This window comes from Hydra vulgaris, chromosome 01 (genome assembly GCF_038396675.1).
Source record: "Hydra vulgaris chromosome 01, alternate assembly HydraT2T_AEP".
Classification (NCBI taxonomy): domain Eukaryota; kingdom Metazoa; phylum Cnidaria; class Hydrozoa; order Anthoathecata; family Hydridae; genus Hydra; species Hydra vulgaris.
This window is the reverse complement of record NC_088920.1, coordinates 1,878,088-1,950,176: the sequence shown is the minus strand read 5'-3', so window position 1 is coordinate 1,950,176 and position 72,089 is coordinate 1,878,088. Positions and strand designations below refer to the sequence as shown.

At 27.9% G+C, this 72,089-nt stretch overlaps 1 protein-coding gene and 2 long non-coding RNA genes across 4 annotated transcripts in view; 1 reads left to right on the top strand and 2 right to left on the bottom strand.

Annotated features, from left to right (window-relative positions):
- LOC136073952 (uncharacterized) overlaps positions 1–13,358 on the top strand; it is a 24,409-nt gene extending 11,051 nt beyond the window's left edge. Inside the window, exon 4 of the mRNA XM_065786252.1 lies at positions 12,778–13,358. Coding sequence (XP_065642324.1) covers positions 12,778–13,358 — 581 coding nt within the window. The remainder of the gene's footprint in view (positions 1–12,777) is intronic.
- A 21,063-nt stretch (positions 13,359–34,421) lies between these two features.
- On the bottom strand, positions 34,422–38,399 carry LOC136074724 (uncharacterized). The gene is made up of 6 exons (XR_010635374.1): positions 38,307–38,399; positions 36,568–36,757; positions 36,157–36,393; positions 35,970–36,073; positions 35,567–35,878; positions 34,422–34,698 (listed from the first exon to the last, which is right to left on the bottom strand). It is a non-coding gene; the product is annotated as an uncharacterized LOC136074724 (long non-coding RNA).
- A 1,371-nt stretch (positions 38,400–39,770) lies between these two features.
- LOC136075008 (uncharacterized) lies at positions 39,771–46,360 on the bottom strand. Of its 2 annotated transcripts, XR_010635634.1 has the most exons (4): positions 45,244–46,360; positions 40,803–40,893; positions 40,601–40,690; positions 39,771–39,947 (listed from the first exon to the last, which is right to left on the bottom strand). It is a non-coding gene; the product is annotated as an uncharacterized LOC136075008 (long non-coding RNA). The 2 variants fall into 2 exon arrangements; XR_010635633.1 differs by lacking the exon at positions 45,244–46,360 and having other exon boundaries at positions 40,803–45,212.
- Between the last annotated feature and the right edge of the window lie 25,729 nt (positions 46,361–72,089).

Sequence of the window (72,089 nt, the reverse complement as noted above, 5' to 3'; positions counted from 1 at the left end):
AAAAAAGGCTTTCATGATTTGTTGGCAAATAACTAGATACTCAGTGTAGACATTTCATAGACAAGATATTTTAAGAAAATACTATATTATACTCTAATATACAAATCTATGTATGTTGACAGTGTACCGTAACTAAAACAGTTAACAGATGGCTTAAACTGTCAATTGTATGAGTCAGGAAAACATAAAGAAAAGAAAGGGTTCTAAGAACTAATAATAACCAAATAAATTTTGACATCAATAAGTAATAACAGTAAAACAATAGGACTTATTTAAATGCAGAGACATTCAAGGTTAAGTTTTAGTTAATTGAACAAGCTGTGATAGCCTGTTGAAATAGTGGCTAGGGTGCTATTTATTGAAAAGAAAAAGAGATGCAGCCATATGATAATATGAAGGAGGCTAAAGTTTAGCTGCTTAAGCAGGTCCAATGACATTTACAATGTTTATTTGAAAGAAGACCTTATCTAAAAGAGAGAAGGTTTTAAGAAAAAAATTACATAAGTATTCTATACAGGAAATAGTAAGAGATTTATAGAGGTAGAGTTTATGATTATTGTAATTTTATGTTATTTTCGTCAATTGACACCTATCAGAAATGTGCAACAAAAAGTTCTCCAAATTTTGTTTTAATCTATTAAACTTATACTCTATGGCGTAAGATGAAATAAATCAAAATAAGATTAAGATATGCATAAAAAGTAACTCTAAGTATTTTGCTTTTTGTTTAAGTATTTTTCTGTTTTTACAAGACAGGTCCAAACTTACAGTGTGACATATGGCGCATGTCTAAAATAAAAAATTCTAAAATAACAAAAAAAGAGATCTTTTAACAACTTTTCTTAAAAATTTCTGATGTATCAGACTAATTTATTTAAAACAATTAACAATAGTGTAACAATTAGTACTATTTAGGATGAAAGTATAATACTTGGTACGCATGTTGATAAAGTTAAATCATTTATTTTAAGGCTCAGACAAACTCAAAAATGGCTGATGAAAATTAGCACCTGTCCATAGCCAACACAATTTTCTTAAAATTTTTATGCCCTATGCACAGTGGAACAGAGGTGTCCAAAATACCAAAAAATGATGGATTGCACCATGAAAATTTGTCATAATGGTAAAAACATGTTCATTAAAGGAAATATCTAGTTAAAAAAACATTAAATATTAATTTAAGTTTATCCAGTTATTTACACGTTAATTTGACATGTGTTCCAAAACGCTATTTTGCATTTTTTGTTCTCAACTTTCTTATGCTACTATTGTTTTAATATAACTTTATTGACTTTCATTTTAAAATATATTATTTTAATAATCAAATTAATTATTTTAATTAACTTTTAATTAATTTTTTTAATTAATTATTTTAATTAAATTAATTAATTTTTTCGCATAGACTTTAAAAACAATTTAGCGTAATCATTAGTTATACATCAAAAACAGACAGTTTCAATATTTTTTTTTTGCTAATAACCTTTACTATTAAGTATTATACTATCAGATAAACTATCCTCCAAAACATTTGACTATGTAAATCTCATGCTAAATGTATGTAAATAGCCATGCATAATTGTTTGCTACTTTTTGCAATAAAAAAAGTTATAACATAAGATTGGTCTTCAGTTAATGGTCAGTTGATGAGAAATACTAAACATATAAAAAAGATGTTTAGTACACAAAAAATGCTTACAAAATCTTTTGCTACTGTTATAATATATAAGTTCTGTAAATATAAATATAAAAAAGTTATTTTTATGACAAGCATTGAAAAGTAGTATTTTTGATGTTTACACTGATAAAAGTTGTCTTGTCCATTAAAATATTTCAGATTTTTCACCAAAAAATTTTAATTTTATAATATATTTTTTTATATTATATAATTACATATTTATTACTTTATTTATGTATTTTATATATAAATATAATTATTCTAATAAAAAAAACTACGAAAATAATTTTTGCATAAAAAACTAGATTTTGCTCTCCATGTGCTATGGAGCCCTGTCCATAGGAAAAAATTTTTTTTGTCAAAATCTTCTAAATTCTACACCTATGCAGAGCTCAATATAAATGAAGCAAAAAGTACAAAAACACTATAAGGGAAAAAGTTAACTGATAAAAAGTTACAGAGCCTTAAAAGGTTATTAATACAGGGGGTAAAATTGTACAAAGTAGAGCATGCAAAAATAGGTTACAATTATTTTTAGAAAAGAGAATGACAATGTATTTTATTTATTTAAAATATAAAATTAGTTTATAGTAGTGTAATCGAATCTAAATAAATCTACTTTGAAAAAATTAATGTTTAGCAAACACCATACCACCTATACAAGATGCTTTACAACAGCATCTCTAGAGCTGTTAAGGTACGCTTTATATTGCTGGACGCAATCATTGTAAAAGAATCCATAATTGGTTAATCCATGTGAGTAGGGTTAGATTATGACAGACAATATTTACTAAATTATTTGGAAGATAATTTTGAAAGCTCCAAATGTGCAGTTAACTTTTAATATCTTTTGGAAACAGCAGTGCGATGCACAATTTGCGATTACAAAATTACATTGTTATTACGTTTTATTATAGAGTAATGTGTACAATAAATATTATAAAATATATATAAAATATAAATAGTAAAATTTAACTTTAGCTAACGGCCTAATAGTATAGATATATGTGTGAGCTTGAGTCTTATTGTATTGAAGGCTAGAGTTTTTTTCTTAAAATTAAAAAGAAAAACAAAAAATAATAAAAAAATACCTATTGTTGTGAGACCAAACACTCAACTTCTATGTATGTACAGAAACTGTTCCAGCCAGTAAGTTAGTATCATGTCAGATTGCTGATTAAGTGCAGATAACTGATCTAAATGCTTTTATATTTGTGTCTCCTTGTATATATACATGCATGTTAAAAGACAAGGAGGCACCATTATTTATACACATATAAATAAATATATACATCAAAATAGAAGCTTTTTATCCCATTATCGTAACATTGTGCAAAGTAGACTACCAATATTCAGGTTAATACTAAATATTCTTTTTGTCAAATACATTATTTTAAATATTGTTTAAAACTTATTTTTACGAATGGTGAGATTTAACTCAAGTTGTTATGGCAGTGGTCAGGTGAACTTAATTATGCAAGATCAACAAGAAGTATTCAGGTTAACACTATCTAAGTTTAAACTTACCTTTACATAAGCAGAATAACATTAGGCTGCACTAGGCCACACATGATGTACTTTAAATTACAATATCATATATAGACAAAAATTTTCAACCAAAATTTCTGAGCTCAGCTGAGTGCAGTAGGTGCTAGGCTTTTTATTATAAATGATATCCAATCATAGATTTTGCTTTAAAAAACAAAAGATGGCGCATGAAAAACGGTTTTAATCATTTAAACCTTGTTCAAATCTCTTTTAAATAGCACTTTTAATATTGTTGTGTTATGGAACATTTATAAACAAGGATAGAAAAATAAGGGTTTAGAGGCTAAGAACTAATAAGCCCCAAAACCTTTTCTATTAATAATGCCCATTTTATATCAAACACAAAAAAATAACAGAATATGGTTTACTAAAAAAATATGGGTTCTTTACGAGATGTTGGTCTGGAGACTCGGTTTTAGTCTTAAAAGTCTGGAGTATTGGTCTTGGAACTTTACTCTTACATGAATTACTTAAAAAGAATACGTAAATATGTAAACTTTACTTTAATTTTTTTTTTTGTAACTATGATGTGTGGCTACTATACATTTAAATTGTTTATTTTTAGTTTTTATTAGGGTAAGCGAGGCAAAAAAACATTCTTTTTACAAATAATTTCAAAGTTTTTATATTTTAGTTTTTATATATAAAACTTTTAATTTGCATTTTTTTAAATGCATTTTAATAATAGGTTTAGTACTGTTCTTATAAGGCATTTTTATCATTTATCTTTGAAAATCCATTATTTTGCAAAATATTGTGATATAATCTCGTAACTTACGAATATGACATTACACTCTCAAGGAAATAATAACAATTTTTTTGTGCTGCTCCTAATGTGACTAAAAATAACAATGAAGTTGAAAATGTTTTTACTAACCATTTTACCCTAAAACTATTGTATCAGATTGTAAACAATGATTTCACCAGTATTCAGCATTGAAAATGATTTAAATGAACAGAAAAAATATTACTTTTAATTTGTTTACTTTGTTATTCTGCATAGTTTAAAAAAAAAAGTTTTCAATAATGATTTTTTTTAGTTTGGCTTTCAGCAGCATACTGCTGTTTTTTTTATTTTCTGTTATTTCCACATTTATGATCTCAATTTTTTGCTTAACAAAGACAGAAGGGAAGTATTTTTCTTAAATTCTGTCTCCTTCCTTTCCAAATTCGTTTAGGCATGTTTTGACAATAGTTTTTCTTTTTTGCAGATCTGCACAAGGCCAGCCAGTACTTGTACACTGCTCAAGAATTTTGACAACAAATAAATCTTTATCTTTTAGTAATATTGCAGTTCTTTTGCAATCAAACTCTGTTATTTCATCTTCTTTAGCCTTCAATTTCTCAGTGGTTTCTTATTTTTTGCACAACTTTACCTTCTTCCTCTTTATTTACAGCCTGTTTGCTGGCTTTTTTATATCCTTTTGGCATCATAGTAATTCAGTTTTGGGCCTCAAAAAAAATTGTTTGATCAGACAGAAAATTGGTTCTTTTTTTATAAGGACATAAAAATTCTATAAATAAATTTCACCTATCTTATAAAATAATATTATATTATAAACATATATCTAATCGAAGAATTAATTTGTGTTAAATTGACTTGGTTTTTATGTTACAAGTAAATTGCCTTAAAATGTGCATACTTGTTGTTTTTTTGAATAAATCAAGGTGTTTTTTTTCTTTTAAGTCTTTGTTATTTATTTGCATAATTTTGTTGAGGATTTTACTTTCGATTGTTTTTACTTTTAAATAATATATGTATAATTTTTGTTGAGTTTTGAAGATTTTCTTATACTGTTTGTAATCCATGGTAGTTTTACATTTTTGTTTTTATGGAAAATTTAGATCCTGCATTTTTTTTATATATCTATTGCTTTAAACTGATTTTATGATAAATACTCTAGAATATGGGGTAAGCACAATTATACATTTAAAAATCTTTCTATAAAAACAATTGTTACCACATATAATAATATTTCATCTTTTGATTTTTATTTTACTTTCTATTGATTTATAAATCGTTTCAAAAGACACAGAAATAACTTGACTAAACATTTTTTCTAATGGATTGTTTGTAAACTATTTTACTTTATTGGTTTCTGTTTTTTTTCTTCTTGAGTTATGATTTAAGTTTATACTGTTGATTTATGTGACTTCTATTGAAAAATGATTGTTATATTTTCTGCATAATTTAATGCTCATTTGATCCTTTTAGCTGGCGTGTTTTGCTTGTGAGTATAAAATTAATTTTATTAATTTACAAAACTTTTTAAAATCATTCTTAGATTTTTTTTATTTTTATCGTTTTGTCTCAGTCTGTGTGTGATCTAGGCTTTTTTTATTCTACCACACTTTCATTTTTTCTAAAAATTACATCATGCATGGTGCTGTTTATTTCTCTCTGTTTTATTTTCTTTTGTTTTCTTTGTGTTTCTATTTTTTCTTATTTGTCCTAGCCCTTAAATAGCATCTTTGGGGGTTAAGACTTCACCAGTTTCTTCATTAGTTTATGTTACTATAGTTTAAGTTTTTTTTCTGAGGGTTGTGTTTCTGAATTTATTGCTTCATTCTGTGTCCAGCATTCTTGGCAAATCATTCTTGAATCAAAGGTGCTCGTCCTGCTGCACTACTTTTTTGTAGGCTGTTTTCTTCCTTTTTTATAGGTTAACCAAAAGATTTTGGATATTCTTTCGGTCAGCCTATGCTTCCATTGCCTGCTAAATGAAACAATTCAGGTCTTGGCCAAAAATTTATTTTTTAAATTATGTCTTTTTTGTTAATTATTTTGCAGAACTCAATGATATGCTCGAAAGTTGACCAGATTTTGGCTCTCCTTGTAACATATTATGAGTTTTTTTTCTTATGTTGTATATTTACCTTTGCAATTGATTAGATGCCCTTACCTAAGATTGTTCTTCTTTAATCAAAAAATAACTGAAGTCAATTTTTGTTTTCATTGATCAGACAGAAAATTAGTTCTTTGTACTTCTTTGAAACCAGAACAAACTAATCTTGGTGTTCTTAGGTTATCTTGACAACCAAACTTGCATAGATTAGGGTTAAAACAGTGGCTAAGTGAACTTACCCAATAAACACAGATTGGTTCAGAGTTGGTGAATACTTAGTTAAAATAGTCGAAAAATGAATAAAACGTTTCAGACCTATTATTGACTGAAAATGAGCACTTTATTTGGAATCCATATTTCCAAACTTTTTATATAAACGTTTTACAATATTGACTGGTATAAGTCGCTATTCTAAATGTTTGATCGACGTTTAATAAGCGTTTATTATATTATAATTAAGTAATATAGCCATTGGACAGAAGACTAACATAACAGCTTAAGTCATGCGGTTTATATAGGCATAATTAAAACGAAAATGAAAAACATATTAAAAAAATTTTTCGCTGACTAATAAATAGATTAGGACTTTTAAGATTAACGTTTTAAAGATTAACTTCCTTACAACAACTGAAAGCAAAACGATTTATAAATAAATAATAAACGAATGTCGATTGCACCATTTTAATTCATGGAAGTTAAAAAGCTCTTATCGCAACAATCTTTTATACTAAATGCCAACATATCAATGGACTCCGATGTTTTAGAAATTATTGATGGCGACATTGACACTGTTAAAAAAAAATGAGTTGCTGGTCTCTTATTATGAAAGTCCTGCTGCAAGAACTTTTTTCATAAGTTTTATAAGCAGTTAAAATTCATTTTGTAAAAGCTAGTATGGTTGTGTAACAGTAGGTATTCATCTTTGTAATAATAAGAATTTTAATAATTAAATATTTATTTTTTATTTTAAATACATTTTAGCCTAATTTAGTTACATTACATTGCTAGAGAAAATTGGTGATCCTGGTAAAAACCATTGCATATGTTATGTCGCGACGTTACTAATTTTTGTCAAAAATAAACAAGGATGGTATAGGAAATTGTCGGAAACTTCACGTTCGAAAATCCTCTATATATAAAGTTGTTCTGTGTAATTCCAATTTTGATTTATGAATGTACATCTAAAATGCTAACTATTTCACCCTAGTTTTTTGCGGTTAAAATCAGGTAACGAAATCAGACAAAATCAAATACGAACATGGAAGATGATGTTGCACAAAAACAGGGGTATGACAATCAAGCGGTAGACGAAGGTTTTTGATGATGCTTAAACCTAGAAACAGTGATCCAAAATATATTTATGAGTTTATTAATTTAATTAGTAATCTTTGACTTAATCTTAAATTAAACTTATTTTCTGCTGAGATTAGATTTAAAAAATATTTGAGTAAATTGTTACTACAAAATTTCTACTCAAAAAGCTTGATCATTTTTTTTTTTAATTATTAACATAAACGAGCACGAACATTTTGTTCACTATAGGAAAAAGTTTATAACTTTATATAAAGTTTTACAATATAAAAGTAAACTATAAGTAGTATAGTATAAAAGTTTATAAACATATTATAATAGTTATAAAAAATATAAAAAATAAGACCAGGTCTTTTATAACTATATCTCATTTAAAAATTTAGTTTTTTTTTAATTATATCTTATTTATAAATTTCATCACTTTTATAATTATATCTTGTTTATAAATTTCAAGATTCCGATAGTAATTCCTATAATAGTCGTCTAAAATACGTTTGAATATCGATGTTTTATGGATGTTTTCTCTTAACGTTAATCTGGATTTTGTTCTAAACGGATAATCGACCAAATATGAAGTTTTGTCTTAACGTTCTTTTGACGTTTAAAAGATGTTTATGCGTTTTCTGGGTAATTATGCAAGTAGACTACAAGTATTCAGGTTAACACCATCTGAATTTTTTTTTTTTTTGTAATATAGTTTTGTAAAAATTATTTCAAATTTATTTTCACAAGAATAGATAAGATTTAGGCGAATCACAGTTTTTATTTAAGTTTCTAATCTACATTGCCTGTGGTGAAATAATTTACATTGGCAAAATTTTCCGCCCCTGCCCAAACGTGAGAGCAACAAGTTCATGAAGTATTTTTTGTACTATTCTTAACTAGACTTATATTCATCGATAAATTTTAAGTTTCATAGTATTATCTATTAGCGTTTAAAAATTATTACCATAAAAAATTTGCAACCCCCTCCAATTGAGGGGGGTTTAAACTTTATATGGTCATAATTTTTGAACGCTAAAATATTTTAAAATGAAATCTAAAATTTATAGATGAATATAAGTCTAGTTAAGAATAGTACAAAAAACACTTCATCAACTTGTTGCTCTCACGTTTGGCAGGGAGGGCGAAAATTTTGGGGCTTTTTTTGTTCCCAGCCTCCAATCATCGCAATTTTTTGCAAACCCTCATTATTTGACATAAGTATAAACATATAAATGTTTGGAGTTAGCTCCATGTGTGGAAGTTACCTATCTCGAACACCAAAAAATTCTTTCTACGCCTATGCTTTTGTACATATAATTAAAACATTTTTATTTATATTTTTAAATATTTTTTTTGTTCATTTTTTTTTTTTAATATATTAGTAATTCCTCCTATTTGCCTTTAATATGGATGACAGTGTGAGATTATTTAATCTTGAAAGTTCAAAAGATATAGCGGAATTTATTAGTCAAACAAAATCTAGTCTAAAAATCTATTAGTCTAACAAAATACTATATTTTCTCAACCTTTAGTTAGAGAAATGTTTTCTTAAAGAGATATTCTCATGAATTAGTGATGTCTTAAACTTATTCAAGAAGTTCAAAAAATAAGGGTTACCAATAGAATTCAGTGATATTTTACACCGTTTTAGAACAATCCCAAGATAACATAAGAAATGAAAATAAAAGAAAAAGATGCCAGACATTCACAAAATAAACGATTAACAAGGCATAATGCCATCCACCTAATTGTTTGACACACCTAAAAAGCTATTGCGGAAATTGCGTAAAAACTGTCGCGGGTTTGACGTTCAAAAAGATATATCGAACATGATGATTAACATATTAAATTAATATTATATAAATGTTACACTTCTTTTCAAAGATTTCAGAAACTTTTTTTTTTCAATTTTTTTTATTATATTAATTAGCTTTTTAAAATAGTCACTCGAAGTTTATATCAATTTGATAAATGCGCCTCTTTGTTAAAGTAGCAGTTGTGATGGAATTTTTAGTTATTGTAAATATTTCATATTTGTTCAAAGATTATTTAAGCATATTATTAAAAAAACGGTTACGGTTTAAAACTGATTTCAATAGGAAACATCAAGAAAACAATAAATACAAGTATTTTACATATATATATCGTTTGCTTGTCTTCGTTACGTTTATATAATAAGAAAATTTTTATGAAATTATTTATAATATATAACTTTATATTCGCTTCATTTATAGGTATTACTAAAGTAACTGATAATAATTTACAAACTTTAAATTCTGCTTTTTAAAAAAACGCGTTTTTACACATTTTTTGTGGCATTTAAATTATGTTAATGACGTCAGACAAAATAACAGTAACCAAATCTATTTTTTAATTTTTTATTTTATTTATTTCACATCAATAAAATTATTAGTTTATGTTCTCCAACGAAAATATATAATTTATTATTTATTTCACATCAATTAAATTAATAGTTTACGTTCTCCAACGAAATTATATAATTTATTATTCGACATATTATCAAGCTTTTAACGTTATCTAAACCTTATGGCGAAGCCTCAAATACTTTCATTTCGAATATAATTAAACTAACTACTTTAAACGCTATAAATATACTATAATTAATGTAATAAAACTGAGTAAATAAATATACCATAATTAATGTAATAAAACTGAGTAAAATACATTTCAAAAAATTCATTTCAGAAAATATAAAAAATCTTCGTGAGACCTGGAAAGGCATAATTAGATTAGATTTGGTTCAGTTAACTTATATGTGTGTTTAATTAATGTATGTTTTGTCAACTCTAAGCAATTTGGAGGTACATTATTGACATTTTCGACATTTATTAGACTATATATTTCATAAAAACGGTTGCGATAGTTACGATATCATTCTATAAAACTAAACGGTTGATTCAAAATTTTTTCGAATATGTGAAAAGATCTTTTTAAAGTTCGATCGTCGAGTTTTAAGTATATACAACCTAACGTTTTTTTTTTTCTTAAAAAAGTTTTACGAACTCATAGCGTCACCATCGTTTATTAAAACATACACGGGTAACAAAACTTCCTGAAATTCGTAAGTAATTTATATATAGTAATATATATTCGTAAGTAAATTCTTCAGTTTTATATTCATTTGTTTGTTTTTATTAAAAAAGTTTTTTGTTTTAAAACTAAATTTATATATTTCTAAAACAATAACTTACGACGACTGTCTTTTGTATAGGATTGATGATAATAAGTATTTTTTTATTGTGGATATATCATTTTTAAATTATATTATAAATATACAAGATTAAATTGCTAAAATATATAAACCTTTCAATTTAATGTAACATTTATTATAATATTTTGATTTCTATCCATAAGCTTATTCTTTTTAATATAAAATAATAGCATATAGATACGTGTTTATAATTTTCAAACTGTTTATATATTTAATCGTTATATGTTAATGGAAAGAGTTTTAAATTAATATGAAAATGGTGAAATATTTTATAAAAACGAACGATTTTATATTGTTTCATCTCCATTTGTGTATGAAAATTCTTTATAAGAATATCGCAACTTGAAAATAATGCTTTAACGAAATTGAAGTTTTTTATTCGTTAATTTGTTTTTTTTTTTTTTTTTTTTAACGTATGGAAATATAATATGAGTTTCCTCTTGGAAATACGATAATTGAGTATGAAAGAGTAAGTTTTTCAATTAAAGGGTACATTGAAAATAGATGTAAAAAATTAAATAAATATGTTGAAAAAGGAATCAACCTGCCTTCAAAACGTTAGTGGTGCAAAAAAAAAAAAGCATATTTATAAACCTTAAAAAATTCTTAAGTTAACACATCATCTCGCCACAAAAACTCTACACTGCAAAAAAAAATGTTATCGTCGCGTGGAAAACATTGTTTTTACAAATTTTTTACTTTAAAAAATGTTTGCCATACTTTTCTATGCCAAAAGTTAGTACATTATGATAAATGTATAGTATCTATGTCATACTACTTTTATAACCATACTGAGGTATTATTCAATTGCATTTTCAACCGACTGTTTTTTATCGTTTCTTTTTCGTTCTATATGTTTACAACATTTGCACAATATGGTACTATTTTTAATGTAAGTCGACAGTTCGTCTAAGTTAAATATTCTGGCATGAACCTGTGTTTCTTTTGCAAAAAGTTTCAGAGAAATATTTTTTTTATGAAACAGTTGTGAATGAGAAATTATTTTCTTGTTTACGTTAAAATGTTTGTTACATGGATTTATTTTTTACTTTTTAAAACAGTATGTCATTTGATGCAATTTTATGCGTTTTAATGGTAAATTTTAAATTTAATCGTTTATCGGCTTATCTAAGGTATGTTTGTTGCTTGTTTTTATATATTGTATATATATTACATTTTGTAGCTATGCTTTAATGATGAAATAATGTTGACTATGATGTGTAAAAGTCTCTTTATTATGAATCTTTCTAATTTCTTTGTATTTCACCATGACAGCCTTTTTTCATAAGTCTTGCGTATTTCTGTTTAGACTTTAATCGCTCAGTATAAATCAAGAAACGCATTTTGTATCACATATTATATTTTATCTTATAAAATTTATAAAAATATATCATTTGGAAGAAAGATAAAATGCGATAATGCGGATATTTTCAACGGGTTATTTATTTGAATAAAGTGCGAAATATTTTTCCTAACTTTTTTTTCTGCACTTTGTTCCTGCACTTTGTTCCTGCACTGTTGAAAGTTTCAGTATTTTACGAGTTCACTATAAATCGTCCTTAAAGAAATAAATTCGTCAAAGTTTTTAATCAACGTCGAAATCGAATGAACAAATATTCTTTTTACAAAATTTCTTTTGAAATTTGATTTATAAAAAACATTCACTTGTTTAATAAAATGTTTTATATTTTATTAAAACAACCGAACGACGAAATTTTTTTGGAATATATGAATAAAAGAAAGTATTTTTAAGTTATATAAATGAATAATTTTTGTTATGTTATTTTAAATATATTTAATTTATTACTTATATTTAATTTACTTCGTTTTAAAAATGTGATAAAATGTTTAAATTAACAAAATTAAAAAATTGTCTATATTTTTATAATTTTTTTAAAGAATTATTTTATTTAAAAGTTTCACTATTTTAATATTTTTATATATCATTTTAATTTAATATTAATTTATGTCTATAATATTATTATGTAAAATAAAATCTATTTAATAAAAATAAAAAATTGTATATGATTTTTTATTCAATCATTAAATTCATAAAAATTAATAAAATTATATGTATGAATATGTAGAATATTATAATGTATATAATTTTTAATGTTATAATTTATTATTTTAATAATTTATTTGTTTATTTTTATAATTAATATTTAATTTTACTTTAGATCGTCTAAGTAAAAGTAAAGATCGAAAAGATTACCATGATTTATTCATTGAATGTTTTTATGAAAGTCAATCATCATTTACTGATGAAATAAAATCAATTGTTGATAAACGATGGTGGAGTATTTCGATTGACGATGGAAAAACTTCTTACTTAACTTCTTGCGAAAATTATTTCATAAATCATTACTTAAAATCTGGAAGAAAGTTACGGTCGTTACGTGTTGACAAAAATATTTTAAGTGATGAAGAAAAAAAACTTTTAATACAATGTTCAACTAATGTTCGCTATGTCATCTTTCGTCGTCCAATTAATTTCGAAGGATGGAAACCGAAAGATAAGATTGAAGTGTTGTACTTATGGATCTCACGTTATTTAGTAACAAAAAAAGATTTTGAAGAGAATTTTCTTCCGTGGATTAATCTTTGTGAAGAATTACATCTTGAACTTCACAAAGACATTGATTTTATTAAAGAAATTTGTGAATGGATTCGTTGTTCGAATATCAAGGAGTTTATGATCAAGTACCGTGAAAATTATTTTTGTAACCTCGATGAATTAAAAAACTTTACAACAAGATGAAATATTTAATATTTAAATATATTAAAAAAAACAATAATTATAAATAAATAATGAAATATTTAATGTATTAATTTATAATAAATATGTTTTTAAATATACAAATTAATTTTACTAGATTATTAGATTTATTATTTAAAAGTTTAAATTTTTATTAATAAAATATCATAAAATAATTCGTTTTCAAATATATTAATAGTTATAATTATAATATAAATTATTAATTTATTAAATATCTATTATTATGCTATATAAATTTTTATAATTTTTTTATTGTTATAATTATTTTTTATTGTTATTATTATTATAAATATTATGCTTTTTAAATTACGGTACATAATTTATTATTTATTATTTACGGTACATAATTTATTGTTGTTTTTTTTGTTATATTTTTATTTTATATTATATTTATATTATATTCTCAGTTTTAGTTATTATGTTATTAATATATAATTTTTTAAATAATATTGTTTATAAATATTTGTTAAATATTTTATGTATACTTTTATTTTTTATTATGTTTAAGAATTTTTACTAAATATGCAAATTAAATATATATATTTTTTTAATTTTGATATAATTTCTTTTCAAATAGTGTCGTACCATATTTAAGATAAAGTCATAATTTTTTGATTTGGTTAAATTTTGAAAAAATTTAATTTTATAATAAATATAAAAATTATTTATATATTTATTTTGCACTTTTTATACACTTTTTACACGAATTAATGTTGATAAAAAATAGTTTTTCAAGGTTTTCGCCATTGTTTATTTAAGAGATATGCGTCGTCAGGAAAATAAAAAAATTCGATGGTTTAAGTAGAATTTTTCGTCGAAGCTTTTCAGTTCGAAATTTCATGTTTCATCTCACGTTTTTACTTAGTTTTAAACCGTCTTTAAACTTTATTTAATCGATCAAAATTTTATAAAATATAAAATTTCTATAAATATTAAAACAAATATTTTAAGTTAATATATTTTTTTTTTAATAGTTTTCATTTTTTTTATGTAAAAAGTTTATTTAAAATTTAATTAAACCTTTTTTTTTACGACCAACAAATAGTTCAAAGGGGTCGTCCAATAAGTACGTACGCTCATAGGGTGGAAGGGGGGAGGTCATCAAAAAGCGCATAGGGGGAGGGGTTCAATTTAGAAGTCGATTTTCTAATTTATCACAATTAACCAGCTAATCAATAAAAAGTTAAAATTTTGACTAAAGATCCTAGTTTGTCAACATAAAAGGATGTATGGTATAAGGAGTAGAGGGTGTAGTTTCTCTCTACGCACACACATGCGCAAACGCCCTCAGGATTTTTTTTTGATGTTCTACATAGGATACTTTCACACCTTGCAAACTCCAAACTTAAGTATGTTTTTACCTATGCCAAATGAGGAGGTCTTGCAAAAAACTGGGATCGCGGAGGCCTGGAAACAAAGAGCTCTAAAAGGCTTGTCCCTACACATATGTGAAGGCACTAATGTAGTAAAATTTTCAACTTTGCTACTTAAATTTATCGACAGATTTTAATATTTGTAGAAAAATATTGTAAATTACAAAAGTTATGACCATGCAAATTTTCCGACCTCTAAAATGAGGAGGGTGTAAACTTTGCAGGGTCATAACTTTTGTTTATTACAAAATTTACAATATAAGATGTAAAATCTGTCGATAAATTTAAATTTTGTTTTAGATAGTAACGTTGAAAATTCTACTACATATTGCCCTCACGGGCAAGGGCACATCCTACACCTTAAATGTTGGCCCTGAGTAGAGCATATTTCAGGCAATCTATTTTTTTAGTTGATAAAAAGCAGGTTTAGCAGCACTGTTGTTAAAGGGGTACCCCCTCTGATTTTAAATCTAACCATTTTTACAAAAAATGATTATTGGTAACATGCTTATATTAAATTTATAAAAATGGAATAACTTTTTTTTTGAAAATCCGTATTGTTGCCACGTTAACCACAAAATATCCCTAAAATGACCAAAAATTGAATAGATTTTTTATAACTTTTTCTCACCACCACAACAGGAAGCCGATTTTTGAGGTCAAATTGTTTAACACTTCATAAAAATTTTATAAAAAAAATATCATACGGTTCTCAAAATATATTGGCCGGCGTCCACAAATTGCTTTTCTGAGAGAAACTCGATTAAAGTAAAAACTTTAAATACAGTAATATTTTATTCATGAAATAGGTAAAAAAAATAATCCAAATTTTCAAAATCCACCAGGTACATACAAGTCACCTATCTTTTTCAGTTGTTTTTTCATTTTTTTTTTCAACTTTTTGGCACGTAAAAATTGACTAATTATCAGGGATTATTCGATATCCAGCATTTCTTTTTCTTTCATTATTAAATACTTTGCATCCTGCAATCATATGAAAGCCTGGTTCCATGTTCAGTTTTTTAGAAATATCAAATGATGCTTTTGCTCCAATATTAAAGTAAGCAACAGCATCATATACACCAATTTCTAATTGGGTAAGCGAGACAAATGTTTGTTTTGGTATACCCAAATTATTCTATTAAACGATTCATTAGCATTTTGTGTTTTGCCGTGCAAAAATTTTTGTCGTCGCGTAACTCTTCAAATATATATCTCACTTTCATAATAACGTCCATTGGTAAACCCGGTCCTGGCTTATATGTTGTTGTTTTATTTATTTTATCAGCATCGTATTTGCACCAGCTGTCTGAACCAGTAGGGCAGTGTGGAAAATGTTAGCTATTATTTTTCGATGAAATCAACATGAAATAGCGATGCTAACACTCCTGCTTTCATTTCCTTTAGGTTACCTGTATTTTGTCTGATTGCAACTCCAACAAATTTTTGTTAGCGATCAATTGTCGCATTTGTTAGACGTCCTTTACCACCAAGGCCTTTTTCTCTTTTCTTTAAATTCCGCAGCCGTGTTTCAACTCTCTTTTTATAATGTCCAACGCATTCCAGCTTTTCAATTTCTATATCAGGGTATGTATTTTTAACGTTCATGTAACTTTTACTGTCTCCATCACCTAAATATTGAATATATCTTAACTGGCGATTATCAATAAAACGCTGAAAAACACGTTTTGCTCCTTCTGGCTCCATACCACCAGCAGAACCTTTGGTAATTATACATACAAACATGGGAATTTCTCCATTTTGCATAAGCATTTGGATTAGATTTTTGAAGGTCTTGATTAAAACTACAACCTATACAATATCTAAACATGACTTCAACATCTAACACTTTGCCACTAACAGTAGAGATAACAGAAAAGACTCAAACGAGGATATTCAGCAATGATTATCTTCGTTTGTGCAATGTACCATCGCAAGATACACAAATATCAGTTGGTGCCAAAGATGTTTTTTGCACTTTACTTGCAGCATTTATCATTGTTTGTTCTGCTACAGTTTTAACAGCGGTTGCAATTATTTTCAGTAGATTTTTAAAGTTGTTTTTGGTCAAAGGCTTAGGTAAATTCATAAAAGTGCAAAACTTTTTTATGCCTGCATATCCATGGCCCAATAGTCGCATGCAATAAATTATTCGCTTATTACTATCAAATCCTTTTTTATTATTATCATTGATAGAGGTGTAGAACTGATGAAGATAGTTGCAATCTTTTTTTTGACACTTAAGATATAACAAGGAAGATAAACCATGTCGTTTATTATATCTCTCACCTAATGAGAGTACCACATTCTGGACACAGAAAAGAATTTAAAACAGAAACTAAAACAACAACATCAATGATACGATAACCAGATATACAAGGTTTTAAAACAAGTGTATCTACTAAGTATTTTTCAACTTTTTGAGACGAAGCTGACAAATTAAGTGAGTTTTCATTATTTTGTTCCAAAACACAAGTGCTGTTAGCAGCATTAAAATTAATTGTTGGCAACTCAATACTAACATTATCAGAAACACTATCAATGTTCACAGATTTATTATGATTTCCATAAATCTTTTCCTTTTACGGTGAGTTTGTGTACATTGCTAACTCGACAATCTTTTCCCATTTTCACTAATAAAACTAAGCTGATAAAGTAACACTATAACTGATTTAAATTGTCGTACTTGATGTAGCAACCTTAACAAAAGTTCTAGAGAAATTCTTAAAGAAGCTGGTCAAGCTTGTACATGACAATTATAACACACATTTGGGTTACATAAAGGTAAAATATAGGATGTATACAGTTAAACTAGTGCGTTGCTATGGCTTTGCTAGGGACATCACGTAAAAATAGTTTATTTAAATAGACAAATTAAGATAGTTATAGGTTAATTTGCTACTTTTAAAACAAATTTCATAATCATACACAGGTAAAAGTAGTTAAAAACAATTTTTTTTTGTGAAAATATTGAAATTTTAAGGGGGGATAGCCCCTTAATCGGTCAGAGTTCCCCTCAAAGAAACGTGTCATTAAGGTCTCAAAAAATCTTCCAAATTTACCGCTAGGTTTTGCTAAATTAAAAAGCTTATTAAATTAGCAAAAAGTAACAAAAATTGCTGTCCCCCCCCCCACACACACACACACACACACACAAACACACACCACCACCAACTCAAGTTAAGAGGTATGGGTAGTCTTCCCTCGGCACTGGGTTTTGGTCATTGTTTTCAATATTACTGATTTCGCGTAAGACTCGTTTTTAACGGACTTACTAAAGAAGGATGCCTGATAAAAACGTCCGTCTTAAGTATAATCTATCTTTATTTAATTCGTTATTAAAACAAAAAAAAAGTACAACCCGGAATATCCGGGAATTGAACTCCGGTCTTCGCCGTCGATGTCCTACACATTAACCTCAAGGCCATGCACACACATTTATATAATGTAATTAAACTTTATTAAAATTAATATTTGTATGTATACTTGAAGACGTTTTGAAATCGCGCAAACAAAGGGATTTGGGGTCGTATAAAGCATCTAAGGTACCTCCTCCACCTTTTTTTATTTAATAAACTTTTTTATTGGAAAAAAAAAAATTTATTAAAAAAAAAAGGGAGGACTGTTTTTGAAAAACGTAAGTACTTTTTATGGGGGTGGGAACTTAAAAGTACGCATGGCAATAGGGGGTGGAGTGGGTCAAATTTCAAAATATTTGGCGTACTTACTTTATGGACGACCTCTGATATAATGTTTCTTACTGGTTTTAAGTTCTTTTACAAATTATTTTTTGTTCTCTCTCTCTCTGCTAAATATCAGTATTAAACCGTCATTTTAAGGTATAATAATTTAATTAAAAAGAATAATTTAAATTCTTTCACTTAAAACCAAATAAAAAATATAATAAAGTAATTCAAACTATTAAAAAAAAAAAATTCCAGAATAATAGGCCGTATGCAAGTATCTCTAAATGTGGCTGGAAATAAAGTTTCGTTGCACATATTTGGTGTCTAACTTCTAATCTTTCTAAAGACTGAAATATAAATATTTTGTTGTAAAAACAAAATGTTTACAGCTTTAACTTCATGGCTAAATATTTGTCGGAGAAACACAAGGGATAAAGTCAGGGAGCGGTATTTTGCATATGCAAAAATTTTATTGAAAACAATATAAAAATATACTTTCACCTATCCGTACAAATACTAAATCATAGTAAGTAGTTATAAGAGAGAAAGCTTTTCCATTCTAAGCGCCCTCCCCCTACTCCCCCTCCCCACTCCTTTTATTTTTAAACTAGCTAATAATAGTTATATAAAAAAAAATCACACGACATTAAAAATTTTGTATTTTTACATTTTAAAAATTTTTTTATTAAAAAAATTAAAAATAAAAATACCAGGAATAGAGTTTTAAAAATTATATTCAAAAAGGTCATATTTATAAGTCAGTGTTTTTATTTAATTTCTCTTTCTTATTTTTTCACTTTTGCAAAATTCTGAGCATCACAAACTTTCTTTATGTCAAAAACATTGGTTTATTTTGCAATGTTTTTTTTACCTTTACAAACGAAACTTACAAATAAAGTTAGCTGTAGAGAGTTTTTTATATATTTATACATTAACATTAGTTGTTGATTAATATCTATTTTATAAACATTCATCATTTTCATGTCTCGTTAAGGGTTTAGTGTACTCCCCTTGTTTTTTCCGCCTATAATTCAATACACATGTTTTTGAAAATTAAGTATTTTTTTAAGTCTTGTAGGTTGCGTGCTACCCCATGTAATATAGACAAAATTATAATAAAAAAATGAATTAAAGAAAAGTATAATTTATTTGCCATTTTTTTTATTACATTCTAAAAAAAATGTCCTTAAATCTCTAAATTCCGACTGGAACGTCCAAATTCCGACTATACTTCTAAAAAACCAACTATAAGTTGAATCCACGGCGCTTAAGTAACAGGCCTTGACACGCAAAACTTTGGAAAAAACGTGTGAGTCGATATTTCAAAAACCAAAATGTTGATAATTGTTTTAAAACAAAATATGTTTCTCCCGTTTTAAAAAAAATAAAACGAATTAAAAATTTGTACAGTTAATAAATTTTTTTAAGTTTTTAATAATAAACTTTATTTTTTTGCTTTAATTCATAAAATTGCTTAAATAGTGAAATAAAAAAGTTTTTTATCAGGTAAAAAATAAAAGGTAAATAAAATAGTGTTAGGGTAGCTACACTAGGGTGGGTCGTACTTTTAAAATTTTGGATATGGGAGCGCGCGCAACATTTTTTTTATGTATTAGGGTATTAGAAGAGACGTGAATAATTTTTTTTTTCTTAAAAAGTTCATCTAGTGTGGGCGCAGGGCGTTTGAAAAATGTCAGTTTTACGAAAATCTTATCATATTGGCATTTTTCGGCCTTTTTTATATTAGCCAAAGGAAAGGCAATTATTAAAAAACAATCAGACATAATATAGACATAAAAAATTATATATATATTCGGTGCTACTTTTTTAATGCTATACAAACACGATAGACGTAAGAAAAGTTGGCTACCATTATGGATTTTACAAAAAAATTCTACTTATAAATTTTAAAAATGAGAGCGTGCGTGATATTTTTTTTATGTATTAGGATATTAGAAAAGACGTGAATAATTTTTTTTTTTCTAAAAAGTTCATCTATTGTGGGCGCAGGGCATTTAAAAAACGATAGTTTTACTAAAAATGCATCAAATTAGCACTTTTCTGTCCTTTTATTTAAGCCTATGGCGATGCAATCATCAAAAAACAACCAGGTATAATATAGACATTAAAATAAAACATAATTTGGGGTGCTACTCTTCATAAAGTCATAAATAAAATATATAAAATGTCATCTAAAAGATACAATATATTTAAAGTTCAACTTATTTACTGTGATCATAAATAATCAAAGCAAAAACATCAAAAAATTAATATTGCTTAAATTAATTTAAATAGATCTTTTTTTGATTGGTTCACGGGCATGATTTCTTGATGTGCTAATGTTGCTCTTATGAACCCATCTCTTCTATCTTTTCCAAATACCGATTGAGAAGCTCGTGTGACTTCTTGGACACATCGTTCAATAGCTTGCCCATGAACAGGAAAACAAGGTACATACATCGGAATATCATTGTATTTTAAAAGTTCATCCTTTGACAATAAACATGTAAGTAAAGGTTCGTGTACATCCAAGCTCCAATCAATTAGATCAAAAAGTGATTCAGCATTTTCATTATGTATACGATGTTTTCTACTTCTTACACTAGTGTTTCCGTATTTTAAATCTCCTCTTAATTTTAAAATTGTTTTAACTGCAAATTGTGTTTCTGTTTTTTCTAGACTACATAACAACGTTTGAAGAACATTTTCACTAAGAACATTTCATGAAGAAGATAAAACGTAGGGCATTACAATGTCTTTAACTTTAAGTCTTTGATGACAAAGAAGTTTTAACTGCTTGAGTATATGATTAGGCCCTTCAGTCCACTTCCACTTTACTTTGATTTCAAACCAAAGTGGCGCATAAACACCAACAATAAACTCCACCAGAAGTTGCAGATTATATGTTTCTTCACCTGAAAGTACGATTTCGGAGCACCAAAGTAAACATATTCTATTTGCAAAATTCAACCATCTTGCATGCGAATGTGGACCAATTTCTTTACTTTTAAGATTTTCCGGAAAAACCCCAGCGTTAATTGCATGGGTAATTTTATAAAGATACTTTTGATCATCTGATAGCAACTTTACAACTTCAGAGTCAAGTTCTATTATTGCATTAGGAAATTCAATTTTTACTATGCTATCTTTGACTTTGAAGCTAGTTGCCTTACCTATAAGTTTTCCAATAGAACCAGAAAAATTATTTTTAGACGTAGTTTTTCCATCAAGCTGAATCATTAGATGTCGGAGAGGTAGTTCATTTGTATGAAGAGCACAAATTTTCCACATTAATTTTTTATCCAATTTATGTTCAAGGAAATGGATAACACCTCCTTTCCAACCAGTGTTTAAATTTGTTGAGTCTGCACCAATGGCAACTAGATAGTCTCCGACATCATGATTCACAATCCATTCGTAAATATTATCAGCTATTTGCTCAGCTGCAGTCTCTACTCTTTCTTCAGAATTGTTAGTGAAATGAAATTGGTATTTTCCTCCAGGTTCAGAACAAACTGAATAATGTTCTTCTTTTTTTTCCGATGGGTGTAATTTTCCATCTTCTTCTTCTCTCATGTACTTAGTCAAATCTTTTCGTCCATCAAAAAATATACATTGAATATTATCATTCATCGCTACTTTTTCAGCTCTACCTCGGATTTCTTTCATTAACTTAGTCTTACTTCGTTTTATTTTGTTGTGATCAACGAAAATATCAGTATTTTTCTTTAAAAAATTTGCATCTTTTGCAGAAGCTAAAGTAGCAGTAGCTATGGCTGCTGCAGCTCTGTTAGATACCCCATACCTAATAGCTACTTGAGAAACCCTGGTAATATCTAAGTAATTTTTTTTCAAACTGAAGTCAACTTTTTCTGTATTATCTGCATTTTTGTTGCCAATGTCCGAATCGTCTGTTGTTTGAAATTCTACTGCTAAAGGAGAAAATAAATTATGTTAAACAATTTTAATGAAAAAAATTTATAATCAATTTATACTCAACTTTTTAATTCACAGTTTAAACAAAAATTGACAAAAATATTTTTAGTATTTTAGCATTTACTTGCATCCTCACTAAGTGTTCCAGGTATTTTAGAGTCTGATTCTTTTCTACCTAAATATCTGGTTAACCGATGTGTCTCTGGTATATCAACTAATCCTATTTGTAAAGAACTTTTGTTACCAATTTTATTTCTTTGAGCTTGTAGGAAAAATAGTTCTTGCAAAGGTATCTTTGCTACTTTTGGACATATGCAAGTTACATGAGCTTTAAAAAGACAACCATTGCATCCATTTTCATTACAGCTAAAGATGTTGCACTTACATTTCGTCAAGTCAAACAACTTATCCAGCTTGTCCGTATACATATTTCTTTTTTTTGTAGTTCTCAGTTTTCTAATGTCTTTTGCAATCTTCCATTCAAGGACAAGTTTATCGACTGCGTATTTTTCTGAGACCAACGGGATTGTAGAATTTGCTGACATCCAAATACTTTTTATTTTAATAAATATTTGTATACACATACATCTTGTATTCAAATGTGTAACTGATCTATCACGCAACAAAATTCCATACCGTAAACTATCTCTCAGCGTAGGCAGTTCTGATAAACAAAGTTCGAGTCCATTACCCAATAGCTCATGCAATTTAGGGCATTTTAACATTGTTTGAGCTCGAGTAAATTTAGCCATTTATAGCAATGAAATTGATGCTATGTTTGTTAAGAAATATTGGTACTTTTTGTAGTAGGTAAAAAAACGACCCTTATAAATATGTTATAAATTTGTTAATTACATTTTTATTACAATATTTAGGATGCCAAAGTGATTATAAATAAATAAAACTCGTTTAAACCGCAAATCGTCAGGAAACTATTATCTTAGTAATTATCCTACAAATAAGCTATTGGAACTTTATAAAAATAAAAAATCCTACACCATTTCCTGTATTTAAATAATTTTAATGGTTTTTAATAATAATGGAAGGGAGGATATAAGTCCAAAGCCCACAAAGTTTGATGCCTATGTTTCATGATTCACCTCATTTTATACTAGTAGCATTACGCACATTGAAAATAACAACAACAAGTTTTGTATACTAATTTTTTTTAAAGTTTTTCGTAAAACTATCGTTTTTTAAACGCCCTGCGCCTACAATAAATGAACTTTTTAGGAAAAAAAAAATTATTAACGTCTTTTCTAATATCCTAAAAAATATTACGCACGCTCCCATTTCTAAAATTTATAAGTAGATATTTTTTGTAAAATCCATAATGGTAGCCAACTTTTCTTACGTCTATCGTGTTTGTATAGCATTAAGAAAAGTAGCACCGAATATATATATAATTTTTTATGTCTATATTATGTCTTATTGTTTTTTAATAATTGCCTTTCCTTTGGCTAATATAAAAAAGGCCGAAAAATGCCAATATAATAAGATTTTTGTAAAACTGACATTTTTCAAACGCCCTGCGCCCACACTAGATGAACTTTTTAAGAAAAAAAAAATTATTCACGTCTCTTCTAATACCCTAATACATAAAAAAAATGTTGCGCGCGCTCCCATATCCAAAATTTTAAAAGTACGACCCACCCTAAGCTACACCTAACATACAAGTTGGTCCACCAAACATACAAGTTATCATGACACCAAAAAAAGTTTCTGCAAGAGAATCTGGGTTATCTAATGCTTTTCCAAAAAGACCACTCCATGATATAATAACATTTTTTAAACATAAACATCATCGTGGAGAATAATACAAGTTTTTTGATCACCACTTAAATTATCAAAATCTTCTTTAAAAAAAAAATTATCATCAGATTTCGATATTTTCGAAGTAATGCATGTCAATGTTCGAATAGAAGGTAGTTTAAAATCATCACGCAATTTTTCATAAAGTTTACGAGGAGTATCAAAATACTCAAATGCTCTGATGATTACACTAAGAATATACTTATTTGTGTTCATGGGATCAATTTGCTCATTCATTACTATTTCTTTACTGTTTGGTGTCAAAAGGTTCAAATATCGCAAAATTTCTTCAAATTTAGACCGTGTGTTAACAACATTAGACACAGTATATACTTTTCTTTTTTCCACCATTGAAATATGATTCAAACTTTAAACAGCAATCAAATTTAAATAGAAATTTTGGTGTTGCATAATTAATAAAGTCTGTGGATTGTACACAAAATTTACTATCTGAAATGAAGGCTACAATTTCAAAAGTAAAATTGCGTTTTTTATTTAACTATGCGTCACAAAACATGTCAAAGTTAAAATTATCTTGTGCTAAAAATAAATCGATTTTGTCAAAAAATTTTGGCTTGAGGATAATGCAAGCTTAGTTGATCTTAAAGAGTGTATAGATGTTAGTATTTAACTTAAAAGAGAATTGGGCAAATTGATGGTGGATTTTTTGGTCTTTCTCTTCCTTTTACCTTAACTTTTCAAGATTTTTCGGCCACTTGTCACATTATTTGCATTAGGAATGCAAATTTGCATTAGGAATGCATTTTATTCAACATTTTTTCTCTTCTTCGTCTCTTGGAAATCTATAAACTGAAATTTTATTTATAATTAATATATTAAAAAGAACCCATTTGCCTGGTTTATAAATAAAACTGTCTAGCCACACCGTGACGTCATGTTATGACGTTAGTTAGCGGTGTGCTTGTGGGTAGTGTTGTCATAAACTGAAATTTTAGTATTCTGTACCAGCACCTATGAATATAGTCGGTACTCGTTATCAAATTCGGTATCTAAATGAAGGAAGAATTACACTGGCCACAAACCAAATTGTAAGCGTTGATAATGTGTGCATAAAAGCGTGCATAAATACAACATTATGAATTTGCATTTTTAGCAAAAACTTGTATTTTTTGTATTTCTAGCCTGTTTTCTTAAAATCTTTCTGAAGTATAAAAAAATATTTTCCGTCGCTCGTTTTGTTGTATGTAAATTGCTATACCAAATTTTTGTTTTTTTACAAAAAAAAAAATACTTTTACAAAAAGCAATTTTTTGGAAATGACTTACCTCCTACGTATCAGAGACCGCTAGGAATTTCAAAACCATTCCAAATTAGGCTTTAATTGACAATTTCGGTGCCATCAAAAAGATATCAAGCGGTTTTTTTCATTATAAGATTTAGAGTCTGTGGGCCAAACCTTAGCCTGTGGGCCAAACCTTAGCCTGTGGGCCAAACCTTAGCCTGTGGGCCAAACCTTAGCCTGTGGGCCAAACCTTCGCCAAAATGTCTTATACGACTTATCGGATTTTTGAACAAAAAAAAAAAAGATAAAGCTTTGATAACTATAAACGCTTTTTAACTTATGTGTTTTTATTTAATGGGGTTCAAATTTGAAATGTTTTTTGTTCCAAAATCTAATAGAATCCTAAAACACTTTTTGACTAGGTTAGTTGCTGAAAATAAAGTCTATGAGTTGGAACCGTCAATTTTTCTTTAGATGCTATATTTAGTTTCAAGAATAAAAATAATTAAAAATAAAAATCGTAAATTTAATACTAGTACAAGTTGTTTATGTTCGAAAAAGGGGAAAAATGAGTCAAAACAACAAAACTGCAAATCCTCTTTATTTTATACGCTATTACATCGTTATTTTATGATATTACTCTTTACTTATTGATGGTAATTCTGAAAAATATCTGTATGTCGCTTTATAAATAGCGCTGCTGGACGGTTAAAATTGCTCGGTATTAATATTAGTACCAATAAACTCGGTACTTTGAACGACTTTTACCATAACTACCTTTTTAATAAAGATCCGTGTTGGTACCGAAATACCGAGTACTGTGACAACACTACTAGAGGGAAGTTTTATTTAAAAAAATTGCTTTTGAGCTATAAAACTTTTAAGAGTAATGTCGTTGCTATTAACAACTCAGCTAATGTCAAATTAACAATTCAGCTCATCTATATTAGCTAAATTGGTCTAGAAATAAAAAATTCAGTTCAGCTCATCTATATTAGCAATGTTGGTCGAGAAATAAAAAAAACCATGAAAATTTTAGTCACGTAGTGATGTTTAATAATTTCTTCCTTAAATGAGAGGCTAATGTTCCATCTATTATCTTACCTGTTTTTTTGTAGTGCCTATTATGAGCTAACTAAATATCAAGAATTTATCTTTTCTTATTTATACTAACACTAAAATATTGAAAATACTGAAGACAAAAATAAAGACCGTCGTGGATTTGCTGTGTATATGATCGCTAAAAACAGAAGTAGTCTTATAGAAACCTTAACTGTTCAATAAAATTTAAAAAACTAAAAATTTGATTTTAACAAAAGCCGATGAAAAAAATCAATGGAACCAGATAAGAATACGATTATCATTTAGGGAAGCCTGTAAATAATGCTTTGTTTTGAGTAAGGAACATGTTGTGTTTGATGTTGTGTTAGAATTTCCAGTTTCCAGGACATTACTTAATCATAATATAGTAACATTTACATTTTCGTAATATTTTCTCAGACTGCTTCTTACAGACTTCTTTTTGTTAAAGTACATTTGCTGGTTTTTACTGTATTCAAAATACGAAATCGTTATTTTTTTTAACCATAAACCACAATTGCATTATATATTTAAACCATGCCCTTTGGTAATTTGAACAGTTTTTCGTTAGAGAAATTCATATTTTATGACTCAATACAATTGTATTGAGTTAACTTAAGTTTAAGTTGAAAAAAGTTTCAAAAAAATCCGAGAACGGATCCAGACCAAGAAGTAGGAGGGAGGGGGGGTCGGCTCGCAGGATTTTTTTAATTTTTTTGAATTTGAATTTTTTAAAAATGCTACTTTATTTAGACAGCCTCCTTAAATCACTTCAGTTTTTAAATAATTTGCTGTGATAAATATATAAATTTACAAAAAAAAAACTTTTCCAAAATATAAGAAGATATAGGGCAATCGCCACATTACCTACCCCCCACTTCGACCCCTATAGATCCTCCTTTAAAATAAGCTCGACCAAAAGATTTTTTTTTACCAAAAAATAATTCTGATAAAATAGTTATCATCGTAAACGGCAAAGCTGTTTACGATGATTATTGTTTCATCAGTATTACTTCATTTAAATTTACCAAACTCCTTAATAAAATTTGTTTTTTAAATTCAAATTCAAAGACACTTTTCTCTTTATATTTTTTCTTGAGTGCATTCCTAATCATTTTATATATTATATTACTTTTATTTGTATTTTTTTTGTCAAACTAAAACTTAATTTTTTGGAATTTGGGAAAGTTGACAATAAACATCCATGAACTCTTAAAATAAATGTTCACAATAAAAGATATGGGATCTTTTATCATCGTCATTGTTAACTGTTAATTTCGTCATTTAAAACCTGTGTTTTCTAGTTTGTTTTTGCATATCTGGTCATCAGCTACATATATGTAGTAGTTTTAATAGTTTATATATGATATTTTAATTAAGTCTTGGTGCCTTATGTTTTTTAAATTTAGGAATAAAAACAATTTCAAGAATATCTTGAAGAAAATTGATTAAATAAAAAATAATCTCGGTAGTTATGAAATAAAAGCAATTTAGTTTATGGTCCAAATCTAAGTGAAATATGATATAAAACCAATAAATTCAGAAGATATGCGGCAGTTCCTTAAAGTCATTCTTCATATGGGGTGTGTCAAACTGTCATTCTTTTAAAACTACTGGTCTAAGAATTTTTTCTAGAATAATGCCAAAAAATAAATTCCAACTAATGTTACGGTTCTAGCATTATTTTGACTATGAAGATTTGGGTAGTAGACGCTTGTGTAAAATTATTGGACTTCTCGATCACTTCAATTGGATAGGATCTACTGTTCTAATAAAAATATTTTAATTGATGAATCAATGATGCTTTGGAAGGGACGTCTTGTATTCAGGCAATATGTGAAAAATAAAAAACAAGTGTATGGTATCAAGTTTTTATCCGCATTTTAATTAGGTTCCCGGAATTTTTAAATTAAAAACTTATTTGTAATCTATTCTGAAAATCAACTGTGATGCTTATGAAAAAAGATTGAGTTAACAAAACCAATCATGCGCAAATATTATTTGTAATATGTTAGTACGAGTAAACTCGTAAACATCTACGAATAAACTCGTAGTTGGCAAACTCACAATGCAAGCTTACTTCGAGTATTCTCGTAGTTGGCAAATAAATGACAACAACTTACTACGAGTATTCTCATAGTTGGCAGCAAACAGGTTAAGGACCACAGCCGTTTTAAAGTTTGGAAATTTTTATAAACTATTAACGCATGCGTATCTAAACGTAGCACCTTTCTTTAATATCGAAATAGCCGTGTTATAGAACTTAAGAAAATTTCAATATCCGCTATATTCAGTAAAAATATCTGGTACACCTCTAGTTTTTTGCATGAAAGTAGACATGTCATATGATGTAAATAATGCGTATGATTTATTTCTTAAGTAGTTTTGCAAACAGTACAACAAAGCATTTTCTTAAAAAAAATGTGTCATGAATAGCAAGTCTTATTTAACTCCTTGGATGTCCATAGGCCTATTTAAGTCCTCAAAAATTAAACAAAAATTTTATTATAAATTCTTAAAATTATAGAAATCTATTTGAAAAAACACTCTAAAAAAGTTTATTAAGAAAAAATTATTAGAAAAAAAAAATGAAAACACTAAAAAAACACGTTATTAATTATATAATTGGAAAAAACACAAAGTATAAGTAAATAGTGCGGCCGTGGGGCACTATATTATAAGCACAATAAGCTAAAATAAGTATATAGTGCGGCCGAGCGCTTGCTTTAGAAGCAAGAGATCCAGGTTCGAAACGAGCTTTGGACATATTTTCGCGTCACGGTAAGGAAGGAGGCGTGAACTTCCTGGTTAAATGCACATCCGCGGTGCTCTGTGACAAGACCATTAGGTCTTCTTGGGGCACCTAAATAACAAAAAAAAAACTAAAAAAACTAAAAAAATTAAAAAAATATAAAATATTCTACCAAAAAAACTTCTGATTAATAAAAAGCTAGTTTATAAAAAGTCTTTTATTGCTGAGAATCTTGTCAGCTTCTTTGAAAATGTAGGGCCGAACTTAGCTAAAACAATTCCGCTGAGCTCAACAAGTTTTGATTTTTATTTAAAAAGATATAGTACCCATATGGACAAATCTAATCTTAAAGTTTGCGAATTGCTCTTAATAGCCTTAAAAAAAAAAAAAAAAACCCGCAGACTTTATTAAAATTCGCGCCAATGTTGTAATATCTGAACTTTATGACATTGAAATACCTTTATTACATATCTTTAAACTTCCTTTAAAATCAGGCTTCGTGCCGGATAAGTTGAAAATTGCCCGAATCACACCAATTTTTAAGAGTGGAGATGCCCCAACATTTAAAACTAAAAACCAATTTCTATCTTGCCTTGTTTCTCAAAGATACTTAAGCGTATAATGTACAACAGGCTCTATGATTATCTGACAAAAACAACATGTTGTAAAAAAAACAGTTCCGGTTCAAAAAAAAGCATTCAACTGACACGCAGTTTCCGACCTTGTAAACGAGATACCAGACGCTCTAAACAACGATTAATTTACATTAAGAGTTTTCATTGAACTGGCCAAAGCCTTTGGTACCGTAAACCATGATATACTGCTAAGTAAACTTGAACACTATGGCGTTAATAATATAAATTTACTTTGGTTTAAAGATTATTTAACAAACAGAAAACAATTCATATGGTACGATTCAAAAGAAACAGTTAAACACTCAATAACTTGTGGGGTTCCGCAGAGCTCGATTCCAGTACTATTTTTGTTTCTAATGTACATAAATGATCTTTATTTATCGTCAAATCTTATAAACTAAAGATGACTATAATTTTTTTTATTCACAAAAAGATATTAAAATACTTTTTAAACATGTTAATGATCAATTAGATAAAGTTAATGAGTGGATAGTGAGTAACAAACTTTCTCTGAATGCTGATAAATTTATTTTGTTATTTTATTCCCAAAATTGAATAAAACTGAAAACCACTCTTGAGCAATTTAAAAAAGAATCCAAACGGTTGTTCTTATTTATAGATCTCACAATACTAGATTTTTTAAATAAAGTAAAGCTCTAATAAAAAATCAAGATAATTAAAAAAAAAATTATTTTAAAAGAATGTTATTATCACAATCCACCATAACAAAGTTTATTAGTAATATTACTCTCTCTATATAAATATATATATATATATCTTTATATATATATATACATATATATATACATATATATATATATATATATATATATATATATATATATATATATATATATATGTGTATATATATATATATATATATATATATATATATATATATATAGTTTTTTTTTATTTTTTTTCAAGAATATATTCATTTTTTTGCAACTGCAGCTGCTTTCTTTTCCTTTTTGCAACTGCAGATAATTGAGCATTTTAGCAATTACTAATAACTACTTTGTATATTTACATCAATATAATATGGTACTTATAAACCACGATTTTATAAAAATGGGGCTCAGTGATAAGACAGAATTATTTTATTGTATATATATACGAAAGTTGTATTTATTGTAGAAGGCGAAATAAACATATTTCGCCAAAAAAAAGTTTTTTTCCAAAAATGAACAGTTTTATTTTTCTTTGCCAAGAAATTTCTATACAACTTACTTGTCACAAATTTTACTTGTGTACTTTTTTTTTAATCTTAATTTAGTTTTATCAAAAAAATTATCAAAGTTATATCATGATTTATTACACAAAGATTTAATAATATGGACAAAATTTAGAACATTATACGTGAATCTAGTAAGAAACCTAGTTTGAAATTTCCTATAGCATTATACCCAAGTAAGTTTTGGTACATCAGAAAGAAAAGAGTAGTGAACTTTTCGTTAGATGCTCTTGCGTAGTGCTCCGTGAAAAGTAAGGACTTCTTGGGTACCTATGTTTAAATAAAATAAATAAACAGTATGCATTAGCAACAAATGCAGGTGTTGGGGAACAGCCCCACCCCTCCAATATTTTAAAGGAGATAAATTTTTAGCTTTTGGGTAATAAAAATTTAATATAATTTTGTCTAATATAAATAATAATTATATGACTATGACAAAAAAAAAAAAGGAAAATTTGAGTCATTTTAAAAATTTTTATTCCATAAAAAAACACCACAAATCAGATTCTTATGGTGTTTCTAAAATCAACTGTAATTCAAGCTTGCAGTCCAGCGCATGCTGAAAGGTGTATTTGTGATTTTTCAAGAGAATTTGTATTTAACCTCAGATAACATAATTCGGTACTTGAATTTTTTTTACAAAAGTGACATATGGTGTTTTTGTACTAACCCGTTCATGTGTCTTATCACTATGCCCCCTAAGTTGAAAGATGCTTCCATTGTAAAGTGTCACTTATTGGGTCAATTATCAAAATGTGAAAGACTAAAACTACTGTGTTTCATATAAAAAATATAGACAAGTACAGTTAAGGTTATCATTTTTTTCGTGGATGAAAAAAGGATGACACTTAATTGAATGACGAGTAACACGAGAATGAATTTTAGTAGATGGCACAAGAGACGCTAGCTCTTTCGAGCAGTGCCCATTATAGTATTTGTAGAAAAGAGAAAGAGAAGCAACATTACGACGATGTGATAATGGTTGAAGGTTGGCTGCAAGAGCAGGCCCAACTATGTTTACAATGCGTTTTTGCACCTTGTCTAAAAGAGAAAGGGCATCATTAGAAGATCCGCCCCAGATATGGCAACAGTATTCCATACAAAGCCGGATTTGAGATTTATAGAGGTAGAGAATAGAATCCAGAGTAAGAAAGTGGCGAGCTCGATAAAGAGATGCAACCTTAGCAGATGCTAATTTTGCAACCGATTTGATATATGGTTTCCAAGAAAGATTGGAAGTAAGAGTTAATCCTAGAAGATGAAGAGTAGGTGACTCATCGAGTACATCACCATTCATAAATATAGGAAGATCTAAATTATTGCGATAACGATTGGCTGAAAAAAATTGGGTTTTATCTGAATTAAAGTTCACCAGCCACTGTGAGCCCCATGCTGTAGCATAAGTGAGATCCTTTTCAAGCTCAAATGCCCCCTCCAGGCAATCAGAGGGTGTTGGTTTCTTATCACGACAAGAATAAATGGTAGTATCATCAGCAAACAATGCCACCTTAGATGTGAGAATATCTGGAAGATCGTTAATGTAAATTAAAAAGAGTATAGGGCCAAGGATAGAACCTTGAGGAACCCCTGAAGTTACAGAATAAGAAGAAGAGTGTTGTCCATCGAGGACAACTTTTATGCTACGATTGGAAAGGAAGGATTCAATGATCTTAAAGATGTTGTCGGATACACCATAAGAAGAAAGCTTATGGAGAAGACCAGCATGCCAAACTTTATCAAACGCTTTTGAAATGTCAAGAGCGATGGCCTTAACCTCTCCACCTTCATCTAACGCACGATAAAACCTGTCAGTTATTACTGTTAGCAAATCAGCTGTAGAACGAGAAGATCGAAATCCATATTGATGGTCAGAAAGTAAGTTATTAGATTCAAGATGAGAAATTAAGTGTTTGTTAATTAAAGATTCAAAAACCTTGCTTATGATAGGAAGAAGACTTATGGGACGGTAGTTAGACGAATCAGATCGCTCCCCAGAATTTTTGAAGATAGGGATAACAGATGCGGCTTTCCAGCAGGCTGGAAAACAAGACTCTGATAAGCACTTGTTGAATAGTTTTGAGAGTATAGACGACAGCTCCGGAGAACACTTCTGCAAGACAATAACAGGTATGTTGTCTGGGCCACAAGCTGTAGAAGAGTCTAGACAGGAAATCACTTTAGATACAGATGCTGAAGTGATATGAATGTCAAGCAATGAATCAACCTGTTTGTTGGCAATATCAGGTAGAACGCAATTAGTGGAATCAAGAGATGATATTGATGAAAAGTTTTTAGCAAACAGTTCGGCTTTGTCTTTAAGTGAGGTGACAAAGTCTGAACCATACAAGAGAGGTGGAATTATAGATTTGCCCTTATTATTGATATTATTAAAGATTCTCCAGAAGTCACGAAAGCCTAATTTTTGAGATGAGATACGAGATTTCATGACCTGAGAATAGCGGGTTTTGGCGTTAGACAAAACCTTTTTACAGTTGTTTCTAGCAGTAATGAACAGACGTCTGTTTTCTGGAGAATTGTTTTGCTGATAAATATGGAGGTAACGGTTTCGATTGGCAATCGCAGCAGCACAGTGTGAGGAAAACCATGGAGGAGAGTGAGACTTGACCTGGAATCGTCGAGAGGGAATAAAAGATTCCATGCCAGCCTGAATCCACGAAGTTATATAAGAAGCACATTTGTCGACAGGAAGTTGAAAGATTTCTACCCAAGGGCCATCACGAAGAAAATCACGGAAAGAATCCCAGTCAGCTTTACTGTAGTTGTAAGAGGTTCGATAGTAGGGGTATTCAGGTGATGAAGAAGAATGAGATATTAGTTTTAAAGAGATCAAACTGTGATCAGAAGCACCTAAGGGTGAATGTGGAGAAACTGAGCACTGACTAGGATCAGAAACAAGACATAAGTCCAGTAGAGAAGGTAAATGATTCGGGTTGTCAGGAAAGCGAGTTGGAAAGTTGACTAATTGAGTTAGGGATTGAGAAAGGCAAAAGTTGTGGGCTTTAATGCCTGCAGAGTCACTGACACTAGAGCCAAGCCATTCAGAGTGATGAGCATTAAAGTCACCGACAACAACTATATTAGCTGATGGATAAAGAGAGAGGGCTTGGTCAATATGATCAGAAATAACATCAAAAAGTGTACAGTCTTGAGATGAAGGAGATCGATATAGAACAAAGAGAAAGGCAATAGAGTGAAGTGGTGCTAAACGAAAGCACATGAAAGAATAGTCTGTGGATTCAAACCTAGTTTCACGACAAACAGGTGAATTCTAAAGTTATGGTCTTTCTATGTAGCCAATTTCAGACCGACAACTATGAAGCTAATTTCAGACCAACTTTTTATATTAATAATATAATTCATTTACTTTTTATATTATAAAGCATTTTTTAGAAAAGAGTTTTTTAGTGATTTTTAAATCCGCAACTTTCTAAAATCTGTCTGGATCATGATCTCTTGGTTCTGATCTATAAACAGGTTTTCCAACGAAGCCATTTTTTTAAAATGTTTCACATTTCTGTTTTCCACTGCAACACTTATTCGATATTTGTTTCTAAAGTATAAAAATCATTCACTCCTTCTCATTTAAATAAATTTATATAAAAATGTAAATAGTGGATAGTAAGCATATAAATTCAAGATTTAAAAATGCAAGATTATAGTTTATAATGTTATTATATCATCGCTATTATAAACAAACTTTACATTCACAAAAGATATGTTAATATCAACTTTTTAATTCATTATAATAAACTGTTAGTCTAATTTTTGTGAGTAAGATTAATGCAACTCTTGATAGGAATAAATGAGCGCAATGAGCTGTGAAAAGTTCATTTAAAACAGACATGGCATGCCAAGCAAGCTTCTCGCCTAAACAGCTTTTTGTGTGAGCCAACTGTTTTTACACGAGGTATCATTTTAAATTGTTTTTTTTTGTTCCAGATGATGCTTGATGTCAAAATTATTTAATGCAGTTTAAAACATAATGAAGTTGTTTAAAACTTACATAATTTATACTTATTAACAATTACTTTAAATAATAAATTCATAATTTAAAATTATAAAATAAAAATTTTTAAAATATACAACAGAAAACATCTTTATGAAAATAAAAAATTTTAACTGTAATACTATTAATATATATATAATATACTATATATATATATATATATATATATATATATATATATATATATATATATATATATATATATATATATATATTATATAATATAATATAATATATATATATATTATAATATATATATATAATATAATATATAATTATATATATAATATAATATATATATATAATATACTATATAAAATACCTTAATAATAAACTTTGTTTAAAGATCGTTTAATGTTTAAGTAATTTAAAATTGCTTTTATTTAAAACATCAGTTATTTAAAAACTTTACTTATTTTTAGAAGTCACTTTCGCTTTCTTTGCAGCAGGTTTTCTTGCTGCCAACGGTTTCTGAGCGCTTTGGAGATTAGAGATCTTTTAGTATCTCCAATCTTTTGATAATGCTTTACTTTCTATAATCTGTCCTGATCTAATTGCTATTGTTTTTTAAATTCATCAATTTTTGGTTCAACCTACAAGTTTTTTTTTTTGTTTTTTTTTTAAATATATTTGTCGGAAGACAGATAAGATGCTTCAACATTGTTTGCATTACTTTTATAAGTTACTAACTCCACAGGTAGCATGTCTCATTCCTCTTCTAACACTATAAAGTAAATATTTAAATAAATAACGGCTTGTTTAAAAAAAGAAATACCATCATTCTAATAAAATTTGTATAAAATCATTATACAAACTTTTATATTTGCTGAAGGAAGCCTCTCTTTTTCAGTTTTTCTGATTTAAAAACCTGCATATACTTCAAGCTGTTGGGGCGGTAGTTCTTTATCATTTTTATATCCTAAAAATGTTGAAAGTTTTTTTAATATTTTTAATAAATATTAAAAAAAATAATTTTGACTTATAGGATTTAAAATTTTTTACCACTATTATTTCTTGTGTTTTTATTTGTTTGCTAGTCTGCATCTTGTAAACCAATCGGCAATAACTTGATAAGTAAAAGTAACAACATATACTGAGTATTTGTTGGGATTAATTTTGTTGAAGAGCAGTATATGCTCATATATTGCTCTTCAACAAAATTAGTACCTTTAACTTTGATATACTAGTGTCCGTGCTGATTTAAACAGCTAATCCTTTCAACTTTATTGTGACTCCCATCTAATAAATGTTGAATAAAATTATTATGCTAATCATTTATCCAATGTCATTAATGATGTCATCAATCATTGATGTGTGAATTAAAATGTTAAAATAAAATTATAATAATTCAAAAAATTATAAAGTATAAAACTATAAAAGTTTGTAAAATGATAAAGTAAAAAAATTACCAACCTTTAACTCTACTTTTTTAATTTCTTCTAAATTCGATGATGATAAATAATGACATGAATATACATCAGTAACTGGTATATCTGTTGAAAGTAACTTCAACTTTTAGGTTTTGTAGTCATTTTTCATTTTCAAGTTTTGGAATTAGGTAACTAATTTTATAACTTGAAGAACTTCTAAAACTTGAGAAGTTCTAAAAAATTGAAAAGTTTTAGAATTAGGTAACTAGTACATTTTCTATTGATTTATTGTAATAAAGATTTCTTTATCTTATGCTAAACAAAATACTATTAAATAAAAAATGTTCAAATGTTAAAAATTGTAAAACATAAAGTTTACATATGAAAAAATTTGAATAAGCCTAATGGTAATATTTTCAACATTGTTAGCTTGTATTAAATTTTCAAACACTTTTCAGCTTTTCATTTGGTAAATAAAAATAAAAATGTTTTTAAAGTTTGAAACAAAAACTGTAAAAATATTTTTACTATATTAAGAAATTTTGGAAACTTACAATCAACAATTCTATCTTATTTATATATATATATATATATATATATATATATATATATATATATATATATATATATATATATATATATATATATATATATATATATATACAGGCCTCAACGGCAGTAAATGAGTGCAAGAGCAGAGAAAAGCTCTCCTAAAACCAACATAGCGAGCCTTGTGAGCTGCATTTCTAAACTGCATTTTACAAAAGTTTTTGGTTTTTGCACAAGCTATCTGTTTATTTATATAAAAATTGCTTATTAAATACAAAATTTAGTTTTATACTTGTTACTAGCATATGTTTGTAACGTTAATGTTACAATAATAAACACATAACAAGAGTTATTTTTTTGACTTTGCAAAAACCGTGCCTGTTTATTATCCAATGAATTAAATTTTTTTGACTTCGAGTTTTTCATTTTAGTTACAATGATAATTAAACTTTTGAGAGAAAAAAAAATACTTTTGCGAGAGCTGTAAATTGCTCCCGTAAACTGTTTTAGGGGAGTGTGGGCGAGAGTGAGAGCTAAGCTCTTGCTTCCCGCCGATGCCTATATATATATATATATATATATATATATATATATATATATATATATATATATATATATATATATATATATATATATATATATATATATATATATCGTATGATCTTTAAAAAATTTTAAGCTGACTTTGTTATTTCTAGCAGTTTAATCATTATGTGAAAGTTACACATTTTTTTAATTTTATTTTATTTTCAAATCTCCTCCATTAAAAGTTTTGTAGAACTTCCAATAATGATGCTATCAAGCTGATTTTTGTTTTGATATGTATCTTATTCCTAACTCTTTGCATTTGTATCAACAACTTCTAAACAATTTCTAAGACTTACCTTTTCATGTGAGAAATTCACCTCATATATAGCAAAATGACACTGGATTTAAAAAAGAGCTTTAAAAACTAAACTTAGTGGTAAACCAAGAACCTTGAATATTTGAAGGGTCTTTAATATTATCAAAAAACAAATCCTTACAAGTATGTCAACCTGTGCGGCAAATTAAACGAAATTATAAAATTTTAAAATAATAACTAAATGATATAAAAAAATTTTTTTTAAATTTGTTTAAGAAATATCTGTTTATTTTCTAAAAATGAAAGTTTTCTTTTAGGTTTTTTTAGATCAATTTTTTATACCAGATGTTTTAAGTAAAAATTTTATAATTATAGTATAAAAATTTTACCTCCTCAATCTCTTCTACCGATTTACTTTGAGTAAAGTCTTTAATATTATCCTTTAAGATAAAACAACTGTTAAATTTTATTTTTTTGGTTTAATAATTGAAAATACAAAATAATTCAATTAGTGAAAAACAACTTTTCATTAGAAAAATACAATTTTTAGCATTGTTGTAAACATGAATAAAAACTCTAATCTTGCAACTCAAATACGAAATATATATTACTTATAATACTGTATATATTGTACCAAATATATATATTACTTATAATAATAAAAGAGAACAAGACAATAAAAGAGAACAAGGGAATAAAAAAAGAGAATAAAATAGAATTTAATATTATTATTAAAGGAGAACTACAATAAAACTCAAACTTTCACAATCTTTTATAATATTTTTCTTAAATTTTACTATACTTTTTAATTTTTCACGCCCAACACAAAAAACTTGGTTGTGATTTTCTACTTTATAAACCTTTTATTAAACATTTTATAAAATGTTACATTTGGGTCGTAACTAGCTAAGAATATCTAATGTCATGCTAAAAATTAAACTTTTAAATGGCGGTAGGAGATAAATGGGTCTTTTGCTATAGTTCTTTATAACCTCTGTGTAAAAGAGTTAATGATCTTCTACTTCATACTTTAAATTTAAACTTGGTGTGACAATTTATGAACAACCCCTACATATGATATCATTAAAAACTTTTATCTCCTATCTACTTAAAAATTAACATGGAATTCACAGAAATATTAAATAGCAAAAAAAAAAGTTCTTTAAAAAAAAAAGTATAAACTTTTACATTTATCTCAATACATAAATTCCATAAATAAAAACTATAAAATCATTTACAAGATAACAAAAAAAATTTAAAAATATAAAAGCAAAATTCTTTAAAAATAAAAAAGTAAAAAAGCAGTTGTGTAAATAGATAAATGGGGGATCACACCCCAGCAAGGCACGGGTAGGGGAGACCATAGCTAAAGAAATACAGTGAAGGTTTTAAGGAGTTTTTTTATTATTTTTTATTTAATTTTTAATAATCGAGAGATCTAGTTCTTATTCATTAAGAGACTTATTCATTAAAAGGGATCCCAAGAAAAAATCATGCAAGGAGGAGATGGGGGAGCACAATTTGTAGTTATGCCACTGATAAAAAGATTTAAAATTTTTATAACAAAAAGCCATTGTTGAATAGTAGTACATATTTAAATAATTAAAAATATTTATGTTATTCTTTAACACATATACATTTGAAGATAAATTTGATGAAATTTGTGAAAATGAGCGGATATAAAAAGAAAGTTTATAACCAAGTTGCAAAACTCTAGTGCAAAGAATAATTGTAGCAAAGAGTAGCAGAGCACTATAGTTATTGTCAACTTTTAATTATCATAGAGGAGAAATACTTTGTTCAAATTTAAATTTTATTTTTGTGTCAGAAATTTCCAAAAAAAATCTATGTTGTGAAAATTGAAAAATGAATCATATATTTTAACTACTCTATTTCATATTTACAATCTCAAGCATATACAATATATTGTTGTTCATATCCCAAATCGTGCATCATTGTTAAGGTTGTTAGCGCATTTGTGATGATATTGCAAAATCAATCTTTATAGGTCTTAGCAATTTGTTCAACTCCTAAAATAAATTTAAATTAAAAACAACAAGAACTTTAAACTATTGAGTTTAAAATATAATTGATAAGAGAAAGAGTTCGTGTAAAAATAGTTTTATAACTTTTCCATTTTATATATTTTTATTACATAATACTTTAACACAGTATGTAATAATAAACTCCGTAATGGGAATATAAAGAAAATCTATAAAAAAACAAAAAAATCAAAGTAATTAACAGACAAATATATATATACAAATATATATATCTATTGTTAAAATTATTGTTAAAAATGTAGAGGCAAAAATAAAAACTACTAGAAAAAACTACTACAAAAAGGTTTAATTGGTATAAATTGAAATCTAGCATTTAATTAATAACAAATTTATATAAGAAAAAATATTTCTTGGTGACGAACACTAGCACAAGGTGGCTAGAGTTCAGGAGGTTATAGCCCCCTTTATCATATGAGGTCATTCTTTTAAAGGGTGCCGTAAAGCCTAACTATCAATCTGCTGGATAAGACTAAGTACTAGGTACGAGAAAGTTGCAAACAGGTGTTTTTCCCTTTAACTCAATTGCCATTATAATTTGAAATGTAACATTTTTTTAACAATGCAACAGAATTTTTAAAATTCACCATAAATAGAACAAAATTAACAAAATGTAGTCTGACCTGCAAACCTATTGTTTTGACACAAACTTTTCTTTAACAACCTGTGAAATTTCCAAGATGGTTCTCTCCAGCCATTTTAAGAGAGAATTTCTGATTGAAAAAGAAAATCACTATTAAATTTTTTAAAAAGAAAACTATTCAATACTTTTTGGCATCATAAAAATAAAAAATTAACAACAAAATTAACTAAATGTAGTCCTACCTGCTAATCAATCGTTTTGACTCAAACTCTTCCTTCACACCATGTGAAATTCATATAATGGTTTCACCCAGTTATATTGAGAAAGAACTTGCTGATAGAAAAAGGAAATCACTATGAAATTTTTTTTTTAACAAATCACTAATAAATATTTTTTATCACAATAAATAAAAAAATATTTTTTTAAAAAAATCTCTATTCAACATCTTTTGGCACCACCAAATGAAAAAATATATAAAACTAAAAAAATGTACTCCAACCTGCCAATCCATTAGTTTGACACTAACTCCTTCTTTACACTCTGTGAAATTAGCAATTAAGGGGCCATCTATAAAGGAAATCATGGTTAAAGGGAGTAGGGGGTCGAGACAAAAGGACAAAAAAGAGCAAGAGAGAGGGAAGAGTTTATCAGAAAAGGAAGTCACCTAAAAGATTTTTTTTATTTTCTATGTTAATCTTAATAACCTTGAACATGCTTTTCATAACAAGCTTCATAAAAACACATGTGAACGTGTGATTTTATGAAGTTATTGTTACATTATTGTTCTTTTGATTTAAATTTTTTTCAAATCAAGATTTACTATAATTTAATAAGTTATCGCTACAGTCTCGCCACAAAATTCTTGATAAACTTTTTAAAGAAGTAAAAAAATACAAATAGTCCTGCAGCTAATTATTAACATATTTTTTGTTAACAAAAAAATATTATTTATACATATATAAAGCCTATTTCTTTGCAAGCTACTATATTAGGACTTGACAACGTTAAAGGTTTAAGAAATAGAGAAATCAAGAATTCAAGAACTTCTTGAAAAAAATCTTTTTTCAAGAAATTCTTGACTCATATTTAAGGCAGGAGAGTCTATCTTTGTTAAAGAAACAGAATTTTGAATTTGCTGGTTTTTTCAAGTTCAATGATTGATCAGTTCCTAATGGTGGCTGAGTATATCAATCCTGGCAACATGACAGAGCTTGATTCGCATCATATCTATACAATAGAATAAGACTGGTTTGCCTCTCGTGTTCACACCAGTCATATTTCATGCAGATCGTAAAATGCGAATATCCCGAATGTAGCTCTTCGACAAGGAGCTCTTATTTCCATGTTATTCCTGGTCACTTTTTTTCTTCACCCATTCTAATTTGCCTGTCAGAAGATGGCTTAAAAGCTGTAGCCGTTTCAAACATTGCAGGAAAAAATCATTTCCCTTATCATCTCTAATATTCAGTGCACCATTCCTTGATCATTGAAATCATTCAAAGTCCCTCTTTATGATCTATTTTGCCCCTCTGTACAATTAGGTTTGTCTCAGATCTGTAAGCATTGCAACTTGTTTTTTACTTCTCAAGTCATTCTTAAAAAGTGTGTCAGCTCTACTTATTCCAATGTTTTTAACCAAATAGCTGTTATCTCTTCGCAAGTCAGACCTGTTTACATTGTCTCCAAGAACAAAGATTGATGGCTACAAATGTGGCAGAAGAGAATGCAGCCTTTGCTGAATAGCTCAATGAGGACAAAATCAAAACAGAGAGCCTCCATATTCCAAATGATGCGACCATTTAAGACAATTCAGACTGCTCTATTTTAATCATATTAATTAACAATCATTTCAAAAATTCTTGGATGGACAAAGAGTGAAGCAAGTTTCCATGTTCACATTTAATATATAGACTAACATAATATAATTTTTCAATTGTGCAATTCATATCATCCTTTTTAATGGGGGATAGAAAATAGGGCAACCGGTGACAATGGAGGGGAGGAAGTCAAAATATTGCCTAAATAATGGTGACTTACTTTGTGGATAGCCCCTAACCTGAATCTGAAATCAATCTGAAAAAAAAAAATCTGAACCTGGTCAATTCTAATCTGAATTGACCTTAAAGATCCCTTCACGAAAGTATAATATGGGTCTTCATAAAATCTTTAAATTTGGGGTATTTTCGTTAGCAAAATTTAATTACCCAAAATTCTTTTTAAAATCATTGAGACCCTTAACTGACACTAGTATGAATATACAAAGTTTTACACATGCCCATAAGCTGTCTTATGTATCAAAAAATCATTGTTCCGCCAAAGTTTGACACAGCTATTGTGTCAAACTTTGGCCTTAACCAACACCAGAAAAACTTTTGAGCATTTAAAAAAAAATTAATTCAACAAACCACAACTGATTTTTTAGTTTGTTTACCCCCAATTTCTAATAAATGATATAATATGGGTTAATTAAAAAGTCGACATATATTCACTTACTGTGCTTATTCTCAAACAATTCAGTTAATAAATGTTTTAAATTAAATGCAAGCAAATTTTTTTACATACATTGATTGAAAGGTTATTTAAACCATAGTGTAAACCATTTTGAAAAATCTTGATTTAAATTTATAAAAGTGTAAAAACAGGAACTCAGTATTGTATTTACAAATATAAAAATAGAGACTTAGATCCCACAATTTTTGAAAGTAAGGGCCATACAGATAAAATGGAAAACAGAAGAGTTATTGAAAATAATACAACCAATTGCAGTAATTTTAGATAAGTTGCTAAAAGATATAAACAAAAATAAGTGACACTTGATAAACAATATTTGTATTTTCTATAAGATGAAAAAAAAAAAAACAAGATATTTTCAGACTGTCAGAAACACTTATCTTCTTACAAACAGACTATATCTTAGATAATTCAAATCTTATTTATTTAAAAATGAAAATAAAGCTGCAGTGAATTTTGCAGATAAAGAATTCAAAAATTTGTTACCAACAATATTTTAGTTTAAATCTTTGGATTGTAACTTTGTAACAGACATTGAAGGATTGTTAAATGTACCAACACCTTGTGCAGGAATCAGAAAATTTGTTCTTGTGCAGGAATTGAAGAAATCTCATGTAGTACAGGAATCAAAAGAACTTGTCGACTCGTTCCTTTAAAGTTAAGAAAGAAGATAGGTGTTGAAAAAGTTTGACACTGTAAAGTGTTTTGTTAAGGTTAGAGAAGGTTTAACTCAAGTTAAATAAGGAATGCTTATTTTTTATTGAAAGGGATAACTAAACACAGCTTCTTTTAAAAAATTAGAATTTACACAAAACCATGGTGATTCTGTTTTGTTTTTTTAATAAATCTTGATTTTTTTTTTTTTTTTTTAAGTAGCACATATTAGATTTATATTTGCTATTCAATAATCATTGTTTATTATTATTTTTGTTATTTAACCCAAAACTTAAAGAATAAAGAACTCTGGAGTTGAAACAGTTGTGGGAAGTATTTTCAAAGTAGCACATATTAGATTTATATTTGATTACTAACTACCAATGAACTATATTCTTTAATAAAAAACAAATATAATTAGTTAAACTGTTAAAAATTAACTAAACTACAGAAGTGTTTGAAAACCAACATAAATGAAAAAGTATTTTCAAAGTAGTACAGATAAGATTTATAGAGTTTTGTTAAGATTTATTTCTTAAAACTCAATAAGCAAAAAGTCAAGGTCAGAAACAAAGCGAAAAAGAACATAAAGAGAAAATTGATTGATCGTGAGGGAAGTGAACATTAAAGACTTAAAAATGTCTTTAATTATAACTAATTATGATGTATGAGACTAATTATGATAGATGTTATTTTATACAAAAATTTTTCCAATTTGTTACAGTAACTGTAAAATTGTAATGAGGAGTCTTTGAAACTTCACAATGTCAATCTGAAATCTGAAAAAAGACCAGAACTTTTGCTGAATTTATATAATTGAAGATTTGGTTTTAAATATGAGTCCCATGAGTTTAATGTCAGGGAGGAATATAGATAGTAACAAACTATTATATTTTTTGAAGTGTTAATGCTAAATTTTTATACATAATATTTTTGAACCCTAATAAAGAATTGTTATGTTTTGAATTTTATTAAGATTAAAATATATAAAATTTGAATAAAATCAAATTAAAAAAAACAGAGAAAAATTATAAAAAATCAGATTAAAATAAACAAAATCCTATTGAAATCAGAAGAATCTGATTAAAATTAAAAATTAGAAACATTACTTGCATTAAGTTATAAAGCAAATAACCAAGGTGAAAATGTTAATAAAAAGTAGCAACTGGTTTGAATTTTAAATGCAACGCAACTTTATTTAAAAAAAAAATGATTTATTAAAAAAAAATTTATTTATTTTAAAATCAGAAGCTACTCTATTAAATTGATGAGTCAAGATTCAAGCATTGACTTACCAAGTTAAATGGTCATTGTATAAGTCAATACAACCAGAAGCCTAAGTTAAAGTTTATACCTTTAAAAACTTTAGAATCACATGATTTTTAAAAGAAATTGTTTGCTACGATAAATTATATCACTTTTCATTTAAATTTAAAAGCATTTTGAAAATAATATATAAATAAACAAATAAATGAATTTAGTAAAAAAAAGTTGTTTTAAACTAATTATTCTACTTACATTTTTCTATGTTAAACTCTTGTAAAATTTTAATGAAGGATAAAAGATTAAAAACTGAAGATGGAAAATTGAACTTTCTGTTGAATGGTTTACATCTCTTGCATTTACTTTGCTTCTTTGTGATAATATAAAACCAAAAAAATTCTATGATGGTATCCTGCGCTCTTTGGAGTTTAAATACATTTTGTTAAAAATAAAAGCCACTAATATAGATTTGACAGCATCATAAAATGAGTTTAGCGTTTTCCATAGATGACTAAATTTTCCTTGACTTTTTTATTTTGTTTGTTTTTAATGACATTGTTCTGTAATATTCAGGCATGAAAATTTGAAAAAAATAAATCTTAAAACTGTATTCTAACATGCATATTTTCTTGTGATGAGTATTTAATTATTGCATTTAGAATTTCTTTATCAAACAAAAATATTATTTAGCTTTACACACAGAGTAAAAGTACAACACCTAATAAAATTGAAAAACAATACACTTAGTGTGTCGCTAAATTTAAATTGTATACTACATAAATGTTATTTGTGTCTATTATTATAATTGTTAATTGTTCTTGCTTGAAGCTGATTGTTTTTCTGTTGCTGTTTTTTTTTTTTTTTGTAATCTTTTTGATTAGATAATGAATGTATTGTTTAGGCGTTAGTAGCAGAATCAATAACTAAAATTTTTATTATTTAATCATAGAGATATTTTTTTAAGAAAATAATCATTCTTAACCGAGACATTATGTAATTAAATTTATACACTTTTCAGAACTGTGTTAACTGATGTATAGTATATATCATTTGCAACATAATGTTCTTAGTTTTTTTAAACTACTTAATGTTGATACTGAATTAATAAATATTATCTCCAAAATTTCTTTCCAACAACCAGTTATCCAGCATTCTTGAAGGTTCGGATTTGTTTAACTAAATATATTAAAGAAAACCAACTTCATATTACAGAACTCTCAATTGCATTAGTAGATGTATATAACAAATTCAAAATAGTTGGATAGGTATTTTTTCAGATTATTAATAATTACAGAATAGATGTCTTTCTTGAATTATTAGATGTATTTATCATAGAATCAATATTTCATATAAATTCCAAATTATTAATAATTTTTCTAAAAATTGAAATTATAAAATTTTTGAGTAAAATTTATATGTACTCTAGGAAAATAAACGATATATAAATACATAGATGAGATTTTTCGTGAAAGCCTTATTGAATACTAACAAAACTACTTTTTAAATAAGTGATTAAATAAGTAATTAAAAAGTTTTTTTTAAAGGTTTTGCGTTTTTCACAAGTATTCGATATGGTTGCCAATAAACAAATTAGCAGTAAAAATACTATGTTAAATTACTATTTAACATAGTATTTTTACTGCGCAGTAAAATTTTAACGTTTAAAATTTACTGCGCAGTAAAATTACAACGTTAAAAGTTTACTGCGCTTGTTATTTTTTTACTGTCATCAAGTAAAGAAGAAATGTTAAAGTTTGTGGGAGGGGCGGGTAAAAATATACATGTTTTATATAATTAAGGGCACTTTAATTTACCTGCCTATAAAACTTTTATTATTTAATGCATACATTAAATGATAGTTTACTTTCCAGGCAAGATTTTGATTCACTTTTTTATGTAAAGTTATGCATTTTCCTATATCTTAGCATCAGAAGATTTTACATTTAGGAATATATATCAAATAAGTTTACCAATAACTGAAGGCCATAAATTACATATCATGTAAGGCAATGGATACAGAGTTTACAAATTCCCAACCATGGTCATTGATTTGTATTTTAAAACAACCATGTCTGCATAAAATCTAATAGAGAAAGGATGCTACTGATAGTGCTGTTTTATTGCTTAGAGGTTTAGCTTCAGTCTATTTAGAAAATAATCAATAAGAACAATCACAAATTTGAATCTATTCGATTCAGGTAATTGAATTAAACGCACACCAACTCGCTTCATTACTTTTTGTTACACTTTGACAGATTTTAAAGAAGAAGAGACTTTAAGATTTCTGTTGGAGGTTTTCTGATATCGATCACATTGGTTTATATGCTTTGTGATATCCCCCACTATTGAATGCCAAAAAAGATATTTGCTTTCTAACAGCATTAATGCCAATGTGACTGGCTAATGCAACAGCTTTCTCTGAAGTTCCTAGACCGTCATGAACTTCTTTAACTATGTTTAGTTGCTCTTCTCGATATATTACCACAATCACCTACGAGAAACAAAAGCTTGTTTGTAGAACCAAAAAAATGTTTTAAATGTTAAAGTTTTTAAAATAATAAAAAAAAAATAATAAATGCAAAAAACTGTATAATAAAAAAAGTCAGTAAAATAATAACTATAGCAGTAAAATTCCAACGTTGTAATTTTACTGGCAGTAAAAATTTAACGGCAGTAAATTAAAAATGGTACACCGGTAGTTAAGATCTTTAAATATATAAAAAAAAACATATTTCGCAAGTTATTAAGGGTAAGGGGGAGGAAAGGGCTAGTCTAAACTTTGTCTAAAAGTGCGCAAGCGGAACTTTTTTTTTGTGATTTTTTTAAAATACCAATTTACCTTTTTTTCATTTTTACCTTTTTAATTATTCCTTTTTAAATAAATACAAAAATATTCAATGAATTAGCTGAGTTTAAAAGTTTTGAGCTTTAAGGGGGAGGTTTCACTTTTGCTTTATTATTCAAACGTATGCATTGGTGCAGGGGTTAATTAAAAAGTACAAAAAGTGTGTAGTAGGAGAGGGGAGGGTTTAAAATCGGCGATTTTACAGCGGATTAATTGTTTTCACGTTTTTTCACTTGAAGAGAATTTTTTTATAAAACAATATAAGTAACTCAAAGGCCTTATTTAACATCCAGGCTTCTCTTAAAAGACAGAAATACTTTTAAAATTTGCATTTAATCTTTTATTTATTTAAATACAACAAAAATTCTGTAAATATTCCAATAAAATTGTTATATACTGAAAAGAAAAGTTAAATTTATTTTAAGAAAGAGAAGCGGTTATGAATTTGAAATATTTCTAAGTGATCAAAAAGGTAAAAACCGTTTTGCAACAACAAGAGCATAAAATTGAGTTGTCAGCAAATAGAGCAACTTTAGATAAAAGATCGTCATGAAAATCATTAATGTAGGTAAACAATACAGGACCTCAGAGAGAGCCTTGATGTTTCCTTGAAATTTGTGGCTAAGTGGCTGGACGGTTCTATTGAGCATTAGATTGAGACAGGGAAGCAAAGGTTAATGCTCTTAATATGTTTTAAGTTTTTAATAAAGTATCGCATGCTGGTCGTTTTCATGACCTTATGTATATAGTGATTCTGGGAAAAATTTTTAAATTATTAAATCATTTTTTTCCAACCGCAGTATAATAGTCATACTCTGAGGTCATTCTTCTTCATTTCTAAGAAATAAAGAAATATATATTAATAGCATTAACCTTTTGCCGCCATCTAATGTACAATAAAATTGTTTAGCCACTACTCAACAATTAGCAGTTAACTGTTATTGTATAACAATCAACAAATTAGCAGTTTACAATTATTGTTATCTAGCACACACCTATCCGAAAATGGTCCCAACCTCAATTTTGAGGACCAAAAAAACGACCTATTGGACATTAATCTGCAAGGTCTCTTGTATCACCAGATGTAAAAATTAAAATCTAATCTTTATAGCCTAAGGAGAAAAACACATTTAAAGTTTTATAGCTCTTTGCGCTACTGATTGCACTTGGAGCTCCGTTGTAAATCTATTTTGTTTTTTTTTTTCATTTTTGGGTTATGGAGTTTTTAAAAAATATCAAAAACTCTTTACATATATGTGATTGGCTATAATCTGACAAAAAATCAGCTCTTTAACACTTGTGGTTTGTGTACAGGGACCTAAAGTATAGAGTATAACACTAAAACCTCTTCAAAAAGAGACAACGGATGATTAACGTTTTTATTATAACCTTATTATTGACTATGGAAGTTTCAAAATTTAATAGAATGAGGCCTTGGCATGTATCTTTTAGGCCAAAAAAATAGGAGCAAGATATAGCTCTTAAAGTAGAAACCTCGCCTTTGAAAAAGCGGCCAAAATGTAGCAGTTTTTTGTGGTTTTTATGTCTTTTAAAGATTCAAAGTTACATTAAATAACTAATCTAGTAAAAATATGAGGTGACTAGTGAATATGGGATTCTATGGTTGTTAGACATCACATCTGTGTGTACTGTGTCTGCAAAAAGAGTGCGTTTTTTTGACCTTGTTTGTACAAAAGTAGGAGCAAAAAACACATAGAGAAATTTTTTTCTAGTTGTTCTGAATTTAAAACGCATAAAAACCTCTTTTTGTTTTAGTAGTTAAACCCACAGGTTTGCTTTGTTGTTTTTTCTAAACATTATTGAACAAAAATTGGAGATAATAACAATTTTTTTCCATATTTTTTGTGCAACTGTAGCTAACTTTAACTGTACTTCGATTAAAAATTTTATGTTAGTCAATAGAGGGTAGGAAATGCTTATCAATCAATTTTAAAAATAATTTTCATATGTTAGTTAAAACATTTATGGGGTTGAACTAAGTTACATTTCTAGTTCTATTTCGTCTTTTGTATTATTTTTTCCAGGGTCATATTTAGGTTTGAAATTTTGAAAACTACATTTTGTCATACTTATTCTTTGGATAATACAATCACGTGATCACTTTAACTTACTACTACTCTTTTTTTTTTTACTACAAATGAGTAAAAACTATTTATTCTTAAATAAACTTAAAATGATGACAACCTAAGGCAAAGCTTTACTTGTCTCAGTTTACTAAATTTTGTGTCTTTTCACTAATGCTGGACTCCTGTTACTTTGGAATAACTTTAACAGTATTGTTAACAAAGATAAGTCCAGCATTTCATCTTTAATCCATGGGTCTTAATTTGTCACTTTTCTTAAGGACAAAGCAAAACTAATAATAATGAACTTTTCCACTAATTGGAACCTTGAATTTAATTGTTTTACTGTTCTTGCTATTCCAATTAATCAGGTCAGCCCATTGTTTGTTATCCAGATTAATCCGGAGACCATTTCTAAAATCAAATAAACTTATATACGGCTTGTTGTTCAGATAACATTCAAAAGTGCTCTCTAGAACTTTATTAGTTTTGTTCTAAACTTTTTAATAAGCGTTTGATTGAATCTTGTTTTCTTGGCTGTTGAAAAACGACATCTGTGGTTTCACTCATGAAAAGTTTTTGATATTATTCTGACCCCTCAAACTATCTTTATTTTAAGCTTTTCTTTATTTTAAGTTTTAATGTCTTTAATCAATAAAGCTTCAACATTTTTAAGTCTCTTAATTTTAGCTTACTCTCTGTGAATCAATAAGGTTATAATCAAAAATATTGTTCATTTTTCCTGTACTACGCAGAACTGTTAACTGCTAGTTAACAATAATTGTAAACTGCTAATTTGTTAATTGTTATACAATAACTGTTAACTGCTAATTGTTGAGTAGTGGAAGAAAAATTGGTGCCTCAAGAGTTTTTAAAAAAAGAAAAAGCACTTCAAAAAAAAAAAAGTTTTTCCCCAAAATGAAGATTCTGCGAGCAAATTTTTGTCATTAACTGACAAAAATAACTTAAGCATTTTACCTAACTTTACAACATCAACAAGCAATGTTATTTCCAAAAATGAACCTATTCTACAACCTCAATCAATCAATTTTCAATATATTCTGAATTACAAGATTTTACTATTCAAGGATGTTTACAAATAGTATAATTACTAATGATGCGTTAACACCTAATAATAATGACTAATAACATAAGGATTAAATATTAGTAACTCTAAATATCATAACGTTAATAATCATAACATTAATATTAACTATAATAATAAAAATGGTAATAATAAAAATAATGGTATTAATAAACATAATGGTATTATTAAAAATAATGGTATTATTAAATAATAATGATATTAATAAAAATAAAGGTAATAACAATAATAACAATGATAATAATAACAATGGTATATATTAATATATCTATACTTATACCCTCACACATACATACATAAATAAATACATAAATAAATACATGCATACATACATACATACATACATACATACATACATACATACATACATACATACATACATACATACATACATACATACATACATACATGCATATATAAATACGTACATATATGTCACACATACGCTTATATATACATATATATAAGCGTATGTGTGACATATATAAGCACATAAATACACACATGCATCCATGCACATACACACATACAAACATATATATATATATATATATATATATATATATATATATATATATATATATATATATATATACACACACATCCGCATTTACACGTATACATACATACATACATATACATACACATACACACATATTACCACACATACACATATAAACACACAATTACATACACATATACATACACATATAAACACACAATTACACACATACGCATACATATACCTACACATGCATGCTCACATACATATTCAATCATTGTACAAGAACGACAAAAAAGCTGTACATAAATGTAAAGATTCTTAAAAAAAAAAAAAAGTTTAAAATAAATAAAATATACAAGAGAGAGAATTTTTAATAAGACTATTAACAGTGATATATTGCTTTTATTGATGTTGTTATTCTAGTAGCTATCCAAATAGTGTTTTTTAATTTATTGAGAAAAAAATATCGAGAAATTGAGTTTTCAGTTTTAAAAGAATGAGGAAGATTGTTCTAAGCATTGGTACACTAATGTTTAATTGATTCGCTGCCAAATTTTATTGTCCCATTGTTTGAAAATTCTTATTTATTTTGAAGATATTGGATCCCAAATATTGGCCCATTTTGAGAAAATTTTGCGCATGGAGTGCAATTGCTACTTTGAAGAGCAGTTTTAGCAACATGAATATGACAGAAACATTTCTTTTTAATATTTTTGCTAATCTGGGTAGATCTCTATAGTAAAAGTAAAAATTTAACATAGTTACATTTTTGGTTCTTTAGAAATCATGGTCCGAAACCAGTAGATTTGAAATTTTACCCTAACTTTGAGCTCTTATATCTCTTAAGGCCAATACTTGCACGTAATTTTCTAAGGTGCTTTTGAAAGACACTAAGACATACCCTGATTTTATGAAACAAAAATTATGTGAATACAAGGACCTGGGAAGAAATAACCTGCCAAAAATCACTTTTTGCGTTCAACGCGCATTGATAGATTACCCATAACAACCGTGGCCTTAGGTCTGCCATAAACAGTATAAGTTATTTAGTTTCCTTAAACATGCATCTTCCAATACCTGAAAAAAAATCCATATGCTTGGGTGATAAAAAGCCTACAGATGTCCTTGAAGTAACCTTATTTTGCCAATTTTTAAACTAAAAAATACCCTTGCAACGATATAGATATGCTTAGCAACCGCTACTTTACAGTTTTAATAATTAGTACTTTAATTAAAAATTTTAGTATAATACTTTTTTATAGTGGAACTGTACAAGAGCACTTGAAAAAAATACATATAGCCCGTAAAAATAAATACAAATAAAAATTATACATAAATATTTTTTATTTGTATTTATTTTAAGGGCTAAAAATATTTTTTTTGTTCTTTATTACATGAAAATTTTTATACAGATATATAAAGTTAAATAGTTTACAATTAAAGATTATGTTAAAATAATGATAGAATTTATCAGGTTAGAACAATATAGGTGAAAAATCTAACATTACTGTTTTATAGCTACCACCGACAAACCAGTGGAACGAAAAAACCCTGATTGAAAGCCGATTACAAGGTTATCTTTCATGCTATGACTCATTATATGCGTACCTTCGTTTTTCTCTGGGTATTGACTGGAAGCAGCCAAACAGTTTTCAATACCCAAAACATGAATTTTAACTTGGTAAAAAAGCGCCGAAAATTAGATCCATTCCTCTAAACACCCTTGCTGCTTATAATGAAAAAAATTCACCACTTCCTGTTGGAGCCGTATTTTGCTTCAGCCACCTTAAAAGTATTTCTACATATAATAATATTGACATGTTAGAACCAACTCCAACACCAATAAAGTCTTGCTTTCCTGCTGGTGACATATATGTTCCAGATATAACAATTTCAGATGAAACTATCAAAGAATCAAAAAAAGCAGCACGCTCTGTGTGAAGCATTTGTAGCAATTCCACTGTCCTTTCAGATAAAGCAAAAGCGAATAGAAGACTTTACGCCAGGAACCAAACAGATAGTTAAAAAGAAATTTGAAAAATTTAAAATGCAGCTTGAAAAGATATTTGCTGAAGCAATTACACCTGGTCAATCAGAGGCACTAATTTCTTAAGTGTTATACAATTAGGATGAAGATGGTTCAACTCAACTGGTTCCAGAAGACCTTGTTGTACCAGTTAAGATGTTTCAAGAAAGTGATTCTTTAGGAAAAATTCTTTTGCTTTCAGTTATTAACCATAACAAGTAATGCCACAGGAAAAAATAGAACATTTTTGTTTGAGCAATTTATGTTTTGTCGAGGTTTGCTGCAAGATGTAGCTTATGATGTAAATAAAATAATGTTTGACAATGGAGAGGAATATAAAGTGGCTAATGCCATTTTAATGATGAAGTTTAGCCATACAATCACATTTTATAAAGAAATTTGTCAAGAAACTAATTATCTTCCTATGTCAGATACCCCTTTATGGAGAATTCTTTGTGGAATAAAACCTTCTCAAAGGAAAGCTTTGGCTGGTCTTGATGATGTCATGGCAGCTGACATGGATGGGTTCCAAACTCTGATTGCTATTTCCGAAAAGTGGAAGTATAAAAATATTACTTCCTTGGAAAGGAAGAAAATGAATCCAGAGCAAGTTCATCAGCAGCTGAGGGCAATGTTAAAGCTAAGTGAATATGTGACAACTCAACAAATTCGATCATTATTCTGTAGGCAAGTAAATTAACTTGAATATTTACATTTTTCCAGAGTATGTATGATAAAAAACGTGACTTTTTTTTTCTTGGGAGTTGAAATAATTATTAAGCAATTTTCTTTATCCTTCAAGTGTAATTTTTTAGATGGAGTAAATAAAAAAAAAACAGGAAGGTTGGTAATCACTTTTTGTGAAGAGTTTATCTTAACTGATGATGTGATTGATGAAACTGTTTATTTGAAAAATGCACCTGAAAACGAAGAAGATGATTTAAACAACAATATTCAGTTGATTGCAAAAGTTAGCTGCTGATTTTCAAATCGGTGATTGGATTGTTGCTCCGTACTTTATGCAATGGTATCCTGCAATAATTCAAAATGTAAGAAGTTACAACACTAAAATATTGTATTTTTGTGTATTGAGATCTTTTACAAAATTATTGGTTTGTTAACCATATTAACTAAAATCAAGGAATATTTAGGAAGCAGCAATGATTAGACGTTACTTTATTTTTACATCAACCATTAGGTCAATGATGATGATATTTATGTTTTTTGTATGGAATATTTTGCTGCACCCGAAGAGAACTGCTTCAAGTAGCCAACCAAAGGAAATATTCTCAAGTATTCGTCTCTTGATGTTTTTTGTAAGATTGATGCACCAACACCAACTAATCATAGAGAAGATTATTCACTCTCAAAAGACGATATTGACAACGTGGAAATTCAGATTAGCCGTTAAAAGACTTCTTAAATTTTTTTTTGTAATTCTTAGAAAACTGTATTTCCCATCAATATTAAACAGAGAAAACGTTGATCTTGAAGTTTAATGGATCTTTTATTGATAAAGTTAAAAAACTAGTTTTTATCAAGTACTCTTATACAGTTGCGTTTTAAAAATTGCAGTACTATAAGTAAGGCTGTAAAGTAGCCGTTGCTAAGCATACCTATACCGTTGCTAGGGTATTTTTTAGTTAAAAAATTGGCAAAATAAGGTTACTTCTAGGACTTTTGTAGGCTTTTTATCACCCAAGCACATGGATTTTTTATCAGTAAAATTTCAAATTTATTGGTTTCGGACCATGATTTCTAAAGAACCAAAAATGTAACTATGTTAAATTTACTATAGAAATCTGCCCAGATTAGCAAAAAAATTAAAAAGAAATATTTCTGTCATAACCATGTTGCTAAAACTGCTCCTCAAAGTAGCAATTGCACTCCTTGCGTAAAATTTTCCCAAAATGGGCCAATATTTGGAACCCAATATCTTCAAAATAAATAGGAATTTTCGAAAAAAATTTTACCAGTGGCCTACTTTCAATGTCTTATACAAAATATCTGAAAATGAGGACAATTTGAAGATCTCACTTCCAGACTTTGCCTAGATTTCTCAGACAATTGCTCTTAAAAGAAAGACTCTCATCCAGCCAAACTTACTTACCCAAAGGTACTTTACAGTTTTTGACGAAGTTAATATTTTTTCATTAATGTTAACACTGCATTTTTCCTTGTTTTTTTGGTTTTTGGTTTTAAAGACAACTATTTTAATTTTTGTAGCGTTTAGTGAAATTTTATTTGCTCTTAGCCAATTAATTAGAAAAAATATGGTCTCGTTTTTAACTGCATTTTTTCAAACGAATCTTCAACAACTAACAGGTTAGTGTCATCGGCGAAATGGAATGTTAAAATATCACTAATGCAAGTGTTTAGTTTGTTGGAATATACAAGGAAAAGCAGTGACCCTAATATTGACCCTTCAGGGACTCAAGAAATTATAGTTTTGATTAATGAAGATGTTTCCTTAACTGTAACGTTTTAAAGTCTGTTATTTAAGTAGGATTTAAACCATTTAAGAGGAATTCCACGTACACCATAGTATTGTAATTTGGCAAGAAGAACATTGTGATTTACTGTGTCGAATACTTTTTGCAGGTCGATGAAAACGCCACAAACAAACTTATTTTTATCAAGGATAGTTCTTAAAGTTTCTGTAAAAATAATAGTGCAAGTGTTGTAGAATGGTTACATCAAAATTAAAGCAATTAAAGGTATCAAAAAAGTTGTAAAGTCTTTGTGCATAGTTTTTTTAAATATTTTTCAGATGTTGGATAACAAAGAAAAAGGTATTAAAACTCGGAAAACTATTAGGGACGATGCTTTTCCTATCATTCATTGCGGAAATAATTCTTTCAATTTCTTTTCTTACAGGTAAAAGGAAAAATTAGTTAAAGTTTGGGATTTTAAGAAAATCGTTAAATTTATTTAATGAAGGTTCAATTTTTTCGGAAATATTCACTGATACATTTAAAAAATAATAATTAAATGAATTAGCAAAAAATTTATTATCGATAGTTAAGTTGTTATTGATCATTAGTTTAATATTTTGAATAGACTGCTAATAGTTTAAATAGACTGCTTTTGTGTAACGGGTGATGCGGAAGTTATCGGACAAATCCTAATTTCGTTATTTGAGCATAATAATTAGTTTTTGTGGTTTTATGCGTAGGCATAAACGTTCTATAAAATATAAACATTATTATTTGAAACACAATTATTTAAAATGAGGTTAAATGCAGCTGAACGAGAATCTTTTCGAAAGCGACTAAAAATGTTTTTTGTAAATAAACCTAATATAAAAATAAAAAAAAAATCGTAAATCATTTTTAAAAGGAAGGATTTGCTCAAAGTACAATATATGATAACCTAAAAAGACTTGAAACTGTTCAATCGTTTTCTGATAGAAAGCACCCTGGTCGTCCGACATCCTGGACTAGAGAAAAGAAAGCCGAATTAACGAGACTTGTCAACAATCGAAAAGGGGTCAGTCAGAGAAAAGTAGGTATTAAATTCGGTGTAAATCAATCGACAATTGGTCGTCAGTTAAAAAAAATGAATATTAAATATAGAAAACGTGAAAAGACTCCAAAATACACTATAGAACAACAAATAAAGGCAAAGAAAAGAAGCAGGAAACTAGTTAACCAACTCTATAACACAAAATCGCTTCTAGTCATCGATGACGAAAAATACTTTTGTTTTTTAAGGGACAACATGCCTGGAAATTCTGGATACTACACAAACAACAAAAAGACATGCCTCGTTTTATAGGAAAAGAGAAATTTCCAAAAAAATTATTAATGTGGATAGCCATATCTGACCGTGGTATGTCCGAACCATTGTTTCGCACTTCCAAAGCTGTAGCGATCAATTCATCAATCTATATTAATGAGTGTTTAGAAAAACGACTTCTTCCATTTATTCGCAAGTATCATGGAGACTTGAACTATTTATTTTGGCCAGATTTAGCAAGTTCTCATTATTCTAAAGATTCTCTAAATTGGATGGACCAATAAGTCTATTACGTTGATAAAGAATTCAATCCCCCAAATGTGCCTCAAGCACGACCAATTGAAAATTTTTGGGGACATTTGGCACAGAAGGTTTACGAGGGAGATTGGCAAGCTTCAACAGAGCAAGTTTTGATTGATCGCATTAAACTAAAACTACAAGAAATTGATTTAAACTTTTTACAATCACATATGAAAGGCGTCAGAGCAAAATTGAGATCAATTGCAGATGGTGGTGTTTTTTTCATATAAAAAATAATATATTTTTATTGAAAGATAAATGCTTTATTAAAAGAAAATAGAATAGTAGTTTGTTTTTTTTTATTAATAAAGAAGTTATTGACGTTTTTATTTTGTCCGATAACTTCCGCATCACCCGTTAAAACTGTTGCTAATATTAACTATTTACTAATTCCTTTCCATGTATTTTTCATATTGTGTAAATTGTTTTGAAAGAAGTTTGAGTAAAAGTTTTTTTTACTTATTGTTAATAAATTACTAATTTTATTTCTGTATGCTTTAAATAAATTAAATGTTCTTTCTTTTATTAAGTAATAAAAACTATGTGGTTTCTTAATCTTAACACCTCCATTTCAAAAAGCCAGATTTAATGATGTTCAAAATAAAATATTGCTGTCATATAAATATATTGCAACGCAATCAATGATTAATACTGCTCTTAAGTTTAAAATGAGAGGTGGTACTGAAGTTTCAGATATTACTTTTTTTTGTGATGGTACATGGCAGAAACGAGGACATAACTCCTTAAATGGTATAGTAACTGTTATTGCAGTTAATACAGGAAAAGGCCTTGACTAAAGTGTTCGCATAAAAAAATGTAAAGCTTGTGAACTCAAGGAGGATAAATTTAACTCTGATGTATGTGAATAATTTATGCAAAAATATAAAAATGACTGTCACCTTAATCATATCTGCTGGGTCTATGGAAGCAGTAGGACTTGTTGATGTTTTAATGCCTCTGTTTCAGAGAGAAAATTAAGGTACACGAATTATCTTGGAAATGATGACTCTAAAGCATTTTCAGACATTCAAAAACAGAATCCATATGATGGAAAAGAAATAACCAAGCTTGAATTTGTAGGTCATATTCAAAAAAGAGTTGGAGCAAGACTAAGAAAATTAAAAGCAACTAATAAAAGCTTATTAAGTGATGGTAAAAAATTAGGGGGTGTTGGTCGTCTTACGCACAGTTGGCCGGAATTAACTTCTAATGGATAAAATGAATAACTAATTAAATATTAGGTCTTTATTAACTAAATTTGGCATGAATTCTAATATGAGGGCTACTCTTCTTATGAAAGTGATATTTTTATATTTGGTTGCTATGGATACCTAATTTTGCTAGCAACAACCTGTTTTTGGTAGTTGCATATGTTTTATGAGTGTTATATACTTTAAAGTTATTTTGTGCATTAATATGAGGTTTCCATTAATATGATATTCTTAAGAGAAGGATAATTATTATTGGTTGCTATGTTTTCCTAGTTTTATGGATACCTAATTTTCAAAGGAACAACATATTTTGAAAGTTGCAGAGTTTTTATGAGCACTATATTTACTTAATTTGGCATGAGTACCAATACGAAGTCATACTTTATATGGAAGTTATATTTTTTTAGTTGCTATGGATACCTATATTGCATAACAATCAGATACTTTCCTTAGTTACACACAGTTAAATGGATTTTTGAAAAAGTTTTTATCGGATTTTCATCCCTCCTATTTTAAATAAATATTAAATATTTAAGTAATTAATTTTAAGTAAAGATTGAGGTCATTAATAATAAAAACAAAAATATTGCAATAAAACATTGACAATTTGAAACAAATTAACAACTTAATACATGCATAAAATATGCATGTATTAAATATAAAACATGTATACGTGCATAAAATAAGAAATCATATTTTGGTCGACAGTCTGAGCCTGAAGCAAATCACTAACTCATTCTGAAAGTTGAGATTTTAAATTTTAAGAATATGACTTCCTCTTGCTGCTGATTATTGTTTCTGATGAGCGCAAAAGTCGGCATAATACATCGTTGTTAGTTTTCAAACGACTGCATTTGGTGTGTAGTTTTAACATTTGAAATCTTTGTTTTTTTGCTTCCTGTGCCTCCTCAGAGAGCATACTAATAGGCAAGACCATTCTCCTCACATTCTCGAGTCCGTGTAATAATATCTTGTGCAAACTTTGTGGCATGTAATACCATGGGCAGCTCTGTACAATCAAATGATTCACCTAAAAAAGGCAATCAATCGTGTAATTACAAAAGCTAACTAAGCCACAGCTCAGTATAGAAATAATATTAAAAAATAAACTTACTTCAAAGCAGTACTTTGAAAATGCATCTGTATTAATTGGGAGAGCTGATGACAATGTGGCCGAGATGACACGTAAATTTTTCCAGTTGTAGTACATCCATGGATGTGCTGAAGTTTTAAAGCTGGATCCAGCTTTAAAACTTCAGCCACAATACTTTAAATTTGGCAAATTTTTTTTTTTTTTTTCGATTTAAATTTAAGTAATAAAATAAAAGTTGTTTGTTATGTCAATTTTATTATTCATTTATTCCAGCTTAAAATGACATTAGCATCCATAACTCTGGCTAAAAATTACCTTTTAAATGTTAAAATGAAATGGCAATCAATACTGTTGTTATGCAAAAATAATTTAAAAAATTAGGTATCCATAGTAACCAAATAATATTATGACTTCCATAAGAAATGTGAATCTCTTTTAATACAGGTACTTAATATAGTGTACATAGCACAATTAAAAATTGTTAAAACAACTTTAATGTAAAAATAAGTTTCTATGTAAAATTTGGTACCATAGCAACCAGATTGTACTCAATTTGTAGCTCAAATACGTCTGTCTACGTCCGTAAAATAAAGTGTATTGGCTTCCTTACATGTTAAAGAACAGTTTATGACCATTCGTTTGCTGCCCTAACCCGCCCCAAAAAAGATGCATTTAATTTGGCACATTTAAGTAATAAATTTAAAGCGCTGTACCTATTTTAACATTCATTTATTAAACCTTAAAATGACATCAGCATCCATAACTGTGGCTATGCATTACCTTTTTAAATATCAAATTGTAATAAAACAGCAATCAATATTGTTGGTATGCATAAATAATTAAATAAAACTATGTAACAATGTAAACAAAATCATGAAAGAAATGATTAAGGTTTATTTAACAACAAATATAATAAAATAACTCCAGAACTTTAATTACATATATATAGAGCATTGTATATGATTTTTACACAGATTAAATCATGTCAAAATTTTGACTTTTGTCCATCGAAGGCCGACTGTGTTACGGACAAAAAAAATTAACAAGTTACAAAATTATTTTGATAATCTGATGAATACCGATGATAAATCTATGAATACTGGTTTAATTATGTACTGTATCTCCTTGGTGCTTTAAACTAACTTTATAATTTTGCTTCCATGAGTTCTTTAAGGTGGTAGACTGCTAAAAAACATTGAAAAAAGTAGTTTTTCAAAAGTTGATTAGTTAAAAACTTTAACTATTGCTGTTTTTAAAAACATACACATTATTTTACAAAAAAACATAAAAAGGCCTAAAAAAACAGTTTAAACTTAGTAGGGTGATTTTGCTTCCCCTAGCAACGCTCATAGCAACGTCAAAATAAGGCAATTTTAACTAAATTTTACAAAATCTAAGCACTCAAACCAATAGCTACTTCTTTGTTTTTTGTTTTTCTATGTTTAAATGACATGGTGTGAAAGAACAACGTTGTTGAATTGGTTTATTACTATATATTAACTCGATAAAAGTGCATACCATCAACATGGGTTCTGCAGAAAGAAGAAATAAGTCTAAAAGCAAAAAACGTAAATGTTATAGATTACTTGCGAATAAAATTCACTTGACTTCTGAATATACTACTTCAAGTTCAAATAATACATCAAATAATACATCTCTAACAAATACTTCTTCAAGCAAATCAGCATCTGCTGAAAAGTTAAATTTACCTACTTCTGATACTCCAAGTATTAGTCAAGATAGTAATCCTGAATGTTACATTATATTTAATTCTGATGTCTTGAGTTCAATTTTAAATCTTGTTGGTTCTTGTCCAAAATGCTAATCTTTAATAAAATTAAATAATGATTTATCAAGAAAGAAAGGATTTTCACATCAACTTGTTTTGTCTTGCACTGCAAAAAAATGTCAATGGCAAAATGAGTTTTTTACCTCAAAAAAAATTGAAAAAAACAGTGATAATGAAACACAAGGCATGAAATCGTTTGACATTAATATCAGAATGTGTGTAGCTTTCAGAGAAATTGGAAAAGGTTATGCTGCAATGGAAAGTTTTTGTAACATAATAAACAGTCCAAAAAACATACAATAAAAAAAAAAAACATACAATAACATTGTCTATAAATTGCATTCGTCTTATATCAAAGTTGCCCAAGGTTCAATGAAGCGAGCAGCTGCACAAGCACAACGTACAAGTGAGTCTACTATTGGTGACCCTGATATAAAAAATGTTACTGTAAGTGTTGATGGAACGTGGCAGCGACGCGGTTTTTCCTCGCTGAACGGTGTTGTTACAGCTATTAGTAATGGGAAGTGTGTTGACACTCAAACTCTCATAAAGGATTGTAAAAGTTGCCAATATTGGCAGAGAAACAAAGATATACCGGGATACAATGACTGGGTAGAATCACATATTTGCCCAATTAATCACAAAGGTAGTGCAGGTGCAATGGATGCTATTGGGGCATTGCAAATATTTAAACGATCAACTGTTTTTAACAAACTGCGTTATACAAAATACTGTGGTGATGGTGACAGTAAGTCTTACCAAAATATAGAAAGTAATAATGTTTACCCAGGGTATAAAATTGAAAAAAGTGAATGTGTCAGTCATGTTCAAAAAAGAGTTGGGTCTCGTTTACGCTCTCTTAAAGTATTGTACAAGGGAAAAGTTTTAAAAGATGGTAAAAGACTTACTGGAAAAAGAAGGATGACAGATAAAGTCATTAATACATTGCAAAACTATTATGGAATGAGTATACGACAAAACAAAGGGAATTTGTATGGCATGAAAAAATCCATAGCAGGACTAATTCATCACTGTTCTGAAAGCAGCAGCGATGAAGAACGCCATAAGTATTGTCCTCGTACTAGCGATTCGTGGTGTAAATATCAAAGGGACAAGATTAATCAAACTTTGACTTATAAAAACAGTATAAATATTCCAGAAGCTGTTTGTGAAATTATAAAACCTATTTTTTTACACAAAGATCTTGGTGCAAACAAGTTATTAAAAAGATGTCTTGATGGAGAAACACAGAATGCAAATGAATCGCTCAATAATGTAATTTGGACAAAATGCCCAAAAAATGTGTACGTGGGTAGGTCAACACTTGAAATTAGTGTTGCATCTGCTGTCATACAGTTTAATGATGGTAAAACTGGTATGATAGATGTTCTTCACAGTTTAGGAATTTTACCAGGACATTTTACTAAAAACGGTTTTCAAAATAGTGATGTGCTACGTGAAAAGCTTATGGACATAAAATCATCTGAAAAGTTTAAAAAACAAAGAAAAAAGCTTAGAGCAACAAGGAAGGGGTTTGATGATAAGCACAATGATGAAGAAGGAACATTATATGAAAAGGGGGGGGGGGTTTAACCTGTTTTCAAGTGTTAATATATTTGTATTTTCAAAATATAAAGTTTTATTTGCATTTTTCTCTGTTGTAAAGTTTTTCATATTCTGGATAAGATTGCGGGAGCTGTATTTGTCCAATTGATTTGAAATTTTGTACAGATGTTCATTTTTATGAGCTTTATGTCCTGAGATAAAGAAATTTTGGATAAAAATTAAAATTAAATTTTTTGGGCTGTTTTGGGGTCAGGAATTTGGCCTAAATTTAGACGCATAGAAAAAGCTTATGGTGCATCGAAATTGAAAAAGATTCAAATTTTTTGTTTATCTCAGGACATTTATCTACTTAAAAGGTACACAACTGTAAAATTTTGAGACTTGATATATTTTACTTTTTGAGGTATCTTTTCCAAGAACTTTGCACTTTTTAGGCCTAAAAACACTTAAATTTGCCCAAAAATTAGAAAGAGGAAAAAAAAAAAAAATTTTTTTTTTTTTTTAATCCTATTTATCGTGTTTAAAATGAGAAAATCAATTGGAATAATGTCAGATTTTAAAATTTTTTTTTTAGCAGTCTACCACCTTAATATATAACAAGTAAATACTGAAAGTTTAAGTTTTATATCATCTACCATTGTCTCAATATATATCGCAGCGCCTTTTGACTTTTTTTAGGTTTCGCGACCCAAAACTGAGGTTCAAATGTAAAATTTTGATTTTTTTTTAATGCTTTATGCAGTTTTTTAATATTGTATAAAAAAATCAATATCGTTTGGTTAAAAAAACAATTTTAGAATTTTGACCATACAACCTTAAAAGTAATTTATATAAAGTAAGTAAATTTACTTATATTTTACAATAACTTTGACAGGATCTTGCACAAAAGTAATGCAAAAAAGTAAAACTTTATGTCACTAACATTTAGTTTGCCGCAACATTTGATTTGCGTGGTTTTAGGTATTTCTTCCCTGTAAATTTTGAAAATATCAATAATAGGTTTCTGCCCCTGATCAAAAACCCTCTCTTGTTCCGGTCCATGATAGTTTTAGCTATAATAACCATTCTCTGAATCAAACCATCTCAAAAATACTCACTCTCTGGTCAACCTTTCGAAAGGTCTGGAATTTAAACAAAGCTGAAACAAAGCAGTTAGCAGAAGGCGCATATTCCCATGGGAGACTCAGAAAGGGCAGTTTATTTGAAAGGAAAATAATTGGCATAATTAGTTCTTTTTTACAGGTTTTTTGCGTAAATGTATTTACTATTTAAAAACTAAGAGAGAGGAGTTTAAACCTGTTCTGAATTATGGGGACTATAACACCATGCCCTGAAAATTTAAGGAGCCCCGAACTTTTTAAGAGGACGCCTAATTTTTTTAAAAATTCTTTGGCACTTTGATACGAAAAAAGCCCACCTGCTCAAGAATATCCTTTGACTATAAAAGTCTTGGTTTAACAACTTTTATATGGGCATCTTCATCTGCGTGATCAGTAACCTTGCGATAGCAAGGCTAGTATAAGCAAAACTTACTGTCCTACAAGCAACTGAACCTAAAGCCGTAAGGTTTAAGAGCCCTAAGATGAATTTAAAGAAATTTTTTTTTTTGAGAAAAGTTATTGTTCTAGAGAAACAGAAAATGGGCACCTTGGCCACGTCTACAGACCAAAAATATTTTGATACGCTACAGTGTAATATACGTATAACCCGAGCTGTAGCAAAGCAATAATTTGTACTTAGATTAAGAAATAAAACTTGTGGTGATTAGAGTCTGGAAAAAAAAACCCTAAAACATTTACCATCCCTACCCCAAATTTTCTTACACTAAATTTAATTCGACAGGTTGTAAAATTCAAAGGTTATGATTATATAAAGTTTACACCCAAAACGAATAAGGTGGTTGTTTCAACATTTTCCTAAACATTCTAATGTGATATAAACAAGAACATACTTAAGTTTAGCACTTATTTATATTTTATTTACCAAAAGTATGTTTATTAACCAAAATCATTGGTTTTTCATAACTATATTAACATTACGTCTCAAAATTTACGCAAGTAGACATCATTATATTATTGGTTACCATAAAGTCTTTAAATGAGTTTAATATGGTTTTTAACAACACATTAAAAGACCTCATTTGTACGTAACTATTAATAATACTATTAGTTAAAGATGTTGTTGATTAAGTCATTCAAATTGGTTTAGTGAAAAAAGTAATCGCCACATTTTCAAATTATGAAACCTTTTTACATTGCTTTTAACGTGGTATAACACCACTCAATACTTGTATTTAAATCAATTTAAAATTAAATCTTGTATTATGTTTAATTTATATTTTCATGGATAATGATTTTTTAAACCATCTTATTGTTATGTTAAAAAAATAAAATTATTCAAAATTTCTGTTATTTATGCTTATTATTTCTTCTGTTTTAGTATGTTATTTTAGAAAAAGATTTTTCTTTTTCTAAAATAACATACCAAACAGGAAAATTTGGTATTTCAGCTACACATATATTAATTTTTTAGATATATTCCAAAAAAATACAAAACTATAAATGTCAACTAAAATAAACTTATTAAACTCAAACTTCAGAAAAACATATGATCATCAATTTTTAATGACAAGTTTTGAATGACTTTATTATGTACGGATATTTAGGGGTTTGGCAATAAGACTATTTTTGTCAATTTTTTGCGCCAGGCAATCGTATATTTTACAAAAAAAAGTAATAATTTGTAACTGCAACTTTAGAAAAATAAAAAATTATAAAAATTAAAAATCAACCACTGCAATAAAGAATGTCTTTATGTAATAATAAAAATAAACAATGACAAAATTAAATTTGAAAAAAAATTAACTTGAGAATTATAAAATTAATAATAATAAAAACAAGAATAATTTGAACAATATTATATTATTTTTTGAAAATACAAATGATTTTGTAGACTAAAGTCACTTATAAAAACTTAATTTTCATCGTTATTCTTCGACAAATTTTAGTCTGCGTCATATGATCACTTGTTTACAAAAACAATAATTAAATAAGCGTTCGCTCCAAACTTTTGAATGAGGAACAGAATTTGATTGTCAGACGAACTTATAACTTAATTAAAGGTACTATTTTAAATCCCCTAAATAATTGGGGAGGACGCTCAAAATTTATATGGTCCTAGTTTCTAAACACTGAAAGATTATTGCATGACCTTAGAGACTTGTTAAACTTAAATTAAGTTTAAAATGTTAAAAAAATGTATATATAAATATTGTAAACTCATCGCTCTCACACAATTGGCATGAAAGGGAAGTTAACATTTTAGTGGTTTATTGTTAACAGACTCCAATTATCACAATACTTTTGAAAAGCTTTACATAAACATGAAAATATAAATGTTTGGAGTTTGCTCCATGTCGTTAAATTCTCAAAAAAAAAAAAAAGCTTGTTACGGGCCAGCTTTTAAATATGTGATTGGAATCTGATTGTTTAAATATTGTGATTTGCACTTTTGTTAACTTTTTTACCTCAATTTTTTGAAAATTTAAAGTAAAAATTTAAAGTAACAAAAATTTACTGGAATAAAAAGAACTTGAAGTTATTTCATCTGTATGATAAAACAACATCTAGACACTTTTCTTCACAACCGTCCATGTAATTTTAAATTTGAAAGTGTACTTTTTCAACCATCCTACTAAATTCGCTAAATTAAATAAATTAAAATAAGCGGTTGTTCTGGTTATAAAAAGTTATAAACTTTTATTAAGGCAATTACTTTTACTTGTACTTTTAATTTTTTTTTAACTATTCTTGATGTTATTTTCATCAGTTATTTAAAAGTTTTTTTTTAAGACTGTCTGGTTTATTGTTCTTGCTTTGGAAAAGGCTCTGCATTTTGCATATTTATTCTAAGTTTTGTATTTCGGCTACTTTTATTCACATTTGTTGTTAAAAACCAATCAAAACCAAAATAAAAGTTTTTTCTGGAAATGACTAACTAGAATAATTGTTAGATAATAGAATAATAAAGGAATAATTGTTGTCTGGAATAGACTTATTAAAATTTGTTCATTCTAGACAACAGTTTTATGAATAGATTTAATAAATAAACAAAAAGAAAATTAGTTTTTATTTCTGTTAGAGTGGTTGTTACGTCCAGGCTGACCAGGGCCGTCCCGAACGGGGGGTAAAGGGGTATCCCCCTCCTCCTCCCTTCCCCCAAGCTGTTATATATGCATTTGAGTTGGCGCATTTTTTTTTTTTAAGTTTAATTTTAGTTTACATTATTTACATGTCGTGATTTACATGTAATATATAAATATATATACTTGGAATCTGGAAGAAGATCATAACGATCTTGTCGCCAGAACCATATAAAAATTACAATATAAATATAAAATAATACAAGTAGATTATGACAAAATAACAATCCAAAACATTTCAAATAATAAATCGTTAAAATAATATCTCAAAAATATTTCAATATATTATCCGTTGAAAAAATAATATTCTTTAATTTGTTTTTAAAAACAGAAAAAGAGATAGATGAATCAAAATTAGGCTGGACAATTTTATTCCAGAGATAAGGTGCTTGATAATCTATACAAAATTGATTTAACTTTGTTTGACAAAAGGGTTCTTTTAAATAGTTTTTATTTCGCAAACTATATTTATTCTTTTCTTTAAAGGTAAATAGATCTTTAAAAACATGTAATAAAGGGTTGTTCATACAACAAAACGTAAAACATAAAGTATTATACAAATTAAGTTCAAAAACGTTTAATACATTCATATCTTTGAATAAAGGTTTTGTATTTGAAAAATGATTTAAAAAATGTATTATTCGCATTGCATGTTTCTGATGGCGGTAAAGACATTGCAATTTACTTTTACCTGTACTTCCCCAGACAATATTTGCATAGTTTATATAGCTATGAATAAATGAGTAGTATAGTTGTTTTAAATTATTTTTATTTAAATAACTTCTGGCCTTATAGAGGATTCCAATACTTTTTGCAACTTTTGTTGATATATAATCAATATGAGTTTTCCATGTCATATTTTCGTCAAGATAAATACCTTGGAATTTTAAAACGGAATCTTTTTTTATTTCTACTTCATCAATATAGAGTTTTGTTAAATCATTGGGCAAAAAACGCTTTTTTGTTGAGGAGTGGAAAAGGATCCACTTTGTTTTGTCAATATTTAAGGTTAGTTTGTTGCATTTAAACCAAGTCGAAATTTTTATAAGTTCTTCGTTCATATTTAAAAAAAGTTTGTTAATGTCTTTGTTTGATAAAAATAAATTTGTATCGTCTGCAAACATGATGCTCATAAGGTTTGAGGCCTTATTTAGATCGTTGATGTATACAAAAAAGAGAAGTGGACCAAGTATAGAACCCTGTTGAACACCACATTTTATTTCAATTAATGTTTTATTTTGAAAATCAATAGGAAGCATATCTTCTCCGTGGTAGACGAATTGCTTTCTATTTGACAAGTAGCTTTTATACCATTTGATCAATTTACCAGTTATTCCGTAGAACTCAAGTTTTTTAAGTAGGATATCATGATTGACTGTATCAAAAGCCTTTGATAAATCGACAAAAACACCAAGTGTATATTGTGATTTAGCAAAAGAATTTGAGACTTCACGTGTAAACTGAATAATGGCTTGTTCAGTTGAACTATTTTTTTTAAAGCCGAATTGATTTTTATATAGTAAATTATTTGAAATCATGTAGTTGTATGTCTTTTCAAAGATGATTTTTTCTAAAATTTTTGAAAACGTAGGAAGGATAGAAATAGGGCGATAATTATTGACGTTTGATTTTTCACAGTCTTTATAAATCGGGATAACTTTAGCAATTTTTAATAGGTCAGGGAAAACTCCTTGTTGTATAGATGTTTTAAAAACTTTAAATAGAATATTTTTCAAACTTTCAAAGCAATCTATAATTATGTTCCCGTTTATTCCATCGGCACCGATTGCTTTGTGTCTTTTTAGAGATTTGAAGGCTCTTTCAAACTCTTCAATTAATAAATCTAGGAATAAGTCATGGGAAGAAAGTAAATTATTAGAAGTTGTCAAAAAATCATTAAAGGAAATATTCGTAGAAGGAATCCTATCAGCCAGCCTACTTCCGACATCAGTAAAGTATTTATTAAATTCTTCTGCTATTTCATTTGGTTCATATACACATACATTGTTTATTTTAATCATTTTCAGAAAAAAATTTGAACAGATTTTCTGATTCCCCGTTATTTCTTTTTATATTTTCCATATTTGTTTTGAGTCATTTTTATATTTAGTAATAAGATTAGAGTAATAATTTTTTTTCAGGTTTTTACGAATTTTTTCAAATAGAGTTTTGTAGTTTTTATATATGCGTAAATTAGCATGAGATTTTGTTTTTAAATATTTTATATACAAATTTTGTTTAATTTTTGAAGATTTTTTAAGACCCTTGGTAATCCAAGGACTTTTTAAGGTTTTTGGTTTTAAGGTTATTTCGAAAACGGGAAAATTTTGTACATTTAGCATTTCAGTTGGCAAGTTTTAAAGTATAGTTGGCAAATGTCATACATCGAGGATCTTTTTTTTTGGGTGGGTGTCTCTAGTTGGCAAAAAGTGCATACGACCCCCCCCTCCCCAATGAGAGACCTCTTCTGGACGGCTCTCACAACATCCACGCTGATTAAGTAAAGCAAAAAGCATCACCATAGCTACAATTACGTCCGGCTCCTTTACAGTAAATTATCAAGGCCACTAACTTATTTCCTCCCGACAAAAAAGTTAATGCTAAAATAAATAAATAAAAGAAATGCCTTTTCAAAGCTTTTTTGCAAGAAATCTTTCTTTCTAAAAAGTTATAAACCCCAACTTTAAAGAATGCAAAATGTTAGAGAAAAAAATAAGGATACAACCCCTTTTGCCCAGGAAACAAATTTAACATGCATATTAATAGGGACTACACAAATTCTGTCAAGATAAAATACATTCAAAGTAAAGTCTAAAAGATAAAGTAAAATCATAAAATAAAAAAGAGATTAAAAAAAGTGGAGTTCTCCAGTGGTCTCAGTTGACAATTTTAAGATGTACTTTTATTAAATTTACACAAATACTGGAAGTTTTAGAGCTCTAGCAAGTCTTGAAGGCAATGAAAAATCAGTTGCAAGATTCCGTGACAACTGATTGCCGACAAACATCTTATGTAGTCAAACTAACGTTGCCCACATACATCAGAGTAATACCTGAAGTAATACCCAAAAGTGCCTACAAACAGGCAATGGATTTGAATACGCTACCTATCTCAAAATTTATGTTAAATCAACATGAAATGACTGTTCTTTGAGAAAGTAAATAATGAAACTTACATTTTGCTTACTAACAAAGTAAAGTTAAAATTTCAAAGTAAAAATTTACTTATATTTGTAAAAGTAGATAACAATTTTTTTCAAACTACTTTTGTGTAAGCTGTAATTGCTAATTAGTTACTTTTACACGTAAAAGTAATCGGTTGTTTTGATGCAGTTTTATTTTACTTGTAAAGTAAGTGTTATATTTTTTAAATATTATATTTACGTAAGTTTACTTTATAAATAACTTCTTTTTTTTTTATATAATTTATGTAAAAAAAAAAACGAATTACTTTTAAATGTAAGTAAATTATATATTTTTATATGAGTTATGTAAAGTAATTTACGCTTAAAATTAATTCGCGTTTTTACATCAAAGTAAGTTAAAGTACCATCCCTTCGTTCTAATAAATAGAATTTCTATCCGATACCTAACTGCAAACTCTGAACCTTAAAAGTGCATTTTAAAATTATTTTAACTTTAAATATTTTCTGAGATATTTGTCTTGAGATATTTTTTTATAGATTTTATAAGCTAAAAATTTATATGTATATAAATATTTATTGTACATTTTTAAACTTTATATGGTCATAATTTATGAACGCTGAGAGATAATACTATGAAATTTAAAATTTAAAGATGAATACAAACTTAGTTTAAAAAAGCAAAAAAATTATTTTACCAACTTGTTGCTCTCTCGTTTGGGGCAGAGGGATAAAATTTTAGATTTTTTTTTGTCTCCAGCCTCAAATCATTGCAACATTTTGTAAAAGCATTATTATTTCCCATAAGTATAAACATACAAATGTGTGGAGAAATGTTTTGATCTCAAACATCAAAAAACGCTGGATCCTTCACTGATCTGTGGTTTGATGCCTTCTCTAGGATTTTTTTCAAAATGAGGCAAGCGTAAACTGCCAAGTTAAAGGCTCTTCTGCGGTGCTCTGTGGTGCGACCATTAGGTGTTCTTGGAGCACCTAAAATAACCACAGAAAAAAAGTGTATATATATTTTTAAATCACATTGATACATTTTGATCTTGTTTAGTTTAAAACAAAAGATTGAAAGTCCTTTACCCAATCTTTTAAGGAAATCATTTTAGATCTGGATTTTTTTCGATCCATGGCTCCAGTAACAGCATTTTTTAAAAAAAAATCATAAAGTTTGTTATATGACTAAAAAAGCCCAAAAATCACTAAATCTTAAGATCAGCAAAAAATTAATAGCCAAAGAGCTAATTTATCTATTATAATCAGTGAAAGATGGGTACCATATATTTCTTAAATTAATAAGCACAGTGTTTTTTTTTGATACAGAAACACATTAAGAAAAAATCGTTGAACAAATTAACTGGATTTGACATCAGAATCTATTCGCGCCAATGCTTAAAAATCGCTCTATATTTAGTCAAAAAATCATAAAAAGCGTAACTTCGAACAATCAGCGCGAATACTATTACCAAGAAAAAATAAAAAAATAT